General features: G+C 48.1%; 1 protein-coding gene across 1 annotated transcript; it reads left to right on the top strand.

The window, feature by feature from the left end:
- The first annotated feature begins 18,639 nt into the window (after window positions 1-18,639).
- MAP2K6 (mitogen-activated protein kinase kinase 6) lies at window positions 18,640-32,876 on the top strand. The gene is made up of 9 exons (XM_054393731.1): window positions 18,640-18,759; window positions 20,823-20,942; window positions 21,701-21,817; window positions 22,271-22,322; window positions 24,455-24,582; window positions 25,183-25,260; window positions 26,362-26,501; window positions 29,297-29,342; window positions 32,799-32,876. Exons 1-9 carry the CDS (start codon window positions 18,721-18,723, stop codon window positions 32,874-32,876), a joined length of 798 nt encoding a protein of 265 aa, XP_054249706.1. The 5' UTR covers window positions 18,640-18,720.
- The last annotated feature ends 28,072 nt before the right edge of the window (window positions 32,877-60,948 follow it).

The raw sequence follows: 60,948 nt of genomic DNA, 5'->3' as shown, positions 1-60,948 counted from the left end.
GGCACTGTTCTGGCAGAGAGCAGGACCTCCGGGCTTGCAGCTCTCCAGGTCTTTGCAGGGTGACAGGAGAGGAACGTGCCCTTGCTCGTAACCACCTGAGCTCAGCAGCACGGCACGCTTCCTCCTAGCATGACTTCAGTTTCATTCATGTCATTAGGCAGCTTCCTTTGTAGCTTAGCATGTGATTTTTTTTTTCTTCCTTTCCCCCCCTCCCCCCTTTCCCTCAAAAACATTTGGTACTTCCCCCACAAGAAGTGAGAAGCTTTCTGTCTGATAAGAGGCTGGAACAGCTTCCTGCAACAGGAGCATTCCTCCTCTCGCTCTTCCTGCACAGACCTCAGAACAATGCCAGCACTTCCAGCATCAATAACCATTTACTGTACCTCGTAGCAAAGGCATTCAGGGCCCATCCTGTGCAAGCATCATCCCCAGCCAGCACCTCCTGCAAAGAAGAGAGCTCCTTTTTTTATTTGATTTTTTTTTTCTCCAGGAGCTTGCTTTATAAAGGCATTGCTGCAGCTGAAACCAAGGAGCAAGCTGGGAGATTGAATCCCAGCCGATGCACAGCAGCTGCAGCCAAGCAGGGCTCTCTCATTTGGACAAGCAAGGGCTGAAGATTTTTTTTTCTTTCCTCTTAGAAGCTAAATAGGGTTGGTCTTTTTTGATTTTTTTTTTTCTTTTTCCTTTTCATGCTCTGATCTTGAAACAACTCCTGCACGTGCTAAACTTGGAGTCCTTTAGCAGGAGTCAGTGGGACTGAATGTGCTTGGGCTTGAGCACACACACAAGAATTTACAAGGATGGGGATGTATTTTGTCCTGGTTGCTAAGTAGGATGGACATTATGGATCCGCACAGATGATTTATATTACCCTGGTTTCTCTTGGCTTCTTCCCCCCGCCCCTCTCCCCCTCCCCCCCCCCAATTTCTGCTTATCTGTTCTTGCAGCTTAGAAAGCAGGATGGTGTTTTGCAGACAGCTGTGTATATAACTGAAGCTGCAGCCCTGGACCTCCACAGGGAGTTCTGTGGAGACTTTGACAGAAAGGTTTATAAAGGGAGTTCTGTATTTACAGCTCCTGATTTAGAAGGTTGGGTGGAGGGATGTAACCTGATGGGGTTTGATCCACGTGGACATATGTGGCTAGTAAAAAGTCTGCTTAGTTGTGTCAGGGACACTTTATTATGGGGAGGGGGAGAATAAAAAAAGGACAAGGCTTGGCTGTCTTCTGCCACAGCATTGTGCTGTGATGGATTTCTTCAGCATGTTTTCCATACTGAAATAAAATGGCATGATAGAACTCGGGGAAAGGCTTTTGGTTTTTACATACTGCTGGGTTTATTCCATGACGTACAAGCAAGATTATGCTCTCAGCAGGTGTCTGGAAGGAGAGTTGCAAATTCATGCTCTCTGACCTGGCTAACAGCTGTTTGAACTTGAAAGAGCTTCCCTGGAAGCCCCCAAGAGCTGTGTTGCATCTTGCAGGCATTCATGTGCTTGGCTTTGAGCTTCTTGAGCCTTCTGACGTGTGCAAAAAGTACATTGCTGAAGTGGTTGCAGAGCCAAGGCTTTATATTCATGGTTGGCCCAGACTCATTGCAGCTGTAGCAGTGGTGGAGCAGGTCTGGCTCTTGGTGTTTCTGCCACTGATGGTTTCACAGAGCAGTGTCTTGTTGCTGACAGCACAACCTAGGAGCAGTTCTTCTCCTGAAGCCTCCTCCCCTGCTTCAGTGTTGGGGTAGTGCCCAAAACTTCAGCACTGGAGACCTGGGTGGGTGCTGGGGCTCTGACATGGGTTTGGATTCTCACTGTGAAGAGGGTTCCTAAGTGTTTTTCAAGTGGGACGTACAGTTTGCTGGGAGGCATTGCCAGCAGAGGGAGCATGAGTTGGTTCCTCCTATCTGTGCTGTCCAGAGCTCTTTAATAACTTTTGAGACAAAGCCAGGCAAATAAATCCTTAAATAAAGAAAAGGAGTAGCAAAAGGGAGCTGTCTAACATGGTAGCACAACAGCAGATTGGCCAAAGTCTTGGAACGTGTTGAAAAGTTAATCACAATATTTGGCTGAGCCCTTACAAAACTTCCCTGTGACAATATGTTAAGGAAGGAAGTAGATCCTCTACTTCCATGCCAGTGCTGTGGGTTGCTGCAGTGTTCTTCTAACTCAGGCAAACCTCCCTCTGAGCATGCCACCAGATTTCTAATCAGCTCATCTGCTTTGGCCCCAGTGTGGGTGAAGGATGGAGCGTGAGCTGCATATCGCTGTGAAGAACATTAGGTGCTGGTTGGAAATTTTTCTGAGAGTTATTTGCACTATGGAAGAGGAGAGTAGTCCTAAAATTATCTTCAGTTCAGCACTTTGAGTTGAAACAAACAATTGCCAGCTGCCAAACAGACCAGCACAAGCTGAGGACTGAAGGAATTCAGGCTGGAGGTGTCTTGTACAATTTTGACACTCATTTATTGTTAAGTTCTTTCTACCCAGAGGTGTAATCTTCCCCTGAGGAGCACAGTGGATGCTAGTCCATGTGGTTCATTTCTCGACCTTGTGCAAGGGGTGAGGATAGTCACAAAAGAAATCACAGAATCACAGAGTTAGGGGTTGGAAGAGACCTCCAGAGACTGTCCAGTCCAAACCCCCTGCCAAAGCAGGGTCACCTAGGGCAGGTCACACAGGAACACATCCAGGTGGGTTTGGAAAGTCTCCAGAGAAGGAGACTCCATAACCCCTCTGGGCAGCCTGTTCCAGTGCTCCATCCCCCTCACTGTGTCCCCTTGTGTTGAGGTGGAACCTCCACATTCCTCTATTTCCATGGATACCCCCCTTTGGCTGCAAAAATTATTGCTACTCCGTAACTCAGAGAATGACCAAATCAATTGAGCAATTTTCTCTCTCTGGAACATCAATTGCCTGTTTTGTTCTAAGGTGGCTTTACTCAGGAGCAGAAAATGTTATCCCCAAGTTTTCTGTGCAGCAGAAGGTGGCTGGTAGTGGTGGAGTTTAAATGTCCAACAGCTACAATATGCTGAGCAAATTAAATCTCTGCTTGGTAAAATGAGACTTGCTGTGGCTGCCTGAGCAGCCAGTTACAGAAATGGAACCCCACCTCAGATTGCACACTGTGGTATCGATTGGATTTGATCCTGCCCTGCTGTGAGGGTGGTGACACCACCATGGGTATCCTGCATTGGAGGCACAATTTCTCTGCTCCCCCCTGCAGAGAAATGGGGCTGCACCAACGTGTGAGGAGCAGCAGCTCCAAGCTGAAGGCCAGATAACTCTGTGTGCTCTCCTGGGGACAGTGACATCCCAAAGGGCCGGTTTGCTGAGATGCCCAGGGGACTCCTTCCTGGCCCATCACACCCTCCTGGTTTAGCACAGACCTGCTTGTCCCATGTGAAAGCCTCCAGACTCATTTTTGGCTGAGCAGTGCTTGTCTGTGAAGCAATGACGAGGAACCTGCAGCCTGGCTGGCACCACTGCTTGCAGAGGGACTTGTGCCAGTGTCTGTGTGGGTTGTCCCTGCTGGTGGGTACAGTGGAGGAATAGGCTGGAGCCTGCAGCTGGGTATCCAGGGGACAGATGCTTGTTGTAGCTAAAGGCTAAGACAACAGTCTGGCAGAGCCTTTAGGTACATGTTCCTGCTCAGCCTGGCACTTGAGACAGCCCTAATAGGAACGTGTGCTCCCAGTGAGCACGTGCTGAAATCTAAGCACCATCAGGACACAAGAACCTTCAGAGCTGGAGCTGCAGGCTTGAATTGGGCTTTTGAGTCTGCAGCACAGCAGAAAGCAGCAGCGGGTGGAAATGGCACCTTCCTTTTCCAAAGCAGTTTGCATTTCCCCAGGCTGGCAGCATATCTGACAGCTTGGAGACTCCTTGGCTTTTAGAGACTGTGGGGCTGGTGCTACCAGGGCAGCTGCCCCTTGCCTGCCCTGCTGGGTGCGTGGGTTTGTCACCCCTTGGCACGCAGGCAGCTGGCACAGAGGCAGGAGCCCATCTGTTTTTTGCAGGGGAGATGAAGCTGGGGGTCCTTTGCCAGTGATGCTTCCTTAAAAACACCTTGCAGAGCTCGTGGATTTCCTAAAATCCCTGCTGAATCAAGCACATTCTAGAAACCTGACAATCAAAATTGAATCTGGAGGGAGACCTTGAGCAAAAAGGTGTCCGTGGGTTGTCTGGCACAGAAGGGGGCTTATAGCCTTGAGGAATCTGGGGGGATTGAGGCTCTGGGCAGCAGTGGGGAAAGAAGATGGATGCTTCTTTACTGTGTCAGGTTTTCCAGGGAGGAGTGGCGTTGGGAAGTGGGGGATTTAAGGCAGTTCCTGCTCCCCCTGTGGCTGAGGCAGACAGGCCACCTGCTTTTATGCTGAATACAGGAGACTTGCTGCTGCCTGCTCAGAGCTTGTCTGGGAAGTTGTTCAGAGCCCTGTAGCTGTGTGTGGTCACTGACTATGGCTTTTCAAGGTGAAATCTTGCTGGATAAGGGAAAGTAAAAACCCAGCAAACTGAGTTCCCAGGAGTGATACCCAAGTTCACAGGCAGAGCTGCAGCATCCCCACTGATGCTTTGACTATGGGAGCTTCAACCCTTCATCCATAGGTCTGCATCACTCAGGAGCACCAATCAGCATAGCAGAGCCTGCCCATCCCTTGGGAGACTTCCTAGGAAGCTGTGACTGCAATGAGGAGCTGAGCCCACCCCACCATCCATGCAAGGGCAGAGCCAGGGCGGAGGGCATGAAGCTTGGCTGTAAGGCTTGGGTTGAGGTTTGCATGCCACGATGTATGAACTTATGGAGAGCTCTTCAGCCTCCTGCCTGCAGCGCTCTGCGTCGGGTAGGGGAGGTGTCCATCCTTCTGCCCATGTGGCCCCCCATGCATGGGCAGCCACCCACCTCCTCTGGGGCTGCTGGCAGGTGCTTCTTGGCAAGGAGAAAGCAGAAATGAAGGTAGCCACAATGAGAGTGGCCACGTCCTCCAAATCCTCCTGCACAAAAGCCCTTTTGTTCCCCGGGTGAATTCCAAGAGCTTTTCTCCAGTGCTGATTCCAGCAAACTCCCACTGCAAGCAGACAGGCGAGGGGCTGGAAACAAAGCACCAACTAAAGGAAAAGTGGTCCTTCATGAAAATGCCCATGAGGGCTGGAGGGAGGCTCTTGACAGACAGCTTCCCTGGCTTGCTGTTCCTGTGGATTTCCTAGCTGGAGATAAGCGGCAAAGAAAACAGACTCTGGGATGGGGAGGCAGTGGACCTTGACAGAGGAAAAATATGGGCTTGATTTGTGGGTTAATGGTGACTGGAGGGAGTGAGTGCCCCTGCTGCTCACCTCCCTGGAGCTCCACTGCTGTGATTTCTCACGATAATGGGGGCAAAGGGAGAGACCACAAAGCTCCCAATGGCCTCTGTTTCTCTGTGGGATCCCTGCAACCATCGTGTCTCTCCCAGAGCAACAGGAGGATGCAGATGCTCAAATGCTGGAGGAGTGGGAGCACCACAAGGGATGTGACCTGCTCCAGTGGCCGTGAGGAGCAGACAACAAAGTCCTTTTTGGCATCACTTGGACCTCAGTAAGATTTCTCTGAGCTGTTGTCTGCTTTTGGCTCTCACAGGCTCAGGTTGGGCAGCTGTGAGTGATTTGCAGGATTTGAGGGTGTTTGAGACGGTGCCACAGGAGGAGAGGAGTGGAAATGGTTTTACTCTAGTGTGTGATGAGGAGAAGGCTTGGTTGCACCCATGAAATTAAGCTGATGAGTGGAAAAGTAGCTAGGCAAAGCAAGGTGAGAAGAAGGAAGGAAGAGGCTTTGATCCCTGTAGGATTTCTATCAGGCTATGGGAGATAGAGACGTGCAGGCAAACCATTGAGCTTTGCATTTGGTGGTTTTGTGGATGTGCCTCCACAGTGGTCTCTGTGTCTCAGCCAGTATTCACCTCCAAACTGCTGTTGGGTGGTGGTGTCCCACAAAACCTACTGGAAGGTTTCTCCAGCACATGGTTACCCCAGCCTTCCCTGCAAGCTCTGATAGACTAGAGCTGCAGTGGGGCTCAGTTTTGTTTGCTGGAAGATTACAGAAGGCTACAGAGTTGCCTAAAAGCTGTACCGGCTCCTTGGCCCCTTCCCAAAGTCCCTGCAGCCCCTGTCTTAGCACAGGGTCTCATGTCTAATCTCTATCAAAACGTCTCTTCCACTTCACACTTGGGAGATCTTAACTCTTCTAAAATTTCCAGGTGCACTTTTCCCAGAGTGACAAACAGATTCTCACAACCAAAATGTGCAGACAGGTAAGAAATAGCATCCCTCTGGTTTCTGTATTGACACAAATAAACAGGGCAGCCTGCAGCCCTTTTGCAGGATGTGTTAAGAGGAAAATGGGCAGAACAAAAGAGGAGTTGCCAGAGGCAGGAAATTACCTTCAAAATTGAATTACTGAAATACAGAGCTTATTGAAAGGCAGGCAAATAGGTTCTGATATTTGCACAGTTTGGTGACATTTCTGTGTGTTTCTGCACTGTGGGATCCAGAGATTAGTCTGCTGGAGTCGTTATTGCAAAGCTTTGTGCTTCGCCTTCGTCCAGTGTTTTGTTCTTGTGCTGTTCAGAGCTTCACCACCAAACTGTCTCCTGCTGGAGGCCAATCTTGAGGCAGGCACAGAGGACTGACCTTGTGATTTTACCTTGCAGTGAAGCTGAAGATCTTTGTCTCCACTATGTTTTTGCCTCAGCAGAGCTGAGCTACGTCAGCCGCCGCGAGTTGTGAACGTTCTTGCAGCCCTGAGACTCAAATAACCCTGACCTGATCCCAGCAGAGGTTGCACAACCTTGGCTGTGTGGTTTGTTAGCTGCACCTCTGTGGCTCCTTGCAAAAGCTCTGCTGCTTTGGTTTGGGGCCTCTCCTGTGCTGGGGTTATTACAGGTTGCAGGATTGAGTCAGAGGAGCAAGCTGAAAACCCCGGGGCAGCTGCTGACCTGGCTGGGTGCTGGGGCATGGTCGCTGACAGGGCAGGACAGTGAATTGCATTTCCAGCATTCTGGGTGCTAATGGGATTGGCAAATAGTTTGGGATTGGCCAGTATGTGGTCACTGGGTGAACTGTGCCCAGGCCATGGCATGCCATGCTCATCTTGGTTCATAGATCATAGAATTGTTTCAGCTGGAGAAGCCCTCTGAGATCATCGAGTCCAACCATCAACCCAACACCACCATGGCCATTAAACCATGTCCCAAAGTGCCATGGCCACACATTTCTTAAACACCTCCAGGGATGGTGATTCAACCACCTCCCTGGGCAGCTTGTTCCAATGCCTGACCACTCTTGCAGGAAAGAAGTTTTTCCTGATACCAAACTCTCTTATCTTCAGGAAACCTGGGATTTTAAATGGTAGATGAATGTAGCATTGGCTGCTCATGTGTTGTGCCAGCAGTTCAAGGTTTCCTGCTGTACAGCTTTCCAGATGGAGATGCAGGGTTTTCTGTCTCTCTATTTTCATTGCTCTGACTGAATTTGAAAAAAGAAAGTATCCATCTCTGGGCAGTGGCACTGAGATCATCTCCTCTTTGCCAAAGCAAATTTGGTTGCTCATGGGGTGAGGTCTTGGCTGGTTGTCTCTGGGAGGTGTCTTCAGAAGCTCCCCTCCATGTGTCTCAGCCATTAATCAGAGCCAGAAAGGAGAGGCAAAGTGTGAGAAGTGACTCAAGCACTCCGTTTAGCCTGCTGGCATTTCCAGGTTTGGTATGAAATGAGAGTTAGTTATTTGGATTTTGGAGAAAAGCATCAGGAGGGGGAGTGGAGGACTGGAGAGTTGAGAGGGAATTTTGGGCTCTCTCCTTGGGATCTCTTGTGTCTTTCAGGTGTGCCCTGATTCTGGCACACGCTGGCAAATCCATCACAGTCATGAAAGTGTGCTTGCTTTTCTCACTTCTTGTCTCAGAATGTGGTTTATGGGTTGAAAAACAACCCAGAAATAAATAGTGCTTCAGTTGTTGAGACATCAAGGTTAGAGGAGAGCTGCAGTGTGGACAATGGGGCACAGTGGTGGTCTGGCAGCAGTGCTGATGTGCTCAGACCTGGATGTGCAATGACCAGCAAATGAGCCAGCAGCTCTGTGGCACCAAAACTACAGGAAGAAAACCCAGAGCTGGGAGACGTCTCAGCCCCATGACTGTGGCAGACTTGGCTCCCTTCTCCTGAGCAGCCCTGAAATGAGTTGTTAAGGAAACAGGTTTCAAGTTTGCTGTTTCCAAGGAGTTATTGCAAACAACCACAAGGGAAGACACAGATAAAGGACTTGCAGGAAACATCCCTGTCCAGCACAGACCATGTACCATGTTCCTCCTTGGTGCATTTTTGTTTGCCTTCAGCTGATCCAGTTGCTTGTGGCAGTGATGGAAGAGCAACCAGTGGCACTTGGCCCCTCTTACTCTCAGGGCTAAGGAGAGAGCAGGGGAATTGTGTTTCAGGGAGGCAAATAAAGCACAATATCCATTTCAGCTCTTCCCTTGGCCTTTGGTTGAAACTTCAGCAGGTTTTAAGAATCTCTTGCACATTAAATTCTTTTTCTATGGCTTAATGAGAGGTAGGAAAGCAGATTTCCAGACCCACTTCCACGTCATTGGTGCTTAGTGAACGCCTTGCTTTTGGTTTTCTCTGGAAGCTTAAGCTGTCCATACACAAACTGGATAGTGGGCTCAGCTCAGCCACTTGCCCAGGCTGTCCCTGGCACATCACACAGTGTGGTTTTATACAGCTTTACTAGGGGGTTACCAAGACACACAACCCAACTGTGGAGGCAGAACTGGATAGAGCTTTTCTTGTGCCTCTCCACCCCAGCCACGAAGCCACTGTCGCCAACACCAGCCTCCCTGTCACCTGCAGATGTGACAGTTACATCAAAAAGGCATGGTCTGACTCCAGGCTTTGTCTGCCTGGATGGCAAAATTTAAAGGCTTTCACACAGATGAAGCCTGTGGGAGAAGGAAGGTGGTGATGCAGCAGTCACTGCGGTCATGGCTGTAGAGATTTCACAGTGTCCCATGGGAGGGCAGTGGGGGCTACCTCTGGGAAGTGGCTGTACCACTAAAACCATAAGAAGTGGATTAATTTACACCCCTTTGTGTTTGCTCTCTTTGACTGAGAGCTTTATTTCTGTCTCAGCTGGAACGGGTCCAGCTGGTGCAAGCAAGTCCAGGTAGAGCTCTGGCAGCAGGGCTTCTCCCTCAGAATTCTCATTTAAAATAGACTTTGTTGTCTCTGTATTCTTTAAGCAGAACAGTTTGACAGAGAATCTTGAGTGCCTTTGCTCAGTGCCTGTTGTTCAGTTTAGAGGTGGTGACCATTTGACTGCTAGAGGTGGTGACCATTTGAATGCACCCTGCTTCCCTTAGGCTTGGCTGGGATGTCCCCACTTGTGGGATTCCTTGGTGGAAAGACCTGGGCAGAATTGAAGGCTTTTCTCCTTGAGAACTGGGGAGTGGTGATGACCTGTTGCTGGGGCAGATGGCTGAGGACTGAAGGAGATGGGCAAGTCCCTCACCAGCCTTTGGCCTCTGCTGTGTGCTAAGATGGGTTTGGCCCAGCTGTAACCATTATGTGTGCTTTAACCTTTATAATTGGCAAGAAGAAATCATAAACCAGTGAGATGATCTTTTACACATGCTCTTTTTTTTTTTTAACCCCCCTTCTTCCATCCTCCTGTGTGAAACTGATTTTAAATAGGAGGTTGCTACATCTTCTACAGCAGCAGTTGCTCCAAGTGACCCTGCCCTGAGCAGCTTTTAAATAACCTCAGAGTTTGTATGCCTGGGTCCAGATGTGTTAATAGGTGAAGTTCTCAGAGCTTTGGGTGTTTCCACTTGACTTGGCAAAGCTTGAACTTCTCTTTGACAGCACCAAATCTCCAATTACTTGCTGAAGTACAGGCTGGAACTGGGCTGTGTATAAGAGGTGCCCTTTGCAGTTGAAGACCAAGTCTTTGCATGAGAAGCTGTCTCCTGCTGGGCATTTCCAGGGCATCTGGGACAAAAAAAAAGTTGAAAGAACTCTCTCAGTTTGGGGTTTTGCACTTAAGCCACAGACACAGATCCTTTCCCACTGCAGAGTGGGTGCAGTGACACTTCAGTATCATGTGAGACATTCAAAACCTGCCTGGACATGTTCCTTGGTGATTCTGCTCGAGCAGGGGGCTTGGACTAGATGATCTTTAGAGGTCTCTTCCAACCCCAAGCATTCTGTGATTCTGTAAGTTGTTGGCTGTGCAGCTGTGTGGCTGCAGAGCCCCTGAGAAGTCAGTTCACTCTTTGGAAACACACCAAGCATTTCCATTTTGCCCTCATGTTAAGGGTGAGACTTTTGCTTACAACAACTGAGTACAGCTGATAGGGGAAAAGCAGATCATTTGGCTTTCCAAACCTTTCAAGAAAGCAGACAAAATCCTTGGGGAAGGCAGGAATAGGAAAGGAGCCTCTTTTATCTCTTGAAAAAAAAAAGTGGGAGAAAGAGGCATTCCCTGTCTGTGAAATTCTACCAGCAAATTACATGCTGAGGAGTGTTATTGGGGAGAAAGTGTTGCTCCATGGCTATTGAACACAGCTTTAATAATAAATTGTGGTGAAGACAGAACTGGTTAATATCCTTTGAAGGAAATAGGAGCTTTTTGTGGCGAGGAATCATTTACTTTGGATTAGATCATGAAAAGATTTTCACTGCAGTGAAAAAAGGCTGGAGAGCGGGGAATGGGATTTTCCTTCAGAAGTAGAAGTTTATTTTCTGCTACAGCCTATGTGGGTAGTGAATTCCTCTGTCTTCCTTTTCTTTATTATTCTCTGTTATGCTTCCTACCCTTTTGCTGTGAAACTTTGAAGTTTCCCTTTTTTCAATATTGATATTCAACACTGCCCTAATTGAAAGGGGCTAAGCAACATTAATCTCTCTCTACGCCCTGTCAGTGCTGGTGGGAAGAGGTTAACAAGCCCAGTGGAAGTTCTATTTTTCTCCCCTCCCTCAGGAATTGAGTTTAAGACCTTCACAGGGAAGTGTTTAATGTGTTTTCATTAAGTCAAGGTTTTCTTTTGCTTGATACAGTTTGGCTCTCAGACCTCAGCATTGGGTTGGTTTAGGCAGTGCCTGTGCAGAAGGCACGTGGGATGGGTGGCTGGGTGCAGAAGGTTGCAGTGGGGTTGGAGCTAACGTTACTTCTCTCAAGTAACCAGTGAAGGACAAGAGGAAATGGCCTCAATCTGTGCCAGGGGAGGTTTATATTGCATATTAGGAAAAAAACTCTACACTGTGAAAGAGTGGTCAGGCATTGGGAACAGGCTGCCCAGGGAAGTGGTGGAGTCACCAACCCTGGAGGTGTTCAGAAAACATGTAGACGTGGCACTTCAGGACATGGTTTAGTGGGCATGGTGGAACTGATGATCTTGGAGGTCTTTTGCAAGCCAAACAATTCAGAGATTCTATGATCCTGTGCTTCCTGTGAGACTCTTGCAGGCACTGGCCCTGAAAGTCTTGAAGAGACAAGCGTTTTGCATGCTGTAACAAAAGGGGCTCAGAAACTTTGCCTGATCCAGCTGAGAGGCATGAAATTGCCTGATGGCAGCCTGAGACTTCCATTAAATAACCATGGGGTGAGCTGCAGTGCTGGGGTAACCACTGTCCCCATCAGCTGATCCCACAGGAGCTGTGAGTGCTGCAAGTGGCAGTTCCATTTGCAATGCCTTCTCCTGGTGCTGTAGCGGAACCTCTGTTTTATTCTTGCTGCTATTGTTGCTTTCTCCTTTCTTGAAAAGAAAAACCCAAAGAATTTTAAGCTGTGCCTGTGTCTTGGCAACTCGAGTATGTGAACAGATTGTGCTTCAAAAAAATGGCAGAGTTTCAAAATATTGTATTCTGTGAAGAAGAGACAAGGCAAATAAACTCCCCAAAGTGCAGATTTTATTTCACCAGAAGGCAGAAAGCTTTTGAATATTTATTTGGATTTGGCATTTTGCTACCTAGTTCTTCAGCTGACACCACTTGTGAACCGTGATAGGATTAAATGCTGTGCAACCAGTTCTGGTTTGTGTTCAAATTAGGTTTAATTTCCAGTGGGTTCGTTTTCACTCTCCCAGAACTGCCTGGGAGCAGGTTCCTGAAGTTCAGGGACAGCATGGATTGAGCAAGCAAATCCGTGAAGGGGGAAAGAAGGAAAGGAGAAAGAGCAAATCTGTGCTCATTTCTCTTTTGATTTTGGTTGCTGTGCCATTGCATCAGTGTGGATGGGTGGCTGATGTGTGGAAGGGTGCCAGGAGATGTCTGGGGAGTGTTAATAGGGAGAATCACAGAATTGCCTAGATTGGAAAAGACCTCTAAGATCATCAGGTCCAATCATTAGCTTCACACTGACAAGTCCTTGATTAAACCATATCCCTGCTGCTACACCTCTTAAATACCTCCAGGATGGGGACTCCACCAGGCTATGAAACTGTTCCAATACCTGATAACCCTTTCAGTGAAGAAATCCTTCCTAAGATCCAAGCTAAACTTCCCTTGGGGCAGCCTGAGGCCATTTCCTCTTGTCCTCTCACTTGTTACTAGGGTTCAGCTTGTGAGTTCAAGAGGCAGTTCCTGCTTCCATGGGCAAGTTGGTGAATTTCTGTCTTGATTTGCATGAGCAAACTAAGGATGAAGGCGGTGCTTTTCTTGTGCCTGTGGTTGCCTTGTTTGCTTGGGCTGCAAGAGGCTGCAGGGAGGTTTTTGGAGGCAGAGAGGTCACTGGGATAGAAACTGCTAGAGAAGCAGTGGTTTTGTTTGCCTGCAATGCAAGACCTGTGTTTTTGAGATTCTTTTTTTAGCCAAGGCATGAGAACATCAAGAGCACTGTTACCCACTTAGCATCCTGTGGGATACAATGTGCATTTGGCACAGCTTGGGCAAGAAATGGTATCTAGAGCATCTTGCAAGGCAGGGCTTGCCTCAGTTGTGCCTTCTAGAGACCTTTGTAGTGCAACCAAGAAAATCAGAAGGAAAAGGGTCAAAGAAACAGCTCTGCTCACTGTAGAAACTCCTCCATTTGTTCCTTCCAGACCAACTTTTGACTCTTGGTAAAACTGAGAGCTGTTCTTCATGCTCCTGAGTGACTTTGCTTCTCAGATTTTGCCTTTTCTGTGCTAGACTGGAAGCTCCTTGGAGCAGAGGATTCTTTTTTTTTATCTTATTTTATTTTAATTTTTTATTTCCCTGTTTTAACTTTGCAGCCCTGTAGATGTCTAATAACCATAGTGAGTGTGCACAGTGGCTTTTCCCTCAAGGTGTCAGCTGGGTTGTCACAGCCTCTGCCACCCTGGAATGACTCTTTGCCAAAAGGAACCAGCACAATCTTGGCTTTTGGAGGAGGCACAAGGAAAAAGAAGAGATTAAAACCTAACAAGATTGGCAATCTGAATTGACTAATTGCTTTAAAAAGGTAGTCTTCAGTTGTGGGTACCTGCACTTTGATCTAGCAACCCTCCAGCACTGGGATGCACAGACATCTGTTGATGTGGGCTTGCGTTAAGAGGAAAAACAAACTCAAACTTGCAGAGGTGAAGGCTGAAAGAGAGTGCTGGGAACAGAGAGTAAAATTCAGGCATAAAAGAATCATAGAATCCTAGAAGGGCTTAGGTTGGAAGGGACCTCAGAGATCATCTACTCCAAGCTCCTCACCATGTGCAGAGTCACCTCTCAACTAGACTCAGCTGCTCAAAGCCTCATCCAGCCTGGCCTTGAACACCCCCAGGCAGGGGACATCCACAAACCTCCCTGGCAACCTATTCCAGAGTCTCATCACCTTGGTTCTGCAGAACTTCTTCCTAAGCTCTAGTCTAACCCTGCTCTCCCTCAGCTTCAAACCATTCCCCCTTGTCCTGTCTCCAGACTCATGAAAAGTCTCTCTGCAGCCTTCCTATAGGATCCCTTCAGGTATTGGAAGGCAGCTCTAAGGCCCCCCCAGAGTCTTCTCTTCTCCAGGCTGAACAAGCCCAGCTCCCTCAGCCTGCCCTCACAGCAGAGGTGTTCCAGCCCTTGGATCATCTTTGTGGCCTCCTCTGGACAGACAGTAACTGATGTAAATCATTAGCCTAAATTAGATGCTTGTGCTGGTTTTGGGGGGACCAGGGCTTTTATTACACAGCCAAGCAGCCAGATGTTTACCTTGGGGTTTTGGTGACATGACTTATGTTTTTAGGTTGTTTTATCCATGAATTCCAAACCCTGTGCTGAAGTGGAGCTGTATATGTTCAGTCATAAAAAGGGTCTTGTATTTCTCTAGCCTGCCTGGCTCTTGTTTCTGCCAGCTTGGACCCCTTTTACAGGAGAGCCTGCATTTGAACTGCCTCAGAGCTTGAGCTTCATCCAGCTCAGAAAAGCTTGGCTGGTCAGTGTGAACAGAAACAAATGGCTTTGAAGCCTGCAAACTTAATTTTGCTTTATTTTTTTTTCCATGGCTTTGCACAGCTTTATAATGACCAAGAGGTGAAACAATGCATTTAAGCAGCATCAGGATCTGATTCTGGACTTTCAGATTCAATTTGAGAAAGATTTTTAATCCTCCCAGGCCTCACAGTTACGTATCTGGAATGGTTTAAAATGCAAGAAACGTTTTAAGGGATCCTGTGTGGGTAGGGCTGATGGAGGAGAAATACCTTTCACTTTGCATGTTCACATGGGCTGCCCTTGCCAGAGCTCTTGCCTGTTTTCTGTACCAAGCTGGCAGCCAAGTCCTTGCAGGTCTAAATGAAGCCTTCCTGAACAAAGGCACTTTCTGTTTTGAACTCTCTGCCCTGAGTCCACACCACCAGCCTGTCGGGGCATTTATGCTAGGAAAGGTCAACAAACACAGACAAGCTGGGCTTTGCAAATTGAACCCAAAACAACAACAAGGACAACAACAGAAGCACCTTCCTTTAATTCTGCCTCTTTCGTGTTTCGCAGGCAAGAAGAGAAACCCTGGGCTGAAAATTCCTAAAGAAGCATTTGAGCAACCACAGACAAGCTCCACGTAAGTCTGCAAACACTATAGCAGAAGAAAAAGAAAACCACAAGCCCCAGCTGCCTCCCAGCCTTTGCTAGTGCCTGTGCTGCCCCAGCCAGGGGGCAGTAGCTCATCGTGGCTGGCACCTGGGGCTCGTGCCTGCAGCTCAGGGATAATGGGGACCCTTCATGAGGAACAGGAGAAAAATGCCTGGGGTCATTCAGGTGCCACTAGGGAGGATTTACCAGCCCTTGTAGTTCTCTTGTAGCCCCAAGGTACAACCAGCCTATAGATATGGACATAGCTCAGCTCATCACTCTCTCTGTCCACCACTGCCCCTGGTACATGACTCATGTTCTGCTTCATGATATGTCCAGGAAAAGCTAAAACCAGAATGGGCACCTGATTCTACCTGGTGTGGCACTTCTGCCACCCACTTGGAGTTACATGAGGTTGATCAGGGCATAAAAATGCATCCCCTTCCCTGCATCCTCAGCCTTGCAAAAGAAATGCCTCTGCTTTTAAGGTAATTTGTGCAACTCCAGCCTGCTTGGCTTTCTTTGCTTCCTTGATTTTTATTAGCCTGTTAACCTGTGTTGTGTGACTTTGGTAATCATTTACAGTGCTTTTAGACCTTGATGCCTGTTGAACCCATATTTCATACAGGCTGGCAGAGATTTGGTGCTTGGCACCCAGCTTGCCTTTCACAATGACTCTCTTTGGGTTGCTGGATGGGGAAGTTGGATGTGAGAAATGCCAACTCCAGCAGCTTCTTCCCTGATCTTCCTGGATCTGTATTTGCAAAGCTAGGAGACTGGTTAGGCTGCTCAAGGCTGTGAGGGCTGATGGTCTGGAGGCATGAAGGGATGGCCAGACAGACACTGACCCAGGGAAAATGAAGCTTTGTAAGGAGCATTTCACATCTTTTCTCTTTTCTCTCCTGCAGGCCACCCAGAGATCTAGACTCCAAAGCCTGCATCTCTATTGGAGAGGAGGTAAGAGTAGGAGTTAGAGTGAGGAGAAGACCTCTGGGGACAGGTGACCATCCTACAATGGCTGCTGTGGTGCTGGCTGCTTGTCCAGACAGGCTGCTTAGGGAAATGCTTAATTTCAGCCAAAAGAAAAGGCAGATTTATAAGCACTGCCTAGTTGAAAATTGTGGCCCTTGTTGCATGAAATGGGAGGTGGTCCCTGGATGAATAAAAGCTAGAGAGAGCCAGCCTGGGAGCTTGTGTGAGCCCTGAACAGTCACCTTCAGCATTAGAGAGGCAGCCACCACCTGGTGTTTGTGCTTCTCTATCTGCATGGGACTGATGGCACAGGGCCAGCTGCAGTGTGACCTACTGCTTGCCACTGCTCGGAGGAACATGCCCCTCCATGTCCATGCCTTGCATCCCATGACACCAGGGTCCCCTTCATGTTTTCCACCTTGGAAATTCCTTCCTTGCCTCAGTAAGATGCAGCTAATCCCCTGGAAATAACAGTTATGAACCAAGAGGATTGCTGACAGCAGCTTTTACTCTCCTTTGCAGTTCTTTTGCTTGATTTAAAGCCTTAATCCAAAGTATTTCCCTTTGCTAATATTGAAGGTCTTCTCATCAGGAGTCTCTAACTCCTGTCCTGGAAGCAAATCCTTCTGACAGCATGGAAACCAGTTCACCTGGTGTTCTCAAAACCCAGCAAGGAATAAACAAAACTGAGGAGAGCTATTTTGATAGGAGACAATGGCACAGCAGCTTTCATAAAAGCACTTCAAAACTGGGCAATAAATTTATTAGGTGCAGAAGATAGGCCTTGGTGGCAGCAAGTGAATTTATGAAGTGAAATTCTAATCCAGTGATGTTCTCTAATGTCTGTCTTAGGATGATGCTTCTTCTTTTTTTTTCTTTTTTCTTTTCTTTTTTTTCTTTTTCATGTTGGATTTTGTATTTTCCCTGGCACAGAGCAGAGGCTAGAAGGTGGAAAGAGTGTGAGATGCCTCTGGAGCAAAATGGTGTGGGACTGAGGCAGAGAAAATGCCTGCTGCTAGAGCAAGCTCCTGCTCCAAGAAAATCATTTCTCCCCTGCAGTCCTGGGGATGAGGAAAATCTCAGATGCTCCAGAAAGGCTCCATGCACAGAGGCAAAGAGCTCATGTTGGACAAGTGCAAAGAGAAACACATTTGCAAACCCCAGAGCTCAGTGTTTGTTACAGATGCAGATCTGTGGCTCTCTAGGAGGGACTGACATACCATCGTTTGCATTTCCCTGTTTGTCCAGCCAAGTTCTTTTAGGATGTGCTCCTCCTTTTGCCAGCCTTTCTACACTCACTTCTCATCCCTAGGGGAAGCTTCTCTCCCTTTTCAACGTCGCTGCTATATTGAAGAGTGGCCTTCAGAGAGTTAAAAGTGCTTCTTTGGAGAGGGTCCTACTGAACAGTAGGAGCAGTGTCAGGCAGTCAGGGATGCTTAAATCTCTGCTGTTAGACAAAACTGTTAGTCAGGGCTCCTTTTGCAGAGGATGTAGCTGGGAGTGAATGAGCAGGAGCCCCAGTGCACAGTAACACAGTGTATGGGTCCTGCAGGCCCTGGCATCTCCAGCCAGCACATTTCAGGCTGCAGGATTTTTATTTTTTCTGCTGTGCCTGCAAAATGTGCTGTGGGATTATGGCACTGTGAATCAGTTCATTATAAACCAGCTTCTTTCTGTAGGATGATTGACTGATGTGGTTGTGCTTTCAGCAAACAGAATGGCTGGCTTCAGTGGCAAAGGTGTATTTTAAACATCCAAAAATAATAATAAGCAGAAAAAAAATGAAATTAAAAACAAGAGCTGCTGCACAATATCATGGCAGAATGGAGAAGGGCATGGTTAGAATGCAGGACTCCAAGCAAAGTCATCCTTTGTGCAAGGCCAGGAGAATGACATCTCGAATGCTAGACCAAATAAATCCTCTGTGGTTTAAAAGTGGGGCATGCCCAGCTGGTGTTTGGCCCATCTGCAGATCTGGAGAAATAAACTTTAACAGGGCTTAAAACCCCCAAGATATTTCCATGATTGTTTGTGGGAAGAGGAAGATGGAAGGAAAAACAAAAACCACAACCCCCTCCTCCCCCCCCAAAAAAAAAAACCCTTGAAGGTGATTCCTAGGGGAGAAGCTGCTGTGGTGTTTTCCATCCCAGGCTTTGGAGGATGGAGAAGCTGAAAGTGCTGGCAGCTAAGCCAGCTGCCAGGTGGCTGAGGGACAGTTTGGTGCAGGTCACCAGGTTGAAGATCATCCTATTGAAGGAGTGGTCCCTCCTGTGCCTGTGCTGTCCAGGATGCTTGTTGTCACTGGCCCTCTGCTCATGCCTTTATGAGATGTGTCCTCTGCAGAACTCTGCTAATTACTGCACAGCAGTTAAGCCTTCTGACAGCTCCTGAGGACCATCATTTTGTTTCTAGCTACCTGAACCCAGACAGGGAGGGGAATGCACATCCGTCCATTTATGTGTCAGGCAGGGCTGGATTTTACCACAGAATGGTTTGGGTTGGAAGGGACCTTTAAAGGTAATCTTGTCCAGCCCCCTTGTAACGAGCAGGGACACCTTCAACTAGAGCAGGCTGCTCCGTTTTGGGGGTGTTTCACTCCTTGCATGGCCCATATGGGCAGCACCCACCTTTGTGCTGGTGTTCTCCCCCACAGAACTTTGAGGTGAAAGCTGATGACCTGGAGCCCATCTCCGAGCTGGGACGAGGTGCGTACGGGGTGGTGGAGAAGATGCGGCACATGCCCAGCGGGCAGATCATGGCAGTGAAGGTAGAGTGAGCCTCTCGGGGTGCTTTCTGTCTGTCTGTCTGTCTCATTGTGTGTGGACAACCTCTGCACTCTTCTTTGTGCGTTTTCCTAATCCTCTTTTGATGCCTTTACCAAGTTTTCTTTTTCTTTGCCTATGACATCTCCTTTCTACAAGGAGGCGGAGAGCCTCCTGGTAGATTTGGGCTGGTTAACCAAGAAAAGGGTTTTAAAAGTAGGAAGCTCAATGTAATTCCAGCCTTCACAGAATGTTAGGGGTTGGGAGTGACCTCAAAAGATCAAGTCCAACCCCCCTGCCAGAGCAGGATCACCTAGGGCAGGTTACACAGGGAAGTATCTAGGTGGGTTTTGAATATCTCCAGAGGAGACTCCACAACCTCTCTGGGCAGTCTGCTCCAGGGCTCTGTCACCCTTGCAGTGAAAAAGCTTTTCCTTAGGTTCACTTGGAACCTTCTCTGCTCCAGCTTGCACCCATTGCCCCTTGTGCTGTCATTGGGCATCACTCAGCAGAGCCTGGCTCTGTCCTCCTGCCACTGCCACTGCCCTGCCTGTCACCCCTCAGGTTCCTCCAAGCTCAGCCTGTCCTCAGCAGGCAGATGTTCCACTGCCTTCAGCATCTTTGTGGCTGGACTCTTTCAAGGTCCTTCTGGACCTGTGGGGCCCAGAACTGGACACAATAATCCAGATGTGGCTTCACCAGGGCAGAGTAGAAGGGGAGGAGAACCTCTCTAGACCTACTAACCACACTCTTTCTAATACACCCCAGGATGCCATTGGCCTTCTTGGCCCCTTGCTCACCTTTGTCTACAGTATTCCTGCTTCCATGAGGATTTTTCAAGTGATTTGTCATCATTATTTAAATACACAGGTTCAGGGTTCTGCACATTGTCTGCAGTTGTAGGGAAGAATGTACTGGAAAACTCATTGCATACAAGAATTTTCTTCATCTGGGACATTTTTGGTCTCTTTGGAACAGGAAATTTTCATTGGTGTCTTCACATTTTGTCTGCTACAATGAGGTCTTGGTTTGTGACAGGCTTGTAGATACTCTATGAATAAAAGTTTTCATAACTGATAACCTTGCAACTTAGGGAAATAGTCCTGGGGAAAAAAAATGTGATTTGGGAAAGATCAGTTTTTGCTTGGCTGAATTTTTGTTCAAGCTGCCTTTCAGAATAAGAAAGAGAAAAGAAAAAAATAAAAATTGTAGAGCTGGAAGCTAGGAGCAAACTGAAAGGAAATTCTTGGCTACTCAATTGTGGGTGCTGGGATGTGTCTCAGGGCCTCTGTGCTCTGTGTTTGGTTTTCTTGTTTGCCTTGATGTTCACCAAACTGCCAAAGGCCTCTCTGGGTATGATGGAAGATCTGAAGAGGGATGTCAGGAACATTCAGCCTATTACTTGCTTCTGCAACGCTGAACGCTTTAATTCTGTCACATTACTGACCTCAAGTGGCTTTGGACAAAAAGCCTGGAATGTGTGTGTGACCTGTGTTGGACTGTGTCATGCCCCTCTGTGGTGCTTCCCAGCTGAGGGGCTCCAGGTATTTCACAGAAATGACATCTCTTCCCTGGGAGAAAGGAAATGTCCACCTTTTCCAAAGCCATGGGGAGCACATGAGTTCTGGTGCCCAGGCTGAAGCCCTCACTTGTGACCAAAGTCTGCTGATGTCAATAGATGTCCACTGCAGCTCCAAAAGTCATGAGCACCCACCAGCCAAGAATTTGATTTCCTTCTCCTTTCTCCTCCCAAGCCACAGTGACTTTTGGCTGTTGCAAAAAAGAATAATGTTCGCAGAAAAAGAGTAATGAAGAGCAAAATCACCTACAGTTTGGGCTGAGGTGAAAAAAACCTTTCAGCCACTCTGCAGCCTTCTGTTGCGCTGAGGTGTTCCTCCTGTGGGCACTGTGCTTGTGATGTGCCTGTGACAAAGAGGTGTGAGAAAAGGGTAACACAGAGAGGTGTGAGGAAAGGGCAGGGGTGTGATGTGAAGGCACTGTGGCCAGCGTGGCTATAGCTGTAGTGTGGAGGTGCTGACAGCCAACTCTGAACTGCTTTGTCTTCCAGCGGATCCGAGCCACGGTGAACAGCCAGGAGCAGAAGAGGTTATTGATGGATCTGGATATCTCCATGAGGACAGTAGATTGCCCCTTCACTGTCACCTTTTATGGGGCACTTTTCCGAGAGGTATGGCATCCTGGAGATCGAGTGTGCTGCTCCTGGGATGCTAGATCCTGTCTCAAGCTCTGAATTCTCCCTCCACGTGCTAGCGGTTTCATCTCCATTTAGATATAGAGATGGTACAATATGGAATTGCTGAATCCTAGCCTGAGGATCTGTTATGTGCAGTTACTTCTGGGTGAGCAAGGAGAGATGTGGTCCCACCTGAGGAGGAGCCAAGGGCAGCCAAGCCCTAGTGCCAGGAATGTGGGAGGCCCCTGTGCCAAGATGTTGGGGCTTAGTGGTGGGTTTGACTGATGGGGACAACCAACTCACAGCCTGATCCCTTAGTGTTAGCATTGTCCTAGCATGCAATGAGAAAGCCACATGGAAGAAAAACGTGGAAAGCCCCAAAGGGCAAGATTTATGGAGGAGTTTTAAGCATAGCTCTGCAGAGCTGAACTTTCCTGGCTGAGCATGTGCAGTGACCTGAGCATGTAGGGAACCTCTGTCCTGATAACTTTCAGGACTCCTAAATCACTGGAACTCTGCTTTGGGAAAAGATAACAGAAAACACACCCTAAATGGTAGTGGACAGCACTTCATTCCAGCTGGGAAGGAGGGAAAGCAAAAGCACAGCACAGTTTTATTGGATGACTTTTAAAAGGCAGGGAAGAGGCCAGCAGGCCAGCAGGCCAGCAGCAAAAGGCAAGTGCCAAAGACCTCTGTGCATGAAAGGAAAGGATGCTTTGTTCCAATGGGCAGACGCTTGCTTTATCTTCCAGGGAGATGTGTGGATTTGTATGGAACTGATGGATACCTCACTGGACAAGTTCTACAAACACGTCATTGACAAAGGCCTGACGATTCCTGAGGACATCTTAGGAAAAATAGCTGTCTCTGTGAGTATCAGCAGGGTGAGGAGGGCAGGGGAAGGGTGTTCCTCTTCTAAACCAAGTCCTGCATGACTCAGTCTCCCTGCTGTATTTGCACCAGGAGGAGCACGGTCCACAGGCCAGACCATGTGAATCTAGCTGGCTTCCAGCATCTGGTCTGAGGTGGTGTTTATGAGGCATAAGTACTCCAAATGTGCCTGTACATATAACTGAGAGGTGGCAGAGTGTTAGATGTGGGGAGGGCCCAGCAGTTCCTTTGCCTTCTCATTAGGCTCTTGGAGTCCCTGAGAGGTCCCTGGGTTCCCACCATCACCTTCAACTGCTGTGAGGGTGCAGAACTGGTGTGAGATGTAGCTGCTTTCCTCTAAGGAGGCCTGGGGAGTATGGGTGAAGCCAAATAGCATTTCCTCCTCATGGTGGTGCTACCAGCTGTGATTCACTCTGGATTTGTTGTTTCAGATTGTCAAAGCACTAGAACATCTACACAGTAAGCTCTCCGTGATCCACAGAGGTAAGTGCCAGGCACATAGCCGTGGCCATGCTGGTGCCTGGCTGCTCTCAGCCCCACAAGGGCTGCCCTCCAGGCCAAGCCCAGGGCTCCCAGAATACATGAGATAAAATTGGCCTTTGACAGCAAAAATACTCCTCGTCACCTCATGACTTGCAAAACCCAGTCAGAGGTTAGGTCCTGCTGGTTCGCTGTGTGCTGGTCCCTGTGTTCCCTGAGCTGGAGGGAAGTGAGCTCCAGCCTGGAAGTGCTGGCAGAGCAAGGGCTGCTTCCCCCTGCATTTCCCTCATGTGTGGTCTGAATCCATGGTCTGCTTCAACACCTGCAAAATTAAAAGTGACTTTTCCTTCTGACCTTGGTGGGCTTTGGATCAGGCTTTGTGAAGGCTTCTCCCCTAGCTCTGTGTTACCATGCAGTGAGAGGCATCTCTCTGCTGACATGATGCATCCCATGGTCACCTAACCATCCTCATCCCCTTTTGTGAGCTTCTCTGAGCACTGGTGGGGCAGGGTGGTTTGATACCTCAAATGGCCTCTAAGTGAAGTCACAAAAACTCTCCTGACATTTTCCCCTCTAGAGCATCTCAAGGATGCCATGAGCACACTTGAAAAGAAACAAATCTGCAGTATTGCTGCTCGACACTTTTATTTTTAAAGGGTTATTTTCAATTTGCCAGGAGGAGGAAAAAGCCCTCTCTGGAGTGTGTGACTGCCAGGGAAAGGAGCATCTGAAGCAAACTGAATTCAGCTTGAGCAGGCAGTCACATTTTGTGCATTCTGCATGTGGCTGGGGGTTGAGTTTCTGCCTTCTGTGTCGTTTACAGTAGGTGGAAAATGCTGCTCGGCTTCTGGATTTCTGTTTACTTGTTTGATTTCCACTGCAAAATTGTCTTATGCCAGCATAGTAACAGATGGGCAAGGATCTCAGATACCTGAAGCTTTTGATTGCAAAATGCTGATTAGAGAGCAGATGTTAATGAACTGTAAACCGTCCAATTCTAATAAGCAAAGCTAAAAAGCAGCTTCTGGCCTCCTTTGGATGATGTTTCAACTCTTCCATTTAATAGTTTATCATGTGTAGGCAGAGGGCCTTCTTGCAGAAGAGACCTCTTCTTTCTGGGTGACAGCAGGGAAAGGATTGCTCCCTTTTGAGGATCAGTGCTGGGACAGGAGAAAACAGGGCAGCCTGTGCTCCCTGCACCCTGTGCAGATCAGCCTCATCAGGGAAACACCTCCATCACCTCCTGGATATCTCTTCCTAGCTTTTTTCTGTACCTTAATTTCCCTTTCTGATGGTGATTGTAGCTGCCTTCATGAGCGTGATGCAAGTGTGAATGCACCAAGGCTGTGATGGGAAGCAGATAAATCTGGCAGTAATAAATAGATGAGACACTGGCCTGATTTCCATGAGGCGTGGAGCACCCACACGCCTGCTGCTGCTACTCACATTGCCTTCCAGCTCAGTATCCTTAAACTCAGAGGCCATTTCTCAAATCCTGATCTTTGCCTTAGTTTGCTGCTCCCTCCTTCCCCTGCAACCCCTGTTCCTCTTCACCCTTTGCTGCCCACCCCTCCTTATCCTTTTCCCAGGGGTTTTCCTATCTGCTGGCATGAGACCAGATCCAGCTAGTTGGGGACTTGCCAGAGCTCCAGGCATTTGCACATACCTTCTGGAGATGGCCCCAGCCCTGCTGAGCTGTTCCATGGTGAGGGGTCTGATTTCCATGGCCAGGCTGGATGTGGCTCAGGGCAACCTGATCCTAATGTGAGGTGTCCCAGCCCCTGGCAGGGGGGTTGGAACTGGATGATCCTTGAGGTCCCTTCCAACCCTGACAGTTCTGTGATCCCCTGCGTGGTAGGATCCGATGGCTACACAGAGGTTTACCTCCCGCTCCCCAGGTCGGGAAGAGGACTCTGCCAGTGAAGGGACACTGGCAGGACATGTGACAGGCCCATGAGGCTGTCAGCTGAACCTGCAGGGTCTGCAGCCAGCAGGGGTGCTGGCAGCGCACAAAGCGCAGGGGTTTGCACGGACAGCTTTGGTGCCCTCTGCTGATAGGAAGCTCTTCAGCTTGTTTTGGCTTGTCACAGCCACCCAGGCATGACAGTGACTGTGGCATGTGTTCCTTCTTGCAGATGTAAAGCCCTCTAACGTGTTGATCAATACGCAGGGGCAGGTGAAAATGTGCGATTTTGGCATTAGCGGCTACCTCGTCGACTCGGTTGCTAAAACCATGGATGCAGGATGCAAACCCTACATGGCTGTAAGTTGAGCTGCAGAGGAGCTGCCTGGAAAGGCTGCTGCAGGGCAGCCAGAGGAACATGAGCCTGGGCCATCCTGAAGGGGGAAGGATCAGCCTTCGGAATGTGTCCTGGGGACTCCTTTCGGAGGACATATCCCTGAGTTGCTTGTAAAGGGGTAAAGAGAGGTCAGATCAGGTCTCTTGGGCACAGCTTCCTGCTGCCTTCTCACCTCCCTGTGACCTCAGGGAAGGTTCTGTAATCACTCTGTGTTGCATTTTTGCTGTCTGCCCTGTGGGGACAATAGTACTTTCTATCTGGAGGTAAGAGGTTGAAAACTGTCCTGGAGAACTGAGACTTGTCACATGCTATGTGCCAGGTATGCTGGGTCAGTTCCGCCACCCCAGTCCCAGGTGTATCTCTTTCTGGTGACTCATTGCATTGCCTGCCTTTACTGGCAAGGTTTTGGGACCTGATCTGGCTTTATGACAACCAAGGGAGCAAGCCGATGGCATGGGCTAAGTGATCTTGACCTGCCACCTGTGTGAGGTCAGTGAACCCTGGGTATGGGCATCGCACTGGAGCAACCCCTGTTCCTCAACCGCCTTTGTCTCTGTTTACAGCCTGAAAGAATTAACCCAGAGCTGAACCAGAAGGGGTACAGTGTCAAATCTGATATCTGGAGCCTGGGGATCACAATGGTAGGACAACTCGAGGGCTCACAGCAATGCCAGGAGGGTTGATTGTTGCTGGTGGATTGATTTTCCTCTCCATAGCTCCTCTGACACTTGTGGTGCTGGTTCCCTGGCGAGGTGGGGATGGGAACATAGCCTGGGGGTACCAGGGAGCAGGGCAGAGGGTTGAAGAACAGGAGGATGGAGCTACTTTTGATGGTGAGATGTCAGTCACCCTGCTGGGGACAGCCCTGCTGTGGTGGCCGTGGGCTGCCAGGAGATGGCAGCATGGGCTAAGGCAAGGGCATCCAGCACCTCACGTCTGTGCTTTGGAGCAGGTGGGATTTCCAGCACAAAAAAATACTCCCAATGCTTAGCAATTAGCAAAGTCCCTCTCAGAAGAGGAGGGATGGATGGCATCTCCCACGCAGTGTTTAGAGGGAATCCATCTGCTTGCAGAGTCATTTTATAGCACAGTTACTGTTTGCAGTGTGGGGTTGGTTTTGAACTTCTCATGTTTTCCAGGTGATGTCTAGCATGAGGGTAACAGAACTGGTTATGGGGACTGCTGGGTCTTTTATGGGGTTTCCTCAGGTCTTTTCCCTTTTGCTGGGGGAGGTTAAGCAAAGTGTTGTGGCCAGGTAGGGCAAATGTGGCTGAGGGAGCTGGGGTTGTTCAACCTGGAAAGCTTTATGAAAGGAGCTTGGAATGAGTTGGGCATTGGTCTCTTCTCCCACAGAACAGGAAGAAACAGCCTCAGGTTCTGCCAGGGGAGGTTTAGGTTGGACATAAGGAACAATTTCTTCCACAAAAGGGTTGTGAAGTCCCAGGACAGGCTGCCCAGGGCAGTGGTGTAGTCTCCATCCCTGGAGGTTTTTCCAAGCCATGTAGATGTGGTGCTGAGAAACTTGGCTTAGTGGTGACCTGGCAGTGCTGGGTTAATGGTGAGACTTGATGATGTTAAAGGTCTCTTCCAACCCAAATTACCCTGTAGTTCTATGAGATGTCCTACATTTGTCTGGGGCCTAAAACCCTGTGGGCACACAGGAATCTGAACTCTGTGGGGCAGGAGGGTGAGCTGTGGGGTGTTTGTCCGTGGTGCCTGAGGTGTGGGCTCTGTCTCCCCAGATCGAGCTGGCCATCCTGCGCTTTCCCTATGACTCCTGGGGGACACCCTTCCAGCAGCTCAAGCAGGTGGTGGAGGAACCATCGCCACAGCTCCCAGCGGAGAAGTTCTCAGCAGAATTCGTTGATTTTACCTCGCAATGGTAAAATACCCACTTGGCCTCACTTGTCCTCCTCCTGCTCACCTCTGCCATGCTGTGGGGAGGCTGAGGAGGGCAGCTGTTGACAGCTTGCTGTGTCCCTGCCCCAACATGTGTTTCTTTGGAGTACAACCTCAATTTTTGAACAAAAGATCCACGCCCCCTGGAGAAGGGATGTTCCTTCATGTCCTCTCTGAGCTATGCAGGCTGGGCTGGGGCCTGGCACTGTGCAGACAAGGTGTGCCCTTTGCTAGAGCACTGGTCTTGGTGGCTGTGAGGGACTTCCCCCTCTGAACTGGTGAGGAACAGGCTTGTGGAGGGCAGGATTTAGGAGACTTTCTCTTCCAGCGGTCCCCACATCAGCAGCACCAGATGTCTGTGGCCAGGACAGCAGCACAGGCAGGTGCAGCCAGGCAGATCCCTGGGGTTGATGCAGGGTGGGGAGTGGGCAGGACCCGCAATGGCTGTATGCTGCCCCCGGTTCCTGGCAGGACACAGCTCTGAGGGCAGCAGTGGCACAGAGTTCGCCCCTCAATGGCCCCTGTCAGTGGCCATCCCCTGCTGCTGGGGCCCTCCGGCTGCCCTGCTGCTTTGCCTGGAACTCGGAGCTGGAAGCAGCAGGAGGGTTTGGCTGTGGTATGGGAAAACGCTTGGAGCAGGTGGACGCTGTCTGGAGGTTGTGAGAACTCCATGAAAGCCCAGGCTCTCCCAGCACCCGAGGAGACTCACAGCTACCCTCAGTGTATGGTTCAAAGAGAGCTGGCACTGGCCGCGCAGCTCCTGACTGCTTCTCCCTCCAGCTTCCCTGGAAGCCGCCCGGGAGGCGTTTTTGTTTTCCAGGCGCTGCGGTGCCATCCTCTGCTTGCCAAGTTGGCAGGTGGATGGTGGGTTTGCCTGGTGGCCAAGAAAGGACAGCAGATCGGCAAACACAGAAATGTGAGACTGCTCCCCAGCTGCCAGCCTCGTGGCCGGGAGCCGGGTGGGCTCTACTGTGACCCAGAAAGGGCATTATTGTGGCACATCAGCTGCTCCTCCCCAGGGACTTCAAGTACTGACACTCACATTCTTCAGAGTCTTGTTCAAACACCTTCTTGAGGTCTTCATAATGCAGCTGCATGCCTCTACAGACCTGAGCTGGGGAATACCTGCCTGTGCCCACACCGCTCTGTGCCTCTCAGAGGTGGGAGCTGGCTTGGCAAAACCTTCTCACAAAGTGCCCACCGCCTTTGCAAGGCCCATGCTGAGAGTTTGAACCAGCTGCCTTTCTCCCATGCTGCTGGCTCGCTCCTTGTTATTGCAGAGTTGCCTGTTTGTGCCAGGCAGGCTGTTGTTCCCCTCTGAATATTTTGCTATAGCTGTGGACTGGTTTAGGAGAGAAGAAAGACCCTACTGAGCAGCACCCATGTCTCGAATGCTCTTGCATGTGTTCCTCTCTTCATAAATCCTATCCAGCAGGATCACTGAAGGTCCCTCAAAGCTGGTGGAGATAAGCAGGCATTGGCTGCAGATTGCACTGGTTTTGTGTTGCTGAAGTCTGAGAATTTCTTCTGACACGGATCAGGTCACATCAACTCAGTGCATCAAGATTGGCCTGGCTTAGTTCTCTCTCAGATTCAGAGGTCACAGAGTGAATCATACCATCTGTTGCCTAGGACAGTGAAAGTCTGACTACCTGCACCCACTGCAGGGAAGTTCCTGGGATGTCTGAGCCAAGATCAGATCCAAATATGGCTCTTAATTCCTGAAGATTTACATGGATTTCAGTAACTTGTCACCAGATTTCCTGCTATTCATAACCTGGGAGCAAATTTTTTGTTTGTAGATGGTCTAAATTAAGAGGTTTAGACCCGAATCCTGCTTCTGGACACACCTAACCTTCAGCGTTCACCTTAGCATCTCAGCTTGGGCTGCCTCGGGCTCGGAGGATGTGACACATCCCCTACCTTCAGTTCGGCAGCACCGGCACGTATCGTTACTAGGTTCCTCTGTTCATTCACAACATGACACTAAGCATGAGCCCACTACACACAGCAAGCAGGAAATATCTATTCAGTGTGTGTCCTCTGCTTCCTCTGGGCTCCAGCAAATCCCAGCAGAGGAGCGACTTACCACCACCGAGGTTCTCACTTTTGTTTGGCTCAGTGTGACACCTTTTCCCCGCCACCGACGTGTACGTGTGTGAAGATCTTTTCAAGTTGCTCCAAGTGTCTTTCCCCTAAATACACAGTCAGGAAGTGAGTAGAGATTACGTCCTGTCTTTTAAAAGCTATTTTCTGCTGGAGGGAAACCAAAATAACTTCCAGCTACAACCCTCCAGAGCCATCTGTTGTAGGAGAGGGGAAAAAAAAAAAAAAGTAGGATGTCCCATGGCCCCGTCCCTGCTGATAACGGTGTGGTGATAAACAAATAGTTGTACACGTGCTTCAGAGCTCACAACCAGAGGCTGAAGGCTGTATCCATTCCCTTAGTCTCTGGCCTGCCATGTAGTACTCACAAAAGCAGTTGTACCTGGCCCCCAGCAACAAACTTTCACTGCTATCTGTGGTGTCTCCAGATCTCGTTTGACCTTGGGTGATCTCCTTTCACCTGTGTGTACCCAGCAGTGTGTGCCACACAGGGCTGTGCTGGCTGTAGGTGTCCTCAAGGTCCAAACTGTTTGATGAATAGTTGAGCTCCTTCTACAGAGACTTGAAACCTTGCTTTTGTCACAGCATAATTTTATGGCCTTGCTTGAATTGCACACAGAATGTGACTTTTAAATTCTTTCTTCTCTCTTTTTTTTTTTTTTTTTATTAAAGCTTGAAGAAGAATTCCAAAGAACGGCCAACGTACCCAGAGCTTATGGTGAGTGTGGCTGCAGCAAGCAGCGTGTTGGGTGAGAGCTGAGGGGGAATACAATGAGATGCTGAGGACAGGATTTCCAGTAGTGACTGTGATTTGGGATACTTAGCACCTCTATTTTCATAGCAGGTGGGAGAATCATGGCACTTGGGAGGGCGACTGCAAAGCAGAGATGCCCTTTGGAAGGTCTTTCAGGTGCTATTCCAGTCAGGTCAAGAAAAATACATAAAAGCAGTTCACAAATTCACTAAGGGATAAGAGTGAGGCTGCAAAGAACCAGTCAGCAAGGGTGAAATCCTCCTCTAAGGTTTGTGTGATGGCTTCAGATACCCATGGAAATGGATGTACTACGGAGGGTCCATGTGGGCAGCAGGAACCGAGTGGCCTGGTAGGCTTTACTGTCATGGATTTGTGGAGAGGAGACTTTTTGGGCAGAGTTATTCCTGGATGTCGAGGACAGAGACGAGACTGTGACTAATAATTCCGGTTATTGAGTTTCATCTGCTGCTTAGACACTGTTTGCTGTGAGCAGGTCTAGGACAGGGGAGTAACTAAGGAAGAAGATGCTGATAAAGGCTTACCATGGGGGAAATGGCACTGCAGGACTTTGAGGTCAGATGCACTCAACTGCTGATGAGTTCAAGTGCAGACACAGCCAGAGCTCTGGGCTAGAGCTGGCCAGAACAGGCCCTGTGGTGAGATTTTTCTGCTAGGGCTTCACGGCTTCATGGCCTCCCTCTCCCTTGGCTTTCTGGTAGTGATCCTGGTGCTCCTAATAGCCAGCAAAAAGCAGGAGAACTTTGGAAGTCAGTTTCACCCCTATAAGCATCCAGTCCCTTTTTCACTCTTGCCTCATTGCTAAAGGCAGGAAGGTGCCTTACTTTCTTACTTCTGAAGATCCTGACTCCTTGCCTTGCATGTAGGAACCTACATGCTCACCCCTGCCTGGTGCCACTGGAAAGATCTTCTGGGTTAAGGGTAGAAACTGCTGCAGAATCTGCTTGGTATTGCTGTCTCCTGCCCCATAACTCCTAGGATGTGCATTGTGCTGTCAGCTTCGTCACTACCTGGTGCTGTCTGCTTGGAGGTGTTGGGACCTCTGTGGTGTGAAGGTGCCAGGGTTTAAGGTGCTTACTAGCTGCAAGAGATGCTGGCAGTCCCTGTACCTTTTGAATGTGAGTTGTAAGCAGTGAATAACTCCTGTGACATTTCTCGCTGGGCCCTGTAACACAATTAGACTATATATAGATCTGATTTACACACAGTTTGCCCAAATGCTGGTTTCAAACAAAGGGAGGCCTGAGGTTTATGGCTATTTTTTCCCCCACCTTTTTTCCTTCTTGACTAAACACATATATATATTTTAAAGAAACTTCTGAAGTTTGCCAAATGGCGTTTTATCAAATAGGTTCACCGGAGCAGCTCCGTCTGTTGCAGCATTAATACCCATTGGCAAGGGAGTGCATTTCTATTGAATTAGGTTCTTGGATCACCTCTCTAGAGTATCTCAATGCTGTGGTATTTTATGGCTGACATGAATGTTGTGAAGTCCTGTGGTTGAGGGTTGCTGTTTTGTTGGTTTGTTTTTTTTTTCTCTCCCTCCTCTCTCTCTCTTATGGCATTAAGTTGCGGTACTGGATTGGACTTGTCATTTAGACCAAGACTGCTCCCTTGCTTTCCTGTGGGATTGAGGTTTCTCATGGAAAATATGACTCTGTGCTATCTTGAGCATCAGGAAAATTGATATGGATGCTTAATTTCATTTAAAAACCCACTTCCCCAGGTGAAGTGGAGCGTGAAACTACTGCAGGACCGGTGGTCTGCGCATTGCATGGAGCACATCCCACCTGGCACAGGGTGTTCTATGCTCTAACCAGACTCAAGTCATTGGCAAAGGGGTTAGGTTCACTGAGAGACAGGGCTAGAGGCCACCACTGCCACCCATGTCATGCCTGTGGGTGTTGCCAGGCTGTGGTAGCATTGCTTTGGGTGAGACTTAGCTGGGATGTGAAAGCAGTGGCATCAACGCTGGGATAATTACAGAGCAGGCCATTTGGGTCAGCTCTCCAAGAGTTACTCAGGACACTTCAATTCCTGCGACTGTATGACCCAGGGAGACCTTAAATTATGTCTGGATCCTTGCCTCAACTCATTTCAGCTCCGTTTCCCACATAATTGTGCTTCCTCTTCCTTGCTGGTGTGTCTTTGGGTCACTTCCTGACTGCTCAGAGCTGCCTCTTTTTACTCACTGGACAACGTTTTGCTCAATCCCACCTTGGAAGATCTCATTTCTTTGCTCTTCTAATCCGTTCACTTGGCCACTACCATAAATGAGCATTGAAATAGTCAGTGCTTGAGGTCTGAGGTGATGGGCAGCTTCGAAAACCCCTGGAAACTCCAAGTTGTCTTTAAAAATCTGGTTTGAAATGAGGAGGTCAGGAAGCAAACCGAGCTCCCCCTGCACAGAATCAAACCAAGCTCCCTCTGCATGGCAGCATTTTGCACAGAGCGGAGGTCACCTGTGAGCCTTGCAGGGTCCCAGCTGCCTTTTGGTTCTCTCTGACGTTTTCCATGCAAGCAAACACATTTAATTGCCAGGACAAGGGGTGTCAAACAGTGTTTTGGTGATTTCAGGTGCAAGTTGGCTGATCTGAGCTGATGTGTTACAGCCCCCGGCAGCAAACTGTATCACTGGTGCTGGTGGAGAGGGGCTTGGCTGGTGCTGTCAGGAGGCATTGAGTTGTGGGTTTTTTTTCCTTACACATATTTTTCCATTTGTGCTGAAATGTAGGCAAGGTTTTTTGGCAGGATGTCTTCCCATGTTGGTCACGATTAAGTAGTTAAACACACAGCTGTGGATGGCTTTCCAGCTGGGATGGCTTTCTAGCTGGGGTGGCTTTCCTCTTTGTGGTGGTTAGGGGTAAAGTAGCCATCTCCTGCTGTGAGTATGAGCAATTGCAGGGAAGAAATGAGACTCAGAAGTCACCAGAGGGTAAATACACAGATAAAGTAGGAAGCTGAGGGAAAACCCACTGCAGCCAGCCTTCCTGCAAGGGTTTTTCTTGCTCCTGTTGGAGCTGGTGTGTGGTGGGGTGGGTAACCACCATCTCAGGAGGAGCACATCTCTACCCAAGGCACTGCAGAGCCAGCATGTGACAAAGGGCATGATGTGCTAGAGGTGGAGGTGGTGGTTTTTAATTCTTTTGAGAGCAGCCTAGCTCAGGCCTTAGAGGAAATCCAAGAGGACAGCACAAATCTGCAGCCTTCATGGAGTGGCCCCTCAGGCTCCCTAACTTGCCTCAGCTGCAAAACATGGAAAGCTCAATATTGGGATGCTGGCAGCAAAATAATTTTTCACTGTCTAGAAGATTGTCTGAAAAGGTTTTAGGTTTGGTCCTCAGTGCTGTGAATAATAAAATTCTCTGATTTTTTTTTTTCCTCCTCTCTTTTCTTTCCCAGCAACATCCTTTCTTCACCCTGCACGAATCCAAAGAGACAGACGTCGCCTCTTTTGTCAAACTCATCCTGGGAGACTGAGAACTGGACTTGTAAATGAATTGCCCTTCTGTGGACTGGTGGGTGCAGGGGAGGGGCACGTGGCAGGACTTGTCATGAGAGCACCAACAGCAAGTCGCCGTGGTTTGTGTTGTTTTTTGTTTTGGTTTTGTTTTGTTTTGTTTTGTTTGTATTCTGAGAAACCCCTGCCTTGCCCAAGTTTTTTAAAAGGGTTCTTTGGTATCCATAGTGACATAGAACGAGCTGGTTAGAGAAATGAGTTTTAATAAGGTTGGTAACCTTAAAACAAACAAAAAACCCCAACAAAGGAACAACAAAAAAAGAAGTTGAAAAGGGTGATTTACATATTTAGTGACAGTCAAAGTCCCTCCTCCTAACTTTATCCTCAACCCTCCCTTTCCCTTCCCCCTGAACCAGAATTTGCTTTGTCATGGTAATAGGTGCTATGGTAGTCGTGAAGCTGTATGTAGATTTATATTTTGTCCCTTCCATTATTTTAATATTTATGTTAAGTGCTTGATGGAATAGATTTCTGTTTTATATGAGGATGAGTGCGTGGTGACGATGATGATGATGCTAAACAAGCAAGCCACAGCAAGCGGTAGTTGTAGGGCTTTGCTGGGGAAAAGGTGTCAACGGAGAAGAGAAAGAAGAGAGGAATTGTCTGTGTCGTGGAAAATATTTAATGTGCATCATCAAAAGAATTTATAAACAAGGATCTCAGCTGAGCTACTCGAGCTGCATTTGCAGCCTATGAGACAGCATCGCTGTGAGGGAAGGAGGCCCCAGGGTGCTCTGAGTCCTGCTGGCAAGTCTTGGCCAGCCTGGGGAGCACTGCCAGCCTCACGCCAGGGAATGTCCTTGCCCTGCATCCCACCCATTTACTCTGCTCTCTTGGGCAGGTGCTGAGGTCTGGAGTGGGAGGACATTGCTGGGATAGTGCCTGGGACAAAAGCCGCAGAAGAAAGTAGATTGTCAGATGAGTTGCACAAAGATCAGGAGGAGGCTGCAGTTGTCGGTCCCCACCTACACATGGGTCCAGCAGCATTGCAGTGCCTGAGGATCCCTTAGGCTGGGGATGAGCTGCTTTGGGCCTAGAAGGAATTCTTCTCCTTCTCTAGATAGAAAAGGGTAACAGTATGCATAGGATGACTTCTGAAAAATGGATTATGTCAGCATGAGTTTCCAGGGCTCTCGGCACTGTATCAGCAGCAATCCCTTTGTGCTTGCCCACGGACTTTGGATGCTAGCAGTTCCCTGGAGCCTGTGCCGGCATGGGGTTTGGGATGTGTCCATCTCTGCTTGGGATGCTGAAGGCAGCCAGGAACACTGGGTGCCGGTGTGGGCTGCAGGTGTCTCCTGTGAGAGCTGCAGCCTGGGCAACCATGCAGGGAAGCCACAGCTCATCCCTAGCAGGATCTTGTTGCTGTTGGCCAGGTCCTCAGAGAAGAGTTTTTAGGCAAGGGCAGATCGTGGGGGCCTGTTGGGGTGGGAGAGGAAGACAGCAGATCAAACTGCTTTAAGGTAGCACAGCTACTGTCTAGACAAAAGGGGAGGCTGTGCACTGCAAGGTGTTGCTGAGCCTGGAGCGAGGCCTCTGGCTCCGGGTTGAAGCTGGTTTGACTGAGCCAAACCTGCGCAGCTGCTTCGCTTGCCTGTGAGGACCTTCACCTTTGCCCATGGCTCCTTCTCCTGGCCTTGTGAAGGAGAGTGCCTGTGCCTGCAGCACTTAGACCTCATGCCTCTCCACATGCTTCTCTTCCCCATCCATCGCTTTGGTGCAAACTCTTAGAGTCAAATCCCAACTCTCATGCCTTGCTGTGCAGTATTTCAGTTGGGCAGGATGTGGTTCAGCCTGGGATCTGGCCCTTTGTCTCCCAGATCCGTGGCTGCAGTCTCTGTTGGTGCAGATTGGGCCACTTCTAGACTCATCTGAGAATCTGTTTGGGAAGTGATCCTGTGGAAGGGCTGATGAGGAGGGCAGTATTTAGAGCAGGGCTTCCCAAGCAGTGGTACCTCTTGTGCTAGGGACATGCTGACCACTTTGAAGAGGTGCACATAGACACCACCAGTGCCTGGGCTGCCACTGTCACTGCTGTGGCTGGCAGTGCCCACAGAGGTGGCTGTGAAACCTAACAAAGAGCAGCTGAGGCCAGCATAGAAGGAGATCCAGGAGCAGTGCTCCTGAGGATTTAGCAATCCTTGTACCCCTCAGCTGCAGAGCAGGGTGGCTTGAGGAGGGCTCACCAGAGCTGGGCAGCAGACTTTGGGGAAGAGGCTCTCCTTTCTTAGCCACGTGTCACAAGACTCCTAGCCCTCAGTAATGATAAGCTCCACGTTCCACATTGTGTCAAGGGCAACCTTTCGGGTTACATTTTGGTGTGTGTGAAACACGAGGATGTTTTACTTCACAGTGTCATTTTGGGAGGTCTTGCACAGCTCATAATCTGCCCTCTCATATTCCTTTGGGGGGTGAGGGGGGAGATGTGTTTCTCTCACTTTCTCAGAGTCACAGAGCTCCTTTGATTGATTGTCCTCAGCTGCAGCTACAAGTCCAGCCAGCCAGTTACAGAGCTGGTTCCAGCATCAATTCTCACTTTGAAAAACATGACATTTAAAACCACCCTTTGGTTTTCCTGCATATGGATCTGATGCTTTGGTTGAAGATTGTTTTTGCCACTTTCCTCCTGGAATATAAGTCTCATTTGGACACCGAATCTCCTTGACCTCACAGCACCTTTATTTCAGTGCCATTGTAATTGACAGGTTGAATTTATGAGACACTGTCAAAGTTGAGTATTAATAGCAGATATTAATGTCACCAGCATTTTCCAATAGAAAATTGATGTCAGTGTTGTCTGCAGCTAGTAACCCTCTAAAACGATTCCTGCAAGCCTTGACACTACATGCTGAGTGCTTTCTTTTATGCTTTTTGCTCTTGCCGTGCTTGGGCTGGCTAATCTCTTTGTTTCAGTGCCATTACAATAGGGCATGCAACAAATCACTTCCCTTCCCTCCTCATTTTCCATGGCTTTGTTCCTTAAAAAGTCATTTGCGTCAGCCCAGAGCAAGTGTGAATCCCTGTGACCAGTGTGAATGCAAACAGTGATCTCAGTGATCACTGCTGTGGAAAGTAGTTGTGGCAGAAGTGCAGAGGCTGGCTGGATCCCTTGTGGCACATGTGGACACAGAACTTGGCCTGACCCAGGATTTTCTTAGAGGGAAGCCTGAGCTGGTGGCCTTGGCACAGGGAGGAGAGCCAGGGACTCCTGTGTGCATAAAAGCTCTGAAAACATGCTGGGCTGCAAAATGAACATCAGGCTCTTTTCTTTTTCATTTGATTGTAACCTCTGTGAAGGTGAAGTACCTTTGGTCAGGACTCAGAACATGGCTTGAGCACAGGGTTGCCTAGGACACGTGTGATTTCTGGGGCATGAAGCCTTTCCCAACAGCCATGCCTCCCAAACAGCCAAGGTGTTGAGGCTTAAAGCTGTTCTTCAGCAAACTTTAGATTTCAGACAGCACAAGACTGCAGGCAGCGTGTTAGATTGTCCTCAACTCCCATTTTTACACTGCAAAAGAAGCAGATCTCATGCCATGAACCTGAAACAAACCAAAACCACACCAGGGAGCGGATGGGAGAGAAAAGCTTCTTGAAGCTTAGCACTGAGCTGTGACCTAGACCATCTGCATGAATGAGTCCCAGCACAGTTAGCCCTTTAGAAGGCAGGGAGAGCTCTCTGCTCTGCCATGAGCAGTGGTTGCTGGGCTGCATGGAGGATGCACAGCCCATCCATCCCTGTGGCAGCTAGTGGGGGACTACCAGGGCAGGATGTCCCTCCTCATTTCCCCTCCACCATACTGCTCTTGGTGTTCTTGCAACCTCCAGGATGCTTGAGGCCTTGCCATCACTAGAGATCTTGAAGTGTCACTGACAGGAAAGCTGTTTTCTGGGTTCCCAAGTGCCCCAGGTCCCTTAAACCTGAAAGGAGAGGTTGGGGGGGCGTTTGCTGGTGGCATTTTTTAACGCCAGATTTGTGCTGCTGTAGTGGGTGAAATGCCCATCTTTCCTGGAGTTTTTCCAGGTGTACAAAACTACACAAATATCTAAGTACTGTATTTCTGCATTTTTCCTGACTTCTGTCTGGTTTACTAGTGAGGAAAGAAGCATTTCTGACTTGTTAAAGAGGTGGGAACAGCAGTTCTGGAGGCAGCTGGCCTCCCCTATGTGATGGAGGAGGCAGCTGGTGGATCACTACTCAGAATAAGCTCTACAGTGATGTGCAGTTGAGCTTCCAGTTGTTCAGCAGGTGCAAAGGGAGACAGCTGTGTGCTTGCTGGGTCCATGTAAGCTGCCCCTTCTCTTGGTGGGAAGTGGCCACCAGGCCCTTTGCCCACGCAGCAGAGCAGTGCCTGCTGCTGAGGGCAGACACCAGTATGCACAGCCTTAGCTGGGATTTCTTCATGCTTGCTGTGAGCTAAGTGTGTGCCATGCACACTGCCCTTCTTTCCTTGACGTTTTGGAAGAGGAAATCCTGCTTGGTCAAACACAGCATTGCTTTGGTGGCTGGTCTGATGTAGTTCAGACAAGGTTTCCACCAGCTCCCTTCTTTAATAGACCTCATTTTTTTAATTAAAAACAAACCCCAAACTCCTCTCTCAGAAAATCCAGCCAAGATGCTCTTTTTTTTTTTTTAATTCTCTCTCTTCCATCTTGTTCCTCTTAGAGGAACTTTAGGAGCCTGTCTTGGTGCTTTCACTCTTCCACATGCCAAAGATTGCCACATCCCTCTTAGTTATGCTCCTGCCAGACCAGATCTTATAGTCTTGCCTCAAAAATCATCCACTTCCCTGCTCCTTGGGGTTCCTTTTGTTGCTGTTGCTTTTTCATTGAATTTCCTCATGTTTATTGACATGTCTATTGTTGAGCTTCCTGGACACATGCAGCTCTCTTTTTCGGCTGCAGAGAGAGACAAATAGTTGCCTTCACTGGTCTGCCCCTGCTGTTGGGGAAATACTCTTAGTGATATGATTCCTGCAGATGGGGATGGGTCTCATTTAGAACTAGGGTCGTGAAGGGTGTAAACTGGCATTGCTCCATTGGCTTGGCTGGAATAAGGCCAGTTTTGTCCAGCTGAGAATCTGTCCTTAATGTCTAAACAGTTATTACACACTAATAAAGATTAATGATTGCAAATCCCCACGGATTATACATAAAATGGCAAGTTTTACTCATTACTCTTTATTGCCATATTATAGCTGTTTATGTTAGAGGAGTCGTCTCTCTCTGAACATGCACTTAGGAGGAGGGGGTTGAGCATGGGGGAGATGAGGAGTGGACAAACCAGACCAGATGTCCATGTGTTTTACTGTCTGTGTCCTTCCCACAAGCTGGTTGTTTCCTTGAAAGCCCTTAACCAGCAGCAAAGGATGTATCTCAGAGCTTTGTCTGCTTCACTGGCCTCTGCCTGAGCTATAAAATCCAGATTGTTTCTGGTGAGAAGGGATCAGATCTCCTAATTAATATTTCAGCTCAGCCTTTATGGAGCAGATGGATAATATGAAATTTGACATGTGCTCTGGCAGGCCAGGGCTCTGCAGCGCAGGGAGATTCGCTCTCCCAGACCATGGCTGGAAGAAAGTGCAGTAGGCAGCTCTGTTGTGGGTTGAAAGGAAGCTTCACATAAACCCACACCAAAAAAAAGCAATTGGTTTTGTTAATAAAGAGGGCTAGAAAAAGCTCAGCTGAGCCTCAGCTTTTATGTGCTTGCAGATGCATATGGGCATGGCTAGGAGCTGGTGGTGCCAGTAGTCTGGAGTTCCTGTGCTGTGTCAATGAGGAGGACTCTAAAGAGAGTGTTGTAAACTGCAAGGGTTATTTTAGTGGCATGGGACAGTATGAGTCCTCCTATAGGCAGCTGGTGTCAATCTGCTCTGCCAAGGTAGGTCTGGAGTTGGTGGGAAAGGCTGGAGCAGAGAGAGGGCAGCCACAGACTCAGCTGAGTAAATAACCTGGTGAGAGCAGCCTGTCTCCCCTTTCTCTTGCCAGGTACTCTTTCAGGCCCAGATTTGTAGGCGATGGGTTGGCTCACAAGTCCCAAAGGCCACTGCATCCCCACTTCCAGCAAGAGAAATGAAATGTAATACCCAGAGGAAACCCAGAAGGAAAAACTGCCAGTGGGCTGATGCTTGCTGTCTGCTGCTTCCCCTGCTGAGCTCATCAGAGTCTGACTTAAATGATGGGGGCTTGAAGCAGAGGGAAGGGCTCTGTAGCTGAGAAAAGAGAGGGTAAACATTTCAGGTGGTCTCTGACTAGCCTAATGGTGGAAATACCTAATTTACAGGCCACAGGGATAAATTAATTCTTCAGGGCCCTATGCAGCCAGCAGTGCTGTTCCACTGGGAGCGATTTTGGCTGCATGACATTTATTACATGGCCTCCTTTAGTGCACTCCTGGCTTGCTAGAAAGCTCCTGGGCTCCATCGACTCCTTACGTCTCAGCCACCTTTACGTTTTGTGTTTTACTGTCTGGGATTTTACTTGCAGCCTTTTTTCTAGGTGGTTGGTCAGAGTGAAGGCAAGGGGAAGGAGCCTCCAGCCAGCTCTCCACAGAGCTCTGGGGAGAGGAAGGAGCTGCCTTCTGTTATCCACTGCCTGCTTAATGGGAAGCTGTAGCCAGGGGCTTGCTGCCCTGCAGGTATCCAGCCGGAGCGAGACCTTCTCCTTCCATGCTCTGCTGCCATTGTACTGAAAATTGCCTTTCTGGAAGTGGAGCAGCTCTGGAGTTGCAGCAGCCTCACTCCAGGGCGAGTGGCCCTTGGTCACAGGACAGGCCACGTGTCCTTCCTCGAAAGGCTCTTGGTTTTCTCTAAACGATGAGGCAAGAGTCCAGCGGCTGTGAGGTACCGCGAGGATAATCTGGGAAAAGCTTGGAAGCGTCTTAAACGCTCTGGAAATAGAGATGGAAATCTCAAAAGATCAGACATCTTTCGGCGATTTCCAGGGCTATGTGGTTTTTTTTGAGCCAGACCTGAAAAACCCTTCCTAGAAGTTTATTTCAGGGTATTTTGATACGTTACTTTCGCTTTTGGGCCTGGCTAAATCCAGGAAACTCGGAATGGTGTAATTTTTTTTCTAAATAATAGAGTAGACACACCCCAAGTCTTACTGAAGCCATCAGGAAAGTTGCTGTTTGGTTTCTCTTACAGGAATATTTCAGGCCAGCTCAGGGTTTATCCTAATTCCATCTGGTTTTGCCCTAGATAATTATGATCTTTGGGGAAATACAAGAGATCAGAGCATGGTCTTTTCGAAGCGCTGGGACCCAAGGGTACACCCCAGACTGTGCCAGAAGGCAGATGGAGATAAGTGCTACAGGAAGAGGTGGCCAGTGTCTGATGGCTGGAAAGAGCAGCCTGGCAGTGAGCATGCTCATAGCCTCCAAAACCATAGGTAGATAGTTTCCCCAGGAGTTGTGCGATGGGATGGTCTGCCACGTCTCTGGGGTTTTTTTCCCCTCTAATAAAGAACATTGAACCATCTCAGGGTGTTCTGGAACATTACCTTGAAGCCTTTAGTATTTTTCAGCTGAGTAGTATGTGGTTTGGGGTTTTTTTTGGGTTTTTTTTCAGGATGGATAGTGTGAAAAGTGAGGTAGGGCCAGGTGTCCTCCATGTATGCAGGCAGAGTGAAGAGAGGCAGATTAAGTGCCTCCTAAGAGCCATAAAGGTGTGTTTAAAGATAAATTACAGTCTCTGTCAGAGCTGTTAAGTCAGGCTCAGATTCTCACATCTATAGGTGCAGCTGCAGAACTCTCCGTCCACATTTAGCCCAAGTTGAGTCATGACTCTTGTATAAATATCTAACAGCATGGACCATGCTCTTTAGTGGGCTCCTGGCTGACTGGGGGGCACTGCAAACAGTAAAAAGCCTGGTTCAGAATACAATATTGCCAAAGCCATCCTTGGACTCCAGACGTTTCCTATGTCCTCTATGTATGGAGTGAATTTCCAGAGCTCTACCACTGTTTTCTTTCCTTCTTAATTGTGAATTGAGTGGCTTTTGCTTGGTGACAGCTGTCTCTGTGCCACTGGGGCTGCTGGAAATAGTCAGAGCACATGAAATAGTAAGAATTTCACATTGATTTTTTTAGTAGCAAGACATTGGGGGTGTGGGGGGGAAAGCTGTTAAGTGTAGTTTCTTGCAAACTGGAAATGTGTTGGAGTAAAAGTTGACATTTCTCTTAGGGGAAAAAAAAAAAACCAAAACCCCACAACAACAAACCACCACTATCTAAAAATGTCCAAAATGTTTAATTTAGGGAATTATCAAACAGTTTTATTGGCACAGATGCATGTTGAGCCTCAAAATCGATAAAATTTCTGGTCTTAACGTGTGAAATCCGCTTTTTTTTCCCCTTGAGATGGTAAATTCATAACAAGGACATTTCTACATATTTTCAGCTGGAATAAATAAATAAATAAATAAATAAATAAATAAATAAATAAAATCTATCTGAGCACAGTGGAAAAGCAGCCACTCCCCAGTGGTCTGCTGGTAATGAAGAGGGCAGAGGCAAAGCACCCAACCACATTTTGACCATGTTAGAAAAGAGAAGACTTCCCAACCTGCTGTCACGCAAGTCCTTATTTTCCTTTCTTTTTAGGATTTATTTGTTACAGGAAGATCATTTGTTTTGTAACTGCGAAAGTCTCTGCTTTTCCTCGTGTGTGGAAGGCTGATTCTTCCCTCTCATGTTCTTATTATTTATTATTTATCCATCTCTGGTACTAGCCAAGGTGTACTGAAGGTGTCTCCCAGCCTGCCTTCAAGCCATATGGAATTGCTGTAGTATCTCCTAACAGCTGAGATAGCAAATGGAAATAGGGTGGCTAATTATTGTTTTAAATTATATTTATAGCAAGTTAGATTTTCTTTTAGTGACCTGGTTTGCTCTAGAATTGGGGATGGGGATAAGGAATCAATCTTGACAACTCCATTTTTTTCAATTTTCCTTTAGCCATCTTGGAGGCTTTAAAAAAAAACAAAAAACTATTCACTTTTTCTTTTTGCTTGGTAATAGGAAAAGCACCAGTTGGGTTGTAAATGGTCCTTCAAGATGGGATTGACTAGCATCAGAGTTCAGTTTAACTGGTAAAAATGCTCTGTGTCACAACACCATGAACCAAAAAGCACGCTGGAATGCTGAGAGAACGATCACTTTCCACCTGAAATCTGGTCTATGATAAGCTTGGCTTGTCCAAGTCTCATGCCAGGCTTTTCCATATCAAATTTTCATGGAATTTTCCTTTAACTCTCAAGCCAGTGAGAATCAAGGTTGCCAGGATTGCTTTGAAGCAGGGCTGAGAGCCACCCAGGCACCCTTTGGCCGAATGTATCTGGGTACAGAGGACTTGAGTCCTACAGAAATGATGGAGCAACTAATGAGAGGCTGCTTCTTGCTCAGAGGTGAAGTCCCACAAGGGTGACCTGTGTTAGTCTGGGGGCTCAAAACCAACATCTCATTCTTTTTGTTTGCTTCCTCCTCCTTGTGAAGGTGCCTTGCTGCTCTGCTGCTTCTGAAGCCTCCCCAGCCTTTCTGATAAAGAATGCTGTGGTGCATCTGTTTTCAGGCAGCTTGCATTGGTTTTCTGGTTTGTTTTTTCTTCCCCCTATGTATAAGAAATGTTGGGTAGCAGAATGTGGAATTCATTAGAAGTTCATAAAGCAGGGACCTCAGAAGGATGTGGGTATAAATGCTTTTCAGGCATCTGAGGTGAACTTTAAATGGAGCTTTGGCCCCTCATTTGCTTTCTGCTTTTCAAAAACCCTTTATGAGAAAGCGGAGCTGTCAAAGCTGTGCATGAACTTTGCCTTCCTGCAAATAACTTGTCTCAGAGTAAATTATCAAAGTGCACAAGAAACTTGTCTCAAAGTAAATCCAGTAGCTCAAAAAAAGCTGCACAAAGTGTGTGCATTAGAGTGTGTGTGTGTGTGTGTGTGTGCATGGGTGGGTGGAGTGGGGTAACTGCCATTTTGGAGATGTGAAAAAAACACAGTGCAAGTGTCTTGGAAGGGGAAAAAAAAAGGCAATGTAAAATATTTATTTCTTGGCAAAAGTACATCAGACCACATCTCCCATCCTTTTAGTTGCTTCGTGTTTGTTTTTGTTGTCTTAAGTCTTTGCCTGGCCTGCTTCCTCTGCAGTGCTCCTTGCTGCTTAGCGACCTGTAACCTCACACAACCCCTCTGGCAGCGAGGGAGAGCGTGGCACAGGGACTGCTCACAGCAGTGGAAGGGGTAGTGTGAAATGAGAAGGCAGGGCAAAGCAGGAAGAGTGATTTTTCGATCCTTGGCCTTGTTGAGGCTGCTCTTGTCCTCAGGAGAATCAAACCTGCTCACATCCTGAGCCAAGTTACAGCTTTGGGGCAGGGTGGATTGGTCCAGAGCTAGCAAGCTTTCAGAAAGGCTGTCCTTGCCTTGGCCTGTTCTTGTGAATGTGTACTAGAGGTGTAAAAGATGAGGTGCTGTCACCTTGATGAGATGACACCCAGGTTCTCATCAGGGCTGGTTAAAGTCCTCTCAGGCTTTGCCTAGTGTTTGAAGCAGGGCAGAGCCAGTGGCCAGGAGGCAGTGCCACCCCGTGCTGTGATGAGCCATCACTCCAAACTCCTATTTCTGCCTGCAGCCAGGCCAGATGACATCAGTCAGATACTGCAGATTTCACAGGGTCCTCCCTGCACTCCAGAATGCTTCGGTGGGCACTCAGCTGCCCACCCAAACAGCTTCACGCCCACTTCTCTTAACCTGTCTTGTCTTCATTCATCTCAAATCCGTTCCTCTACTATGACAATGATCCATAGTAGGAGCCTGACAGTAGGCCCATGTGTGTCATGTTAGGAAGGCTTTTATTTAATGCTCTTGTTTCAATGAGATGCTTTTAAGGATCCATGTTGTACTGGATTAAGGATATTGGTGGAACAACTGAACTGGTATACTTCAACCCTGACTGTCCCAGCTCCTTTCCTTTCTACACCTTCTTCATTTAAACAAAACCCCCAAACAAAACAACAAATTAGATCGAGAGAATGCATTGAACTTGACAAAAACCCCACCCAAACCTTGCTGATGGAATAAGTTAATCCTTACTAGGCTTCAATTTTATTTCTCAGGATATCCAAAGGTTTATCAGTGCTGCTGAGAGAAGGGGACAGTTCACCTCTTGGAATCTTCAACCACTGTAACCATTTTCCAGATGTGTGTGTGTGTGTGTGTGTGTGTGTGTGTGTGTGTGTGTGTGTGTGAAACTCAGCACTGTGTGTGCATGTGTTCTGCTGAATATTGTGTGCATCTATGAAATGCTTCAGACAACTGCCTGGAAGTCAAAAAAAAAAAAACAACAAAACCAAACCCAACCACCTCTTTCCAGTCATATGTTTGCCGTGACTTTTTCATAACCACACTTGAACTAGTGGTCTTGGATGAACTCTTCAAAGAGCAGGGCATCTTTAGAGCAATGGGATGGCGGTCAAATTAAGGAAAATGTACACAGAAATAAATAAATGAAATTTAAAAGTGATGTGCTCTCAGGCTGCCTCTGTTTACCCGGGACAACCAGCAGCTGGGGGACCACACTTGGTACTGCCTTTGCTGCTCGCATGGAAGGTTTTTAAGGATCGTCTTGCTTGGAACAGCTTATTCTACGTTCCTGAAAGCTCAGGCTGCTCTACAGAAAGGATTTGTCAGTCTCTCTGCCGTTGGGTTTTTTTCCTTCTGCACTCTGGCTAGTGTGGCTGGCGAGAGCAGACGCATCCACATCCCGTCCAGCCCACATCAAAGGCGCGAGCCCCGGCTCCCACCGCGCGTCTGGCAGGGTGCTGGTGCACGGCGAGAGCAAGCCGGCTTCCTGCCCCCGCAAGGAGCAGCGTCCCAGCAGGGGTGGGGAGCTTCAAGGGGGCTGCAAATGGACATAGCCCCTCACCCCCTCCCTGTGCCCAGCATTGCCTGGGGGTGCAGGTCTTGGCACCGAGATGTGCTGTCGGGGTCGGAAGGCTGATGGCACCTTGCACCAAGCGAGCGGTGAGTTTTGCGCAGCTGCCGGCCCCTGCACTCGCAGGCTGGAAAACAGCCCTGGGGCTTTGCTCTGTCTTTCCCCAGGTCCTGGATCCAGCCCTGGATTCCACTGCCAGCCCCATCACTATAATGTGCAATTAAGCCTTGCATTTCTTGAGAGGTTAACTATTAGGCTATATGTTTGTCATGATGCAAAGCCAATTTTCACCCTTAATTTATTAGGCTAAGTCAAATAGCATTTTGCTTGAGTAAAGCATGCTGGTCTGGGTCATACTGGAACATGAATTGATGTTTCCCTCTTTCTGATGTGGATAAAACTATGATTCTGTTTCTATTACAGATCACAGAATGATATAGGGGTTGGAAGGGACTTCTGGAGATCATCTAGTCCAGAGCAGGTTCACCTAAAGCAGGTTGCACAGGATGGCATCCAGGTGGGTTTTGAATGACTGCAGAGATGGAGACTTTCTGGGCAGCCTGTTGCAGTGCTTAGAATAGCTGAAAACAATTTCTCAGCTCCCTCTGCTGATCCTGTAGTCCCGGCTAAGGCAAAAGCACTGTTTGAAGGAAGAGCTGATGTGCTAAGGCACAAACCAAATCAAAATAGCCCAGTTAATATAATAACCTTTAAGGGCCCAGGAAAGGAATTGGTATTAATCACATGGAAGAAAGTGCAGTGGCCTGGGCTGAAGGCTGTCAGACTGCAGGGAGAATGTTGGTGTCAAGAGATTGCCATAGAAAATGTCTGAAGAGAAGAGCTGCAAGAGGCACAGAACCTTTTCTGGGGATCCTACACAAACCAGCTGCTCAAATCTTCTCTGCATTCTGGTATGTGTGTGTATGTATATTTTGTATAAAAGGAAGAAATTAAGAGCCATGCTTCTATTTTATCAAATCAAATTACCCTTGTACATTTAGAATATTTGTGCATCAGTACTTCATTTTTTTTGTTAAAGCTTTATCTCCCTGCAATCAATTCCAAATACAAAACTCTTTTTATCACTGAAATGCAGCAGTAATTTATAAGATGCAGACGAGAAGCCAAAAGCATTTTTATGGAGCCTTTTTTGTTGTCATCTACAATGCATCAGTTCTTGCCTTCAGCCTCCCATCAGTTTTAAAACCCCCAAGATGAAAATAAATAAATAAGTCAAAGGAGTAAGTGTATTAAAGCAGCTGCCAACTCCTGAAAGTCTGGAGGTATGTATACATCTTTGGGATGGAGTTTGATCGAACATGGCACAATAATGTAAACTCTGCAGTTGTTTTAGTTGGCAAAGTGGCAGAGCTTGCTCCTTCTGTCTCCCTTGCCTGCCATGTAGTGTTGCATCTGTGAGGAGAAAATGAACTTGGGAAGTAATGTCTTGCATTATCACAACTAATGTCACATTGAAATGAGGAAAAGAGTAGTGAAAGTTGAGGTCCTTGCTGCTGAGCAGGAGCTGCAGCCCTCTTTGAGGCAATATTTCATGGAATTATAGAACTGTTTTGGTTGGAAAAGTCCTCCAAGATCAGCAAGTCCAACCATCAACCTCAGATCACCATGGCCATGAAACCATGACCCAGAGTGCCATGTCCACACATTTATTGAAGACCTCCAGGGATGGGGACTCCACCACCTCCCTGGGCAGCCTGCTCCAATCCCTTGCAGCAAAGAAACTTTTCCTAATCTCCAACCTAACCCTCAGCACAATTTCAGACTGTTTTCTAAAATGGGGCTTGGAAATAAAAGTGTTTGATGTGACACACACTCTTCCTTGACATGAGCTTCTCTGCCGCTTACCATGAAGGATGTGGTTACACTCAGCCCAGGAAGAGCACAGCAGTGCTCCCCTCTTTAGTATTCTCTCATTTGGGATCCCTGATGGGCATGCAGTGATATTTGCTTCCAAAATGCAAAGCACTCTGAAATCCCCATCAGTAGTGAGCACTCATTCCTTCTTGCAAGCTCTCCATGTCCCTCAGGAGCAACTACAGTAGCAGCATCCATGTCTATGTCCATAGTTACTGTTCTTCAAAGTGTGCCTTTGATCTTATCCATGCAGACATCATTTCTGCTCTCTCAAATCATCCTGATGTTTCCTGCTACAAAGCCATGCATTACACACTTTTAGTTGCACTTTGATTTCTCAGTCCCTCCAGCTCTGGGAGTCCATGGCTGACCCTGAAAGCAATACATTGCAAAGAAGACATTGAATCTAGAGGTGCTGTGGTTTGCCCATCTTAGAGACACAGATCTTGAATTCTGTTTCACTTGCTTGCCAAATCCTGCTACTGTGATGAAAGGAGTAGCCAAACTGGGAGTATTTTAAGAAGGCATCTCATTTTAATTCTCATTGACTGGATTTCACATATGCCTGTTAATAGTTTTCTTGCAATATGCTTCTTTTAACCATTGGTACTGCAAATAAGTGGAAGGACATCACAGAATATTAACAAATTATTAATGGCAAGCATCACTGAGACACCTTTCTTGTTTGCCTACCACTTTCACAGCAGAGTGCTTCTGGGAAATGATGCTAATAAAAAAAACCTCAACAACCAAAATCCCTCTTGAAGGAATCATTACTAAAGCATTTTGCATGCAGATTACTTCAGGCTTCAGCATTGCAACCCTCGGCTAGGTTAGGAGATGAAGGCCAAGATTTGTTGATTGAGATCAGATGGCTGGTGGCGAGAAGGAATCTAGATGACTTAACTGGAGGGATTAAACTCAAGTCTTTTGGCTTCCATTTGGCTGTTTTATAAACTCCACTGCTGGGCCAGCTTGCTGGGCTGCGTTCCCCCCGTGGCGTGTGTGTGATGTTAGCAGGGCGGTTTGGAGTATCAGCCAGGCCATCAGTATTAGCAGGCCAGACGTTTTGGGTGAGAAAGGAGAAGACAGTGGAACTGAAAGCTAAAATTAGTCCCCAAAGCACCCAGCCATGCACCTCCAGCTCGGCAGCTGACCTGCTGCACGCCCGCTGCCGGCTGAGGAGAGCTGGGACCAGGCTCTCTCTAGCCTGGCCAGCACCTGGGGCTTGTGGTGCTTGATGTGGTACTTGATGGGACGTGGGTGCTGCTGGCCAGAGTGGCACAGGAGGTGCCACCTCAACATGAGGAGGATCTTCTTCACTGTGAGGGTCACAGAGCACTGGAACAGGCTGCCCAGAGAGGTTGTGGAGTCTCCTTCTCTGGAGACTATCAAGCCCCACCTGGATGTGTTCCTGTGTGACCTCTGCTGGATTCTATGGTCCTGCTCTGGCAGGGAGGTTGGACTCGATGATCTCCGGAGGTCCCTTACAACGCCTAACATCCTGTGATCCTGTGTGATCCTGTGTGATCCTGTGTGATCCTGTGATCATTCTCAAGAGCTCCAGGCCCGTTTCCTCAGTGTGCCCAGGAAGAGGCAGGTCTCTGCATCACCCAAAGCACAGCGATGGCCCCTGGCAGTGCCATGGCTGGGTGAGGCACCATGGCCGGGTGAGGCACCGTGGCCAGGTGAGGCACCACTGAGGAGGAAGTTTTGCTCTCAGCAGTTTGTGTTTGAAGCCTCCTCCATTAGCCATACCCCCATGGGAGCAGATGGGGCTCACTTTCTTCTTTCTTTCAGAGCCCTAACCTTTAATTTTACAACACTGATTGAAACCAAGAGTGGAAATAAAAAGTCAGAGCTACTCTGTTTTCCTTCCCCTCCCTTCCATTATCTTCTTTCTTTTCCATCCATCCTCATTTCACATGACTCTCGGATTGCATCCCCCTGGTTTTCCAGTTATTTATTGACCCAGACCTAATTCCTTGTTTCCAGAAATGTGTCATGAATCCTGCCTTTGAGTCATTTTGCTTTTTGCTTTCCAGGCTCACCTCTTTGACCACGTTTTCCTGTAAGAGATAAGGATATAGGGTTTGCGGAGTAATCGCAGCAGGACGCCTGGGTTTCATTCATAGATCTGTTGCCACTGGCTCATTATGGAAAATTAGGAGAGTTATTTCACCTTTCAGTGCCTCACCTCAGTGTCACCATCTGTAAAACAAGGCTAATAACTGTTATCTCTTCCTTGCAGGAGAACTGGGGAGCTTCACTAATGACCATCTGCTAAATGTTCTGAGAGCCTCACATGAACATTTCTACTGAAGTGCAAATTATTATTAGAAACCAGGGATTGTTACTGGATTGATATCAAATCATTGTCGACAGCTTCTCTGCAGGGAAAACTTAGGCACAGCCAACAAGAACAAGCTGCATGTTTTGAAGTTGTGCAGTTGATTATATTGGCTTTCATCTTCTGGTAAGAGGATCCTCTGCCATCTGAACTCTTCTGATCTCTGGGAACACAACTCATCCAATCAATCTGGAGGAAAACAAACCTCCTCAGACAAAAGAAAAAGAAAAGAAAAGGAAAAAAAAGTATCCACCTGAGATCATATGAAGATGGAAGATGTCAAGTAATTCCCAGCCCCTTGTCCTTAACTCTTGTAAACCCAGAGCTTTTCTGGCTCACCAGGCAGTGTTTAAGAGCAGGATATAATGCATCCACCACACAGTCTCAGCATTGCAAAGAGTCTCGTGGGCCTGCCTGGGCTAAATTATAATTGAAAACATGCAAATATTTTACAGTGGAACTGGTGCCACTGAAGGCTTCTAATGGACTGTCTGAGGGCTGCCTGTTGATCTCCTGGTAGCATAGGGAGATGTGAAGGGCTAGGACAGTTGTGGCTCCTTCCTGGCATGGGGTGAAGGACACCTCCATACTGCTCCTGAACCTGACTCAGGGCATTTTCTCCCTAGGTCAGCCTCAAGCTGCCCACCTGGTGCTGATGTAGTTGAAAACTGAATCTGGAGCCCATGTTTAACACCACTGGGTCATCAGTGGTGTGTACTCCATTGTGCCCAAGGTCTGAAGGAGCTCCACCAATGACTTTACAGGCAACCACTGTCTTAAGCAAGCCTGGCCTCCCATCCTTGTAGCATATGGGCTCATCTGTTGTGTTTTCCCTGAGCTAGAAATCGAGAGGGAGGACTGCTGGAGGCTACAACCCATGACATGGGGATTCAATAGCAACACTCAATGGGACAGACAAGCTGAGGTGGGGCTGGAGATGGGGATAATTACAAGGATCAAACTGTGAAGACCAGAAAGCTCAGGTGTGTTGTGACACTTCTTAAACTGGTAGTATCAAAATGGAAAGTCTTAGCAACAGCCCAGAGTCTTCACCCTCCCATCCCATTGTGTGCCATTATGGTCTTAGTTTGCTGGGTTGAGTAAAAAGAAATGTGTGCTGATGATGTGCTGTTACCATCCAACAACATCAGCAGCACTGTGTCAGCACAAAATCCTTTCAGAATCCACTCTGTGAGAGCTTACAGGGAGCAGAATGAGTGAGTCTGAGCTGCAAGGGGGGAGTATCAATATCCCTCGGGCAACCCTTTGCAGTGCACTGAGTACTCTGGAGGCAGAATTTGGTTCTCTTGTGCAGTGCAGAGCATCTTGAACATAGGAAAAAAAAAGAAAAAAAAAGAAACCCAGTAATTTTTTAATTTAAAAAGGGTAATAATATCTTGCATTAAAATGTTAAAAAGCAATCCTCTACAGTTAAAAATATACCTGTAAAACACCACGTGCCTTTGGGCTGTTTCCTATAATATGTAGCTTTGGTCACATGGCTCTCATTAAAACCCCAGAAAAATATCATAAAGTGGCATTTATGAGCTCCACATAGGAAATTTCTGTATTTGGATTTTGAATTTATAAGCCTGGGGTCCAAGATTTGCTGAAAGATATGAAACTTTATTTGAGGTTTTGGAAATGGAAATGATTTCTGAGCAAAACAGGCTTCTTCTGGTAGAAAAACCTGCCATCTGTTCAGATTTTGACATTTTCTTCAGGCAAATAGGAATTTCCCTCCCCTCTACAAATATGCAAATATTAAACAACAACAACAAAAAATTCTGGCAAAGAGCAAAGGCACTAACACTTAAAAAAAAAATTGCAATGTTATGAAATATTAGCAGTTGAAGATAAAGCTACTTAAAATGTGTGGCAGCATAAACACACTCCCTGCCTGTCTCTGCAGAGCTGAGCAGTGCTGCTGTGGGTCCTTGTGTGTGTTTAGCGCTGAGAGTGAGGAGGTTTTGCTCTGAAGATGGCAACATTAGAAGCAGGGAAGATATTAACCACATCTTTGTAACACTGGGGCTTGACTAACACTGCCCCAGGCAGTTAATAATTCATGCTGCCCAAACGTGTAATCAGAGGAAAGCTTCCCTCTTCCCTCTTCCCTCTTCCCTCTTCCCTCTTCCCTCTTCCCTCTTCCCTCTTCCCTCTTCCCTCTTCCCTCTTCCCTCTTCCCTCTTCCCTCTTCCCTCTCTCTTCCCTCTTCCCTTTCCTTCCCTCTTTCCTTTCCTCCTTCCTCCAAGCTCACATCTCTGGATAAAGATCACGCTCTAAACTTTGAACTAAAGTGGATTAATTAATCATTAAGGTGAGAAATGACCTTTAAAATGATGCTCGTCACTGCTGAATAATCTAGGGACTGGGAAGCCTACAAAGAGGTTCAGAACCATCCTGCATGTCTGGTTTCAGCAGCTCAATCCCCAGTGTGGCTCTTTCAGGAGCAGGCTGCAGGTGGCAATAAGTTGATGTTGGTGTCTCAGAGCTCCCTGGGATCAGAGGAGGACGTTGCTCTCGAAGAAGAAATGCATCAGAAGGGAAATATGATGTGTGATTGCAAGGCAGGGGTTAGGCAGAGATCAGATAAGTTTCCTTTCAGCAGGAATGGCTCATTTCTGAAGGCAGCTGCTGTGGTTTCTCCTGCTTCACCCTCCTCAGCCTGTGCCTGGCCAGGCATAGGTTGTGCTGGGAGCCAGGTGGGGAAATCATTTGGAAGTGGAGCAGCAGCCCCTGAGGTTGGCAAAGCTCTGGGGCACACCAGGGAATAGCTTAGAAGTAGAAAGGATGAAATAAAGTATCTTTACTTCTCCTCCCCTGGGCTTGTCATCTTGTTCTCCCAGGAGCAAGCATACAGTCTTGCAGCTCTTCCTTAAGGAAGATTAATCAGAGTAAAAGATTAATTAAGTCATGATTTAGAGCATCCCTAAGTGCAGTGTAGTGCCCTTCCAGTGGCCATCCAACAGTCCCATGTCTCTAGGTGCAGTAGCAGGGTTTACTCATAGCTGAAGGCATCTGTAAGGGTGGTTTTCTGTGCTGGAGTTTTGCTGATCAGCCCTTGTACAGGATGGGGGTACCCTGGGGAGAGGGGGAGGCAGCCTGGCAGAACAGCCTGGGAATATTAGAAGGGAGAAACATCTCTCTCCACAGGGAGAGATGGTTCTGAAAATGGAGCAGCTTTGCTAGGAGGCCAGGGAAAGCTCTGGTGAAGGCTGCAATATTGCACAGAAGCTCAGGTCATAGCAGGTCCCTCATCTAAGCCATCTGGGGTCGGTGTCAGGATGCAAACCAACAGGTTGTGTGAGGTTCAGGCCCTGCTGGTCCTTCAGCATCAGTCCTGCTGCTGGAGGAGTGAGTGGTGCTTTGCCTTTTTCTGATGGCTCTGAATCTTTAATCTCTGTTAAGTGGCTCCTCTGGAAAATGGCCTTTAGTTGCTATGCTGTGGGAACAAGGCTATTATTAAATGGTCAGAGAAAGTAATTGCTTTAAAATAATATTGCAGGGTACTCACTGTGCTCTTGCTCTGTTCCTCTAATAACAGGTTGATCAGCTCTGAATGATGCCATTGTTAATTCACCAAATGGAGCACACAGGAGAGCCAACCCAAAGGAAAAGAAAACCCTGTTTTACTGGAAGAGCAATGGTGTTTTGATCAAACCACCCTCAATGGAGCAGCCTGGTGACACAACTTCATCTGAATCGAGCTGCCACGCCAGAGCTGTGCCTGGGGGGTGGCACTGCTCCTATAAAGATTCACCAGTGCACCCTCCACACGTGGCTGATGGCAGCCAGCAGCATGAGGTTCAACAAGACCAAGTGCAAGGTCCTGCATCTGGATCGAGGAAATCCCAAGCACAAATCCAGGCTGGGCAGTGACTGGCTGGAAAGCAGCCCTGAGGAGAGGGACTTGGGGGTGCTGGGGGATGAGAAGCTCAACATGAGCTGTCAATGTGCACTTGCAGCCCAGAGAGCCAAGCAGAGCCTGGGCTGCAACTGGAGAAGTGTGGCCAGCAGGTCAAGGGAGGTGATTCTCCCCCTCTGCTCAGCTCTGGTGAGACCCCACGTGGAGTACTGTGTCCAGTTCTGGAGTCCCTATTACAAGAGGGCTATGGACATGCTGGAAGGTGTCCAGAGAAGGGCCACCAGGATGAGCAGAGGGCTGGAGCTCCTCTCCTATGAGGACAGACTGAAAGAGTTGGGGCTGTTGAGTCTGGAGAAAAGAAGGCTCCGAGGTGACCTTCTTGCGGCCTTTCAATATCTGAAGGGGGCTGCAAGAAAGCTGGGGAGGGACTTGTTAGGCTATCAGGTAGTGACAGGACTGGGGGGAATGGAATAAAGCTGGAAGTGGGGAGATTCAGGCTGGAAGTGAAGAAGAAGTTCTTCCCCATGAGAGTGGTGAGAGCCTGGAATGGGTTGTCCAGGGAGGTGGTTGGGGCCCCATCCCTGGAGGTGTTTGCAGCCAGGCTGGATGAGGCTCTGGCCAGCCTGATCTAGTGTGAGGTGTCCCTGCCCATGGCAGGGGGGTTGGAACTGATTGCTCCTTGTGGTCCCTTCCAACCCTGACTGATTCTATGATTCTATAATTCTATCTTGATGCCAACCAGTGCCTGGCCAAGGAGGTGTTACAGCCTCTCCCTGCTTTTCTCTATCCCCTTCATGCTCTTTCCTTCATCACTCATCCCTGAGTGATGCTCTCCCTCTGAACCCCACCTCTGCCTTACTTCTTCCTCCATCATCACCCCCTGTGAAGACACCAAGCCAGTGATGGGGACACATCCAGCTGATCCTTCTGCCCTCCTCCAGCTACAGGCAAAGCTGCCCTGAGCTCTTCTGAGCACAGAAACTTGCTTGTTAGCACAGAGGTTTTGATGAGGGGCTGGAACTCTGGGTGCTGCATGGGTAGGCACACCAACAGCTCCATCCTGTATTGGGGAGTTTTCAAACTGCAGAGCAGGTTGCTGGGGTGATGGCTGGGGAAATTGCCTACATATGGTCCATCATTTTCTTGCAAGGTATTTTTGTTGTTCATGCAGATATTGGGGGGATGGAGGGGACAAACTGAGGGGTGAAGGTGGACTTGTTCCCCGCATGGGTGCTGCCTTTCTGCTCCCATCCCTATCCCAGGGAGCTGCTCTGTCTGTGCTGAGCCCACAAGCAGGGCAAAAGGGCAAATTCAGCAATACCTTTGGCTTATCAGTGACAGAACAAATTGATACCAGACTTTTAAGAGGGTGGGGAAACGTCTCTCCATAAAAAGAATCTAAATTTACCATCGTGTTAACAATTCTGTAAGACTTTTTGGCAACTCCTAATGGAAATTTCAGCAGCAGATGGAAATATTTGGGAACGTATAGAACACATGAGCCTGCAACATCCATTTTTATTTTCTCCTTGGGAGTGTGGAGTGGTTTCATGTTGCCTTTACATTTTCTTTATTTTTTTTTCTTTCTGTCTTCTGGATACTAAGAAAAGCAAGAGGGGAAGCAGGCGATGGACATGGGCAGGAGCAGTTTCCTTTGATAGTGCTCACTTGGTTCCCCTCTGTGGTTTGTGATGGGATTCAAGAGAAACTGGCACTGGTGGGAAGTTACTTGGTCCCTGGGAGGTTGTTTGGGAGCCTGATGGGGACAGGAGAGCACCTGCTAGCCTGGCTTTGTGAGGTCCAACCAGCCAATTAACCTTTTCCAATGTAAATCGAGGTGGATGACCTCTGTCTACCTCCCAGGCAGCATGTGAGATTTAATTAATGAGTGTAAAAATGCCTCAGGGATTCTTTGATGGAAGATAATGTCAAAGCATGCAGAATGGGTTTTACTGCTCCTGATGGGCAATGCCCAAGGTCACAGCTTCCCTGGGAGAAGAAAATCCACAGAGAGCATTGAAAAAGTTGATCAAATGTTTCCAGTCCTGGTTGCCCACAGAGTAAGAAAAGCTTTTGCTTTTTAGGTCCTGGAGCATAAAACTTGGTGCAACAGGACAGGAATCAATAAGAGTGACTGACACTCTTATATACAAAAGCTGGGAAACAAAAAAAGAAGAGAAAATAGCTCTCAGTTTCCAAGTTTCTGGGCCACTGCTGATCAGTAATGATCAGGAATGAATGAGTAAGTTGTGTTTTGCCATCTCCCTGATGGCTTAGTAGAGAGGGGGCCAAGGTATTGGCTTCACTGCTGGTCTGCTCTGGTAGATCAGCCACTACAGGTTGTGTTTGGAGTGGGTTTTTTTTGTTTGTTTGTTTTTGGTTTTGTAGAAAACGCCTTTGGAAACTGAGGCATTTTCCAAGGTGTTTACATTGCTCTGCTTCCACCAGATCTCAGCAGCTCTTGGAATATTGTGTCAGTGTCACAAATATCCATACCCAAAGCCTTTAATTAGAAGAGAGAGTTCTGGGGCTGCTGGTCACAGCCTTTCTTGTGCTTGGAAGAGGGCTGACCTTCTGTCAGAGCAACAGCAGTGGAACCCAGTGCCAGCAGCAGTCCCCATGGCCGGGTGCACTTCATGATGGAGCAGGCTTTGGGAAATGAGAGCACATTTCCCTTGAAGGCCAGAGAGTGAACCTGGGTGATGACAGAGTGACTTCTCTCACAACCACTTGAGCAGTTAATGGAGAAAAATGAGTGGTGAGCCCCTCAGTGTCTCTGTGCATTGACAGGAGCGTGTACAGCTCCTTCCATTTCATGGCACTGAACCAGAATGCACCATGGGTTAGAAGTTGCTGCCCTTTGATGGGTGCTGTTGTCACTCCCTGAAAGCAGACACTTTGCAGTGACAGGGTGCAGCTTTGTGGCATCACACAAGCACTTCACCAGCCTGTCAGTGGTAGGTCCCCACTGCACTTTGCCCCTCACCTCCCCATCTAATGCAGATAAAGGATCTGGAGGCAGCACTCAGCTCTCTCCCTCTCTGCTTTCACTGCACAAAATCTTTTTCCACAGTGGGATTAATGCAGGGAATTGGGTTAAATATTCTTGTATGTTGGCCATGATACAGGACCACATCTGCCCAGACCTGCAGAAGTCATTTGGGTCCTAAACCCTCTTAGTCATATCACTTCCTAATGATTTCCATGGCAAAGAGATGCTGGCTGGAGAACTTTGCAGAATAGTGCCCAAGCCCAGCACTGCAGAGCTGTCTGCATCCTTGCTGTGGGAAGGTGTCACTGGTGTGGTCCTGGCACCTTCAGCTTTGCCCAGAGGCAGCAAATCCTGACCCACAGCATCTTCAGGTTGTAAGTTCTCCCTGGAAGTGCTCCCCTGGGTACCTTATAAAACATGAGGAGAACATTTGGAGTGATTAGCTGTGGGTTCTTCCTTCCTAACTGCAATGTGATCCCAAGTATGACATGGAAGCTGTTAGGATAATTCTTTTTTTATTGACTAGTAGTGAATAATCGTATTATAAAGCCTGTGTCCCTGATATATATGCATCACACACTTGCAACTGCTCCAAGGCAGGTTTAAACCACACTCTCACCCAACTTTCCCAGATGCCACATCCTTCTAATCCTCTCAAATGAGAACAAACAAACGCCAAACTCTTTTATTCAAAGCAATCATCAAACATAAAACCCTTGGCATCTGCAATGAAAAAGCTTTTATCAGTTGGGAATAATGTGGCCATGAAACCATTTTGATGATAAAGGTTATAAAAACATCTCTAGCTTGTTTGCAAGCCTCCTCTTAGCTCTAAAATGCTGGAAGTGCAACCACCTGCAGATAAATCTGAACCCAAGCCCAATTTATTTTACCCACCCAGCACGGGGTACTCAGGTAAGAACACTAATAATAAAAAACAGTTGAGTTTGGCAAAGTTAATGATTTTTAGTCAGGGAAGGAAGAAGAGTTAATCATAACAGACAAATGTCTGCCCATACCTGTGATTCATGTGCTGACAATGACTCCTCTCTTCTGCCTGTCCTTCCTCTGAGCTACTTCACCTTTTTTCTCTTCCACAGCATGTTAGCAGCCAAGACTGTTCCCTTTCAGCACAGGGAATATGATGTGAGGGCTGTGTCTGCCAGAGCATGGCTGGATGCTCTTCTGTTTCCTTGGTCATCATCATTGAGAAGGTGCTGGGGAAGCAAAGGAACTCTGAGTTAAGAGGGAGGGGCCACAGGGGAGGGACTGATGCTCAGCCCCTCTGAGACTCCATGGCCTACAGACTCCATGGCCTACATGAGCTGGGCCAGCTCCTGACCATGCTTTTGAGCTGTCTTCTAGTAAAATCCATTCTGAGAGCTGCAACCTGTTGCATCAAGTGCCTCCAATGCAACTGTAGTTCTTCAGCCCTTCCCCATCTCCATCTTGGTCTTCTCCTGTCAGCACAAGAGCTACACATCCTCTGTTGTGTCCTATTGAAGATATTTCAGCACAACCCCCAACGTGGTAATTTTAAAGTCTTTCCACATGGCAGAATTGTTTTCCTTGCTAAGGGGTGCTGCTGCTTCCCACAGCATGGGACCAGCTCAGGATCTGCTCCCCAGAGGAGCCTGCCCCGAGGCAAAGGGGACAAGTTGGATTTGAAAAAAAATGAAATCAGATGAAGAAGCAAAGCACAAATTCTCCCCTTCCATGGAAGTGTGGAAAACTTCAACCTGCTGGGTGGATGGATGAAGCCCATTAAACACCCTCTAGGTAGTGTGGTAAGAGGAGCCTCCCCAAGCTGGGAAAGTGATGCTGGGTGCTGAGTGTTTGACACAAAACTGGCTAGAGTTACACCAAATTGTTTCCTCATCATCAGTCAAAATTACCCTTTCCTTCCTCCTCCTCCTCTCCCTCTTGAAATACAAGAAGATGAAAAGAAGAAGGGAGGGGGGCAAGAGGAGGAAATGGAAACAGCTTAAAAAGTGCAGTTGTTTCTCCTTGGAGAAGCTCTGATGTCTCCACTGTCTGCCCTGGACCACGATGTCTATTTTTGCCTGCTAATCCTGCCTGGGGTTCTTTGGGAAGTGCTGGGAGCTAAATACAACCTTGCAGTGGATTTTACATCTGGCCTTTGCAGCAGTAAACTCTGGAGATACTGTGGGGAAGAAAAGATTTGTTGCCACCATGAGAAGCATTCCTTGGAGCTGCCCAGAAAATGGCATAAAAATGAGTAGCTGTGTTACCCATCCTCTGGGGTGAAGGCCACAGCTGCCAGCAGGTTGAGAGCAGCAATGCCTGTGCTGGCTGAAAGCAAAAGCAGTTCCCCAGCTGCTGGGCAGAAGTGCTTGTCAGAGGAGTGTTCTGAGGTGCTCCTGCTCTCTGGGCATGGGCTGCCTGCCCCAGCAGACAGGCATGTGCTGGTTGCTCATGGCTGTGGGGAGGGCAGCCACCAGCTGCAGGAGCAGAACTCACCCACTGACTCACCAGGACCTCAAAGCCAGATTTCCTCAGCTGCTCCCCATTAGCACTTTGACTTCAAGGCAGCTTTGCTGCTTTGCCCCAGGCACTGACCTGGCCCTGACAGCCTAGTTGGGTTTTTTGTTGTTGTGCTTGTGGAAAATCTGTGTGCAGACAAAAATTTCCCTAAACTTCTTGGCTTGTTTGATAACTCTCCTTTGTTGATTGATTTATTTGTGTTTACTTTGGTGATGGAGAGAATCCATTCCAGTTGCATCAAGCTGGCTGCCTGTGACCCATCCCAGGCAAGCTGGGGATTTTTCTTCCCCTTGCTCTGCTGCATGCCTGAGAGCTTCTCTCACAGACACCAACTGGTGGAAAATGAGAAATTCAGCTTCTCCTTCTCTTTCTCATGTGATAGACTCTGGTGAGGGATGATTGTGGCTATTGCTAATTCATGTAAAGATCTGCATGAATAACTGTGGAAAATATTTGGCATTGCTCAGCCCCAGATAGAACATGATTAAAAGTGGCTCACAATTATGCTTAGTCTAAAATTATAGACCCTTAAATACCTCACATACTGCTCACAGCTGGTACATCTAAATTTAGGGGGTTCATCCACTATAAGCAGTGCAGGAGGATCAAGCACTGCTGGTTGAGGGGACATGGTAGGGGCACTCAGGTCAACCTGCAGCAGAAGCTGTCATTCGCTTTTCTCAGGTCTTTTGTGAACTCCTACAGCTGCTTGCAGGCAACATCATGTGTGGATGTTGCACAGCACAAGGATGGGACTATGGCTCCACTGTGCTCATGCTCATCCCAGGCTTGGGCAGCACCTGCCTGCACATCCCACCACCTGCCTGCACATCCCACCACCTGCAGGCATGGTTCTTCTCCTGCTCAGTGACCTCAGGGAAGGAAAGAGCTCTTTCAACCTCTTATTTCCCAGTTGGGCTTTATTTTTCTTTCCACCACCTCTTGACCCTGGATGTGAAAATAAGGGTTGGCATCCACAGAGCTGAGAAAGTTCTCAGCATCTTCTTTCCTTCCTGCAGACATCAAAAGGGGCTTGTGGGCTCAGTCACATTTTACATCATGGCTGGTTTTGATCCTTTAAGCATAGAAGACATCAATCTTCTTCCTCTTTCTTTCCCTGTTTGGGTGTTGATTCTTTCCTGTGCTCTGAAGTTTCTCAGAGGACAATGAGAGCAGGTTTATTGATGCGGATTTTTACCTGGGCAATTCTTATCATTACAGGTAGTTAGATAAAACACTGACAGGATTTGGAAAGGACTAGGGCAGGGCACAAAGGGAAGAGCAGGAGCTTTGGATTGCCAGCAAACATACCTGGATGAGTAAACCCATGGCAGTGCTGTGATGGTGGGGAGATGCCTCCAGCAGCTTGCTAATTACAGAATCACAGAATTAACCAGGTTGGAAAAGACCTTTGAGATCATCAAGTCCAACCTATCACCCAACACCATCTAATCAACTGAACCATGGCACTGAGTTCCTCATCCAGTCTTATTTTAAACACTTCCAGGGACGGTAGTAATGGTGTTGCCAACCTTTCAGTGTGGCTGGGCAGGGAAAGAAGCAGAACCAGGTTTCCAAATTCATCCCCTCAGTAAAAAGTTTCTTCCTTCTATCAAGGTCTAAATCTCCCTTTTTTAAGTTTAAACCCATCATCCCTTGTCCTGCAACAGGCCCTGCTAAAAAGCCTGTTGATCAGCAGATGCAACAGCATCAGCATCCTCCTCCTCCTCTTCACACCTCCATGCTTCCCAGGGCTGGTGTGCATGTCCAGCTCAGCGTCCAGCCCCAGATGTCCAGGCAGGGAGCACAAAATCCTCACGCAGCAATTCCTCTGGCACTGCCTGGGAGCACAGCTCACCATCTCCATCCAGCAGGACCCACCAGCACCAGAGTCAGCCCTGCACCTGCTTTTGCCCAGCTGATGTGGGAGCTTACATGGCTGAGCATCACCCACCACAGCCCCATTCCCTGGGCTATTCTGAAGGAAGCAGAACTACTTGAATGCAGAAATTTCAGTGATTTACTGCCAGGATTATGAAAAAAAAAAAAAACAACCACCCCACAACAAACCCACACCCAAAAAACCCAACAAATAAAAAATAAAATAAAAGACTGGGAATAGGGGTTGGGGGAGGGAAGGTCATTCCAGTTTCTTCCTGCTTACAGCCCTTGCAGCTTTCGGATACAGGATATCGCTGAATGGCAGCCTCCATGCTGCATTTATTTTTAAGTCACTGATAGCTTTCTAAGTGACCTCTCTGTGCATGAGCAACATCAGCCAAGAAGCTGTTTTTTTCCGGCCCTTTCGACGTCAGATTGCTTCCTTTGACACCTCTGAGAGCCAAAAAATGGGAAGCATTCTCTTCCCAAGGTGACTTTTATTTTTTTTCCCCTGTGATACTACCGCTGGGTCTCTCTCTCAGGCTCGGGGGTTGGCGCAGTATGAATGGCACAGCCCTGGGGACGTGGCCCCGAGGTGAAAGCTGGAGGTCACTGCTTTAGGGCAAAGGTGC

The sequence above is a fragment of the Indicator indicator genome, chromosome 29, assembly GCF_027791375.1.
Source record: "Indicator indicator isolate 239-I01 chromosome 29, UM_Iind_1.1, whole genome shotgun sequence".
NCBI classification, from domain to species: domain Eukaryota; kingdom Metazoa; phylum Chordata; class Aves; order Piciformes; family Indicatoridae; genus Indicator; species Indicator indicator.
This window is presented reverse-complemented; position numbering and strand designations above follow the sequence as displayed.

Bases quoted from the DNA above. Each gene is read 5' to 3' on its own strand.
- MAP2K6 (XM_054393731.1), top strand. From the start codon at position 18,721: ATGCGGCACATGCCCAGCGGGCAGATCATGGCAGTGAAG. The intron at 26,502-29,296 runs GTAAAATACCCA...TTTTTATTAAAG, and splicing joins GTTGATTTTACCTCGCAATG to CTTGAAGAAGAATTCCAAAG. The intron at 29,343-32,798 runs GTGAGTGTGGCT...TTTCTTTCCCAG, and splicing joins CAACGTACCCAGAGCTTATG to CAACATCCTTTCTTCACCCT.